The 72,089-nt window shown below is 38.2% G+C and overlaps 2 protein-coding genes across 2 annotated transcripts; both read right to left on the bottom strand.

The window, feature by feature from the left end:
• Window positions 1-43,563: 43,563 nt before the first annotated feature.
• On the bottom strand, window positions 43,564-52,482 carry LOC134673074 (uncharacterized). The gene is made up of 2 exons (XM_063531012.1): window positions 52,355-52,482; window positions 43,564-46,622 (listed from the first exon to the last, which is right to left on the bottom strand). The coding sequence occupies exons 1-2, from the start codon at window positions 52,480-52,482 to the stop codon at window positions 44,285-44,287; spliced, it is 2,466 nt and encodes an 821-aa protein (XP_063387082.1). The 3' UTR covers window positions 43,564-44,284.
• An 11,082-nt stretch (window positions 52,483-63,564) lies between these two features.
• Window positions 63,565-64,850, bottom strand: LOC134673566 (uncharacterized). The gene is made up of 2 exons (XM_063531564.1): window positions 64,519-64,850; window positions 63,565-64,081 (listed from the first exon to the last, which is right to left on the bottom strand). Exons 1-2 carry the CDS (start codon window positions 64,650-64,652, stop codon window positions 63,565-63,567), a joined length of 651 nt encoding a protein of 216 aa, XP_063387634.1. The 5' UTR covers window positions 64,653-64,850.
• Between the last annotated feature and the right edge of the window lie 7,239 nt (window positions 64,851-72,089).

Below are 72,089 nucleotides of genomic sequence, written 5' to 3'. Positions count from 1 at the left end.
CAGCGACATAGTTCAAGGATTGTGCCCGACTGGACAGGACAAGACCCAAGCGAAAGAGACCAGGACACAGCTGAGGCGGACCAGTATTCCAGCGACGAAGATTCTATAGGAGTTCTGTCGGACGATGCAAGTGATATGGAAGCATTGAAAAGCGACGTGATTGATGAGTACGCTATTGAGGCTGCAGAACAAGATGCATATGAGATGTTGTCAAACGATGACGTCCGATACGCAATGGAAGCGGCTGATCAGGATACAAGCCAGCTTTCGGACGACGATATCGGAGTGTTATCAAACGACGCACATGAAAAAGAAGGCCAGAACATTCACACTAGTGGAGCGGCGGACGAGGTGTTTTTAGATGACGACATCGATGTGTTGTCAGATAATGCCAATGAAGTTAAGCTATCAGCCTATTATGCTTCCCCTTTAATTCAATCTTCAGGCATCGAACCCCGCATACACCCTGCCTCATCAACCGAAACGGAAAACATTACTCTATCTAATAGAGTAAGGAATATAATCGCAATGCTCGATAGCGCCGAGGGGCTAAACTTGTTTTCACCCGAGGAGCGTGACCGATTCGCCAAGCGTCTAAAAGCCATTGAAGCTGACTTTGATTCCGACGACGGCGACGACCACCTCCTGCAACTGCAAGATGTCTTCGCAAGGATAATGGAGAGTCTGGCCCAGCTGCGTTACCGACACGAAATTGAAGAGGCTGTAAATCATGCGCTTGAAGATTTAAGGCCTAAATCAAACGAAGAAGTTGCGCGTGAAGTAAGCCACAAGAAAAATACGGGCGATTTGAGGCAACCTGTCACTGGCAAAGTGTCTGGAAATCTGACTGCAAAATATTCAGACATCCTAGTGGATAACTTCCCTAACTGCGGGAAACATCTCCTAGGTATCAAGGTGGAGCTTGGGCGATATGCGTCCTTCGCAGTCCTGGGTGACAAGCTCCAGTTCACTCCTCGTGATGGCCGGGAGTATAAAATCATCATCAGGTATTTGCAGCGGATCGAACGATCCGAGCCAGAGCTGAGGTACACTATGTGTCTCCACGAGGGTGTTCGAGAGAGTGAAAGTACGAACGAGGAATCAGACACGAGCGGGACATCAGACGGATGGGAGTTTGTCAACTTAGTCATGGAGTCGACAAATGTTACATACGATCAGAAAGGACCCAAGAGCCAATGACGGGGAAACAGATTTAAAACGTTTATTACGTGTGATCGGTGTGATATGTTGTAAATGCCCAAATAAATGTTATAAAACTCATATGCCTATTTAATAACGTACCTAATCTAGTGAAGAGCTCGTCATCACTTTATAGCTTTGTCTATATATATATTAGGAGCAGAATATTAACAGCAATGTGGTTATGTTAAAGTAATGGAGGGGAGAGTTATAACGTCACTAAGATTTATTTTATCTTTTGTCGGTTGGCTCGAAATGTAAGTAGTTCAGTGTAGTATTAAGGCGATAATAAAATTTACTCTTTTATAGGTATTGGAGGCTTGCTTAGCATTAGCATCATACAGCTTTGCATAAATCATCTTCAGACGTTCAGCGACAACTTTAGGCAGAGGTTGCGAGGAGTTCATTCATCGGGTCTCCAATAATATTGGCAATTTTTTCTTGCTTGTGAAACGCGTAAGTATTAGGTATATAGAACTCCTCATTTGGCGGTGGTTTCCAGCAGGGATGTTCTTTCCAACATTTCTCATTCAGTAAAACACGTGTACGAAGAACTTCAAGGTATATTATACCTATCGAAGGCTGTTTGGTACTAAAGGTTAGGTACTTAAATACATAATACAGTACGTAGCGGCCCCCTATTTTAAACACCTGTCGTTCAATTTAAATAATCACGATTATTTAGCAGTGGTGCTAGTGTGCACGTTGATGGGCTCTTAATTTCCTACCAACTGATAATCGGCCCTATTCGAACTTTATGTTACTTCAAATATCCTATATCCGTGGAATGTCCAATATGTCTCAAACAAAAACGTCACTTTTGACACTGACATATCTAATCCCATAGAATACCGCCTTCCGTGTCTAATCCATGTCGTATCTAGACGTAATATTTAATATTTGACGTATCTTAAAGTTCAAATCGGGCAGTATGTTACGAGAATTTATAAATAGTATTTCGATCCGCAATGTCGTAAATCCGTCGGCGTCTGTCGATATTATTAGAAGCGGGTTAAAATGATTACGTCATCAGCTGATGACGGAGATATTGTTTACATTTATTGCTTACGTCTGTAGATATGACGTGAATGGACAACATTTTATTACTATGACTTTTCAGAAGCATTGAAGCACCTAATATACCCTAGTAGCATTTTCGTTGGGGCCCACGGTGCCAACGGTAGGGAAAACGTTGGGATGAGGTTCGTTCCGTAGCCAACATTAATTTTGTATTGGCCCACCATCGCATTTACCAACATTCGCTGTGGCACAGATGCCCAACAATGGGCCTTTGTGTATTTTGGTACCGTTGGCTAAACAACGATAACATTCGTTGGCCCAATGGTGACGAATACCGCATTTACCAACATTGGCTGTGGCACGGATGCCCAACAATGGGCCTTTGTGTATTTTGGTAACGTTGGCTAATCAACGATATCATCCGATGGCCCAATGATGACAAATATCGCATTTACCAACATTGGCTGTGGCACTGATGCCCAACAATGGGCCTTTGTTTATTTTGGTAACGTTGGCTAATCAACGATATCATCCGATGGCCCAATGACGACAAATATCGCATTGACCAACAATGGCTGTAGCATTGATGCCCAACAACGGGCCTTTGTTTATTATGGTAACGTTGGCTAAACAACGATATCATCCGATGGCCCAATGACGACAAATATCGCATTTACCAACATTGGCTGTAGCATTGATGCCCAACAATGGGCCTTTGTGTATTTTGGTAACGTTGGCTAATCAACGATATCATCCGATGGCCCAATGATGAGAAATATCGCATTTACCAACATTGGCTGTAGCATTGATGCCCAACAACGGGCCTTTGTTTATTTTGGTAACGTTGGCTAATCAACGATATCATCCGATGGCCCAATGACGACAAATATCGCATTTACCAACATTGGCTGTAGCATTGATGCCCAACAATGGGCCTTTGTGTATTTTGCTACCGTTCGCTATATAACGATAACATTCGTTGGCCCAATGGTGACGAATACCGCATTTACCAACATTGGCTGTGGCATTGATGCCCAACAATGGGCCTTTGTGTATTTTGGTAACGTTGGCTAATCAACGATATCATCCGATGGCCCAATGGTGACGAATACCGCATTTACCAACATTGGCTGTGGCATTGATGCCCAACAATGGGCCTTTGTGTATTTTGCTACCGTTCGCTATACAACGATAACATTCGTTGGCCCAATGGTGACGAATACCGCATTTACCAACATTGGCTGTGGCATTGATGCCCAACAATGGGCCTTTGTGTATTTTGCTACCGTTCGCTAAACAACGATAACATTCGTTGGCCCAATGGTGACGAATACCGCATTTACCAACATTGCCTGTGGCACGGATGCCCAACAATGGGCCTTTGTGTATTTTGGTAACGTTGGCTAGTTAACGATATCATCCGATGGCCCAATGATGACAAATATCGCATTTACCAACATTGGCTGTGACACTGACGCCTAACAATGGGCCTTTGTGTATTTTGGTACCGGTGGCTAAACAACGATAACATTCGTTGGCCCAGTGAGCACAAATATCGCATTTACCAACATTGGCTGTGGTACTGATGCCCAACAATGGGCCTGTGTGTATTTTGGTACCGGTGGCTAAACAACGATAATATTCTTTGGCCCAATGATGACATATATCGCATTTACCAACATTGGCAGTGGCACTGAAGCCCAACAATGGGCCTTTGTGTATTTTAGTAACGTTGGCTAATCAACGATATCATTCGATGGCCCAGTGAGGACAAATGTCGCATTTATAACTATGGCCAGTCAAGCAAGTTTGTCACTAGAAAAGGTTGCGAAATTCAAATTTTCTATGGGACGATAACCCTTCACGCCTACATTTTTTAAATTTGTCTCTCTTTTCTAATGACAGAAATGGCTTGACAGAGTATAACACCGTAAACAAATAAATAAATATCACACGCGCATTTTAACAGAGGCCAGGGGCTGCGTGACGTCATCAAAATAGCTACCAGTTGAGTTTGCTTGTGGCGTCACTAGATGGCGTTACTGTCTCCAAACATCGAAGTTATAGTTATTTTCTCGATTATTCCGGATATAACCATAATATTTTTTTAAAGTAACTTATATATCTAATAGCTATAACTATACAATTTATACATACATTTAAAAAATTGTATTTTACCAACATTTTCTCAATTTAAATCTCAAAAAACATAAATCTCGCTTACGAAGTTTCAAAGTGCGGTTAGTATATATACAAATTAGAGTGTATAGTAAGTGTACTTGCTTCGGCAGTACATATACTAAAATTGGAACGATACAGAGAAGATTAACAACAACTGCTGCCTAGGGCCCTTCATGTGGATACAACCAATGCCTACCGTAGTGTAATTGTAATATTTATCAGCAAAGGCCCAACGTCGTATTACACAACCACTTACCTAACGTAGGGTAACTGTAGGACTCGTAAATAAAAGCCCATTACATAATTAGACTGAAGGCCCACTATAAATTACACAACTATTTACCTAGGTAGTATTGTAAGAATCCTACACAAGGCCCAACGTTAGAGTTACAATGTTGGCCCTTTGTGGGACAAGCTGTGTTGGGCCTTCAACCTGGTACACGACTACCTACCGACCTACCTGACTTGCCGTTGGGTAATTGTTGAATTTGGAAACAGAAGCACAACGAAAAAATTGCCCTTTTTTAATTTTTTGCAGTTGGCCCTACAGCAAGCCATACGGCCAAATATAACAATTAACCAACCATCAAACAAATGTGTATAGGCCCAACCAAAACCACCACCGTTGAATAATTGTATGATTTATTTAAATAGGCCCAACGAAAAAATTACTCTTATGGCCCTCTGTTGGGAATCTTCGGGAGGGCCTTTGTCGAGGGCCCTCCAGCAAATCGTACGGCCAAATATAACGGTTGCCCAACTAATACGTAAACAAAGGCCCAACAAAATCCCTACAAGAAAATGCTATTAGGGTAATACCTATATAGGTACATATTCTCCGCTCAGAGTACGATCAGACATACCTACCTAACAAAAAATACCAATAATCTTAATATGTAGGTACTGTCTCAAGTTTAAAATATGTAGACTTATTTATATTCAATGTTTCGTCAACATTCTGACAATAAATTATCAATTTTGTTCATTGTTCGAGAAAAACGATAGTGGACGATTCCGTCCACTATCGTTTTCCTCCTGGGCATTACGAATGTATCATCATACAAATAAATGCCCTTTCCAGGATTCGAACCCGGGACCATCGGCTTCATAGGCAGGGTCACTACCCACTAGGCCAGACCGGTCGTCACAAGTATTTTTAAAATCACCCCGCTTTTATTATGAATGCGTGAATTGATGAATTAAAACACAAAATCTCAGGTTTTATTATCTCATTTAGGAAGTCCATTGTAAAACTCTTTTACAGTCCACGTCCTTTGAACAGCCGACAGTCAACCTTTAGTCAAACCGGGCGAAGTAAAACACTTTGTAACGAAAGCCTTTAAGTTTTAATGGGCAGTCATCTCGGCCATAAACTAGGCAGTAATCACGGCTAAATATTCGCGGAACGTTTACAGACCATATTCATTACTTAACATCCTTAAACCTCTTAAAAGTCAGTGTCCGGTTGTATTTTTTTTTTTCGAATTTTATAGTTGCTCACGTAGTGAGAGTAGGTGTAATGTATTTAGCTTCAAAATCCCTGTTTTGTATTTTTACTGTACTTGCTTAACATTACCTAAACTAAAGTTCAGTAAAGTGTACATACAGATAATGAAGAGTTAATCTCGAAACGCGCTTAACCAATCCTTATTCAATTTTTTTTAATCAAGAAGAATACTATCTTTTGCTTTTACATTGATTGTCATTGTGACAAAGCTGTGACTTGTCACAAAGTGACCCAAAAATCAAATTCCTGTATATTTGTATACTGATGATGTATCGTATTTCGTATTGTATAATTAAAACTGCTTAAACTCAAAATAAATGTATTCAGACCACGTGCGAGTTTGACGTCAATCGAATATTTAAAAGTGGGTCAAAGCCGATTTGCAAAACTGAAGCCGGAAAGACGTGGGGACTATTTCCCGGACAAAGGACTATGATAATCAAACACAGCTATACCAAAAAAGGGTTTGTTGATTTCATTTATGGCAGAAAATATTTTTCGCCAAATGTTTTCGCTAAAGTTATGAGCCGCAGAGGCATTGGCCCCTCAGTGGGTCCTACATCTTTGGCATTAGTTACCATAGCGAGCGTGGGACGCTCAACTTAGATCGCTAAAATATAAACCTTCCCGTAGTAGTAACTAGTTGGAAATTTTATTTAGACCCTATTTAGGTACCTACCTACTTGTTATTGATGCAGGATAGGCGCGAAAATGCGTGACCTCCGACTAGGCATAGCATAGATATAAAGAATAAAGCGGACCCCGTCACAGTACGGGACAAACGCTAGGAGAAAGATGATGAGTTGTGAAGTATAAAGAGTATTTATTCTGGTTTTCGAAGCGATAACTTAAAACGGTAGTAATAACACAGAATACTGTAAGGTATTGTAACCTTTAAGATCGCCTTTACAATACTAAATCCAACTGAAAGGAAAAAGGTCGTATAATTATCCCATTGTAAGCTTCACAAGACGTTTTGGAAGTGAGTTGTGTACAAAGAGGAATCGATTGAATAGGAACCTACTTCATAACGTCGGCATTGTACGACACAATGCGAGTCGAAATGTTATTGTACTTGGATTCAATGAAAGTCGTTCGTAATTGTTAAGTTGTGACTTAAAATATCGATGTTGTTGAGACACGGAGAAAATGGGAGCAAAATATGAAAACACCTAAGTTACATTGTTCATATTCATACTACGTGACCAATTTTTCCCAATTTTTTACCGGATTATATTACGAGTATGTAGTTTCCGTTGTAAAAAGTCAGAATTAACTTAGCTTTTTTTTTTAGTCGTATGACTTAGCTTAGGCACTAGTCTTAACCAAAGAGACTGCCAAGTGACCTTCCAACCCAGAGGGGAAACTAGGCCTTGGGATTTGTCCGGTTGCCTCACGATGTTTTCCTTCACCGAAAAGCGATTTCTTTGGATGGAAAATAAGAAACTTACTAACCAGGTATGTGACCAATTACCATACTGTTAGCCACGCCACCAAGTTTGGAAAGACGGCCGACCGTACGTGGTTATTGCCATGTTAATAGATCTTCGTCGTACCTACTTGTTAAAATTGTTGTGAATTGCAATTTCTCTTAAACTAGAAGTTTACAATACTAAGTTGATTACTTAAATCAGGGCCAATGTGAAACCGTCTATAATTTGTGTAACATCTAGGTATACCTACTATGCTGGTCGCAATAAAGTATGATTATGATTAAATCATGGGACGAAGGGACGAAAGCAGGAGCTAATTATCCTGCTGGATGATTACCTCAGGACCTGCTCTGCACTGCACTGCTTTCCTTTCCACGATCTTCCGAATGCCGTCCATCCAACGAGCCAACAGCCAACGGACGCCAGGCACTCCTTTCGTGTGAAAGCGGCCTGTTGGCCCACCTGCCATCACTCTGCCTAGCAACAATGTCACTCCCAACCCAACTTCATTTTAGATTGGTAGGTCACGTCTTGTACCTTGATGGTGAGGGTTGTATTAAGTACCTACTTACATATCCGCTCGGATATGTTGCATTTTAACCTGTGGAGTTCAAAATAATTTGATGTAAATCGAGTTGTTTTTTTTACCACAGCTAACAACACATGTATACCGTAACATATATTTTATTATACTATCGCATAACAGCGTCCTGTAGTTTGCCGCAGCATAAAGGGTCGTCGGATGAAATTTATGGTGTTACCACATGATGTGCGGGGCTCTAAAAGCGTCGTAATTCTGCGGTCCGACGTCGCGTCGCGGTTTCATTGGACAGCTAGGCGCTTGGTCAAAAACAGACGGTAACAGGCTATTCTCATTTATGTTATTTATGTAAGTGTATGAGACTAAAAGGTCATATAAAGTTTAGCATCCGGCCTAGTTTTACCTACATATACTTGATAGAACGTAATAAGATGTACTGAAGCTAACATTAAGGTTCTGATATGATGAGAATGACTGATTTACGATATTGAATTGATTCTATTAATAACAAATTTTGACAATGAATTTTGTACAAGGATTCCTTTTAAACCTTTAAGAACCAAGAATAGTCCACCTATCTCAGTAAAGGCTCTGCAGTCGCACTGCGACTCGTACAGTCGCCATCAGATATATTATCGGAGCGGCCGAGGTGTTCACAATATCTGAACACGCACTCTAACACCTTGACAATAGAGGCGTGTTCAGATATATGTGAACACCTTGACCGCTCCGATATATCTGATGGCGACTGTACTAGTGTTTAAACATGGCGGAGTGTTTGTTATGTGTCGGCTAAGCATTCTAATAAGTCCACGCCATGTATTCTGCCTCTCATTCTCGGAGGTGAGGCGAACGCTTCTCTAGTAAATCATAGGGCCTACCGCGAAAATCGAAAAAGGAGATTTCGTTATTTGACTCTCTATCACTCTTGCATGTATTTGCTGTACATGTACATGTACATAAGTGTCAGCAATAATAATAATATATAATAATATTGCGTCTGACACACATGTATATTGTTGCCTATAGTTCGTTTTTTTTAACATTAGAAAGAACTTGCAAGAAGGTAAGCGAAGCGATCTTGACATGTCTTTTAATTCAAAAACGCTTTTTAAAAACCAAAAAACGATTACTTATGAAAGCAGAAGAATATAAATGATCGTATTAGATTCATAATTGTTACATATTTGCTGTAACTCATTTTTAAAATGTGTTTTTCAATTAAAAGACACATCAAGATTGTTTACCTTTTTTCTAATGCTAAAAAAACGAGGTATAGTACTTATAGACACCCATAGTACAATCTTTTTTTAGTTTGGGGTCAGGTCGATTTGTGTAAGATTGCCCCAAATACATACTATTTATATCTTGAGTAATCTTCGTCTATTGAGTGTTAGAATCGCCTCTCTCTATCTCTTGTGGTCAATCGGAATAGCGCCAGGCTCTCTCAGCTCAGAATAAGGTTACCGTATTATCATACATTAGAGTCCAAAAACCGATTCTTATTCTAAAAGCGTTGTGTTTTTTTAAACAACGTGCCGAGGCAGAATAAATATGCGCTCGGGTTTCAAGTGAAGTGTTATTTTACTTTTAGCATGTTTAGTTAGGATTTCTTCCGAATGGTTTTAAGTCATGAGATTCGTTTTGAACGTATGAACATTCAGAAATTTAATATATGTCCTGTCCTAGAGAACATTTTATGAGCGGTACTGGAGTATTATTATTAATCAATCAATTGTGAAATCGTATAGATTTTGATGACAAAACACTAAAAATATCAGTTTTATATTTTGAGAAACGGGTATAGGCAGTATCTTATTTATAAGTAGTTTGGTAAAGTATGATATAGTTTAGCTTACCTCATGAATTTAAGTTCAATAACTCTCTGTCTGTGAACTCTGTAAGGTAAATGTACTAGTGCTCGACATGCTAATGCCCAATAGATGACATCTTGCTGTCACCTCTATTGAGAATTACTTAAGTTTCAAGATGACATGTAGGTAATGGGACCGCGTCGAGCACCAGTACCACCACCTTAACCAGATAAGTACTAAAGTAACAGAATATTGGTCATTTTAGTATCAGGGATATGAAAACAGAACTCGGGAGCAGGGTTCGCACTTACCACAAAAAGCAAACTACCTCGAATCGTCTTCAACGACCGACAGAAATGTTCCACACACACTTACGTTTTTCTCTTAAACCATTTTAAACACAAATTAGGCATTTAACGTGTCTTCATTTTCAGAAGGAGGTATTTTAAGTTCCCGCGGTCCCTTTCAAAGACTTAAGTATTATATTCTTTGCTTAAGTAAGAGTCACACAAATAGCCGCCGCCCATACAATCGTGGGTACGCTCTCATTATAAAACGTCCTTCTGAAATAACATGAGAAACATCAACGTTCAAGTAATATACCTAATATATTTTACATTGCAACTCGTGTCGATATAAAACACTGCCTTCGGGCGTGTTTCAATTTATCGCCACTCGTTGCGAATTTCCTACTTTTCGCACTTGTATCGTAATGTCTGGTACTAATTTTTGTTGCTAGAAATTGTAATACAAAGAAATTGGAGCATATAGCAGTTTTACGTGCTTACAATACTTCTACTCGTTAAATTTTTTCTGTTTAAAATTTTAACCAAATGTAAATGTTCATGCCAAGTGCATGCTGCAAGAAAATAACCGATAAGTATTGCATGGGAGCGGCTTTTGGCAACGGGTTCGTGTAACTCTAAAACCATTTTAAACACAAATTAGAACATTTAACGAGTCTCAATTTTCAAAATGTACTTATTTCAAGTCTCCGCGGTCGCTTTCAAAGAGTTAAATTATTTTCTTCGAATCCCTCGCCCGGTCACGATGCTCTTATCAGTTCATTTTTTTGCTCCAGAGCTACAATGTTCTTTATTTGGTCCCCGACTGCATTCTCACACGACAGGCTTCCTTCCTTTTCTTTCACATTTGCTTTCCTTAAGTGCAAGTAGGACGGGATACAAATAAACTACAACGCGATGCACGTACCATCACGGTATTCAGAACTATTAGGCATGCTAGGCGCATCTTGTTTGAACCTTATTCTAAAAGCCGTAGAGTTCAAATTGACGGTATATTTAATGGAGATGACTTCCTTGGAGTCGTGCTGGAGGGAGATTTGCTCAATTTATAGGTTTAAGTATAACTAATAGCACAGTAATGCAGTTGAGAGAGAAATATACGTTTTGAAGTGAAAGCGGTTATTTTTAGCCGACTACGGCTAACTCAAAAGGAAGGTAAGTTTATGATTTTGAAAGGCGTTGATCGATTCTTATTTAAGTACGGCCCGAGAAATAGTCAACATTTTTAGCTGACTTAAAAAAAGGATTTAAGACGATGAATGAAAGAATTATTCTGTGAAGTTTTAAATGTTTTTTTTTAAGACTAAGGAACCCCATAAATAAATGCTGCTTCTTATTACAATAATATACCTGACAAAATATTTAATACAGCTCATATCTACAACGGATACCTACACTTTATAGGCATATAAAGAAAGACAAATAGGTATGTAGATGGTAAATATATACAATGCACCTATTAAGTACATCATACATTCATAATTACATACATACTTAAATACTTAAATAGATACGAATACACTCGGGAACATGTGTGATAATATTGTATCAATCTTATTTATTATGTATTAATTGCCTTTATTGGATAACCTTTAAATATTTCTACTTGACCGCACAATTTTAACATATTATCTCGCACGCAACTTTTTACTACATTCAAATATCAATTTAAACTAAATGTCGGCATGTAACCTCTCAATACCTCATTTATATTATTATTATTTTATGTAATTTCGTTTCTCAGAAGCTGTAACGATTTCGATGAAATCTTAGGTCTTTTTTTATGGCTCCCAGTCGCTGGAAAGGTATTTTGTGCGTGTCAAATAGGGGTATAATGGTAAACGATTTCTAATGTTTTTAGTCGGTAACATGACTCGCATGTTTCACGTCACGACTACTAAACATATAGTCGTAGGTTGGGTACGTGCACGATATTTGAATGAGATTGCGATCTGACAGTTACATACATAATACATTGGTTTGAAAATGTTCTCGGTGTACTCGTACCAGCGAGCCAGCAGAGCTTAAAGGTAGGTACCGTTCCGATTCAGACTACATCAGCATTACTGCAACAGTATTGCAGCGCAAAATGACTGCTGACTACATTGCGGATTCGACCCTCTCAGCAAATATCTACCCTATTAAGTAGGTACCTTTTCTTAATACCAAAATCGCATAATCTGACGAATAGATTTACCCAAGTTTGAAGTTAAATGACTCATTCATAGGTACCTCTATTTAGGTACCTATGAATACCTACTTGTATTTTGTACTTTCAAATTCCCACCGACTGATAGGTTACCATTAGATTTTTGCCGCACCCCATAATAAGAAGTATAGTTCTAAGTACTTTTGAGTTAAGTATATATTACCTTTGAATAGATCTGTAGATTGTAGATTGCATCAATTGTGGTTGCAATTTTTTATGGTCTGCACTGCACCGCTGCAGTTTGTCATTTGTGCGTTAGGGTTGCCAACAGTGTTATTGAACAGCTCAACTGACACTGTAGGTATGGTATAATGTGGGTGAAGTGTTTAGTTTAGATTAAGAGCCGCCATACACGGACTGCTCGAGCAGTCACCCAGTGATATACATATACACGGACTGCTTTTGCAGCTTGACCGCATGATGAAATTTCACCGCGCAGCCAACCGCCCGAAGCAGTTGCAACTGCTTGAGCGATTCGTGTATTGCGAATGACGATTTTGTATTGAAACTCCAGATCACCCAACGGCGACCGCTTGAAGCTGTTGGCATTGACTGCTCAAAGCAGTCCGTGTATGGCGGCCCTAACAATCACGTTTAATAAGTACGATCCCCTGCGTAATACCCACGCCATTTACAACTTATTTTTCATACATTTTTTTGGCCTCCTCACAACCTATTCTGTGATACGGCATTACTCAGTTAAAGTTGAACCGTTGAAGCTTCCATTGCGAGTTGAGTTCTGTTCTTAGGGCTGCGTTTACGTAGTCATTTGCTCACAGACTGTTGTGCCGCCCCGTAGGGCTGCCAACTTTATCTAGACACGCGGCAGCGTGTCAAGCCAAGTTCAAGCAAAGGAACTGGCTAGCCAGCGCCGAGTGTAATATTACAGGAACCACTTGGTGCCACTTTTGACCCTTCTATAACTCAAAACATCTTTGACGTAAACACATAAAACTACGTGTGTTTAATTATATCCATAAGGATATCTAGAAGCCCAAATTTCATGAAGCTAGCTCAAACGGTTATAAAGGTATGAAGGTCAAAAAGTCGTAAATTTTAAGACTGACTTATGACTTATAGTACCTAAACCTAACCTACTTCCAGGTGACCTAGAAGGATGAAATTTGGAATCCAGCTTGGTTATTGTGTGTAACCGTAGGAAAAAATCTAAAAATAAAATAAAGTTAAAAAATAGGGGGGGTCCCCATACAAAAAAAACACTTTTTATTGGTACTGACATATAAGTACCTAAACCTAACCTACTTCCAGATGACCTAGAAGGATGAAATTTGGAATCCAGCTCGGTTATTGTGTGTAACCGTAGGAAAAAATCTAAAAATAAAATAAAGTTTAAAAATAGGGGGGGTCCCCATACAAAAAAACAATTTTTTATTGGGACTGATATAAGTACCTAAACCTCACCTACTTCCAGATGACCTAGAAGGATGAAATTTGGAATCCAGCTCGGTTATTGTGTGTAAGCGTAGAAAAAAATCTAAAAATAAAAAAAAGGTAAAAAATAGGGGGGGTCCCCATACAAAAAAATATTTTTTTATTGTAGCGTTGGAACCGTTACAAGCAGATATTTGAAACTACCCCAATATATGTATTATTATATTTGCTTTATTAAAATAAAGTTTAGTCAAAAAATAAGTGGTGTCCCCATACAAAAACTTTTAATACGCTCTAAACAACCGGCCAACGGTGTGTCGTCGGCGGCGCGCGGTACCACATAATTATACAAAGAACAGAAGTAAAAACCATACAGCGTAAACACAAGAAAAAACATTAAATCTCAATACCTGCCTAGTTTTCTTTACAAAAAGTATTGATATCCCACCAAAAACATAAATGTAAAAAAGGAGAGCCAAGTTCAATACAAAAATTATGCCTGGCTGTGGGGCTCGCCGCAAAAAGAATGGAGATCTAAATGAGTGCCACTGCCAAGTTCTATGCAAAATCCAAATATGTATTTATAGGAACAAAATAACATTATAAACAAGTATTAAACTCTATTTCTTTGCTTTATTGGATACCTATAAGAATTGCTGTTATTTAAAAAAATGTGAGATCTTAAAGTAGGTTAGATTTGGCTTGGCCAGGTTTTATCAGAATTACAATATATATAAAATGATTGATATAATGAAAACTGGCCAAGTAAAATCTAACCTACTTTAAGATCTCACATTTTTTTAAATAACAGCAATTGTTATAGGTATCCAATAAAGCAAAGAAATAGAGTTTAATACTTGTTTATAGTGTTATTTTGTTCCTATAAATACATATTTGGATTTTGCATAGAACTTGGCAGTGGCACTCATTTAGATCTCCATTCTTTTTGCGGCGAGCCCCACAGCCAGGCATAATTTTTGTATTGAACTTGGCTCTCCTTTTTTACATTTATGTTTTTGGTGGTATACCCTACTAATAATATCATAAATTAGCTTCTGTACGCAACTTCGTCTGCGTGGAGATATGATTGATGATTAACAAAAGGTACCTTATGCTGAGTCTCAAACTATCTTCTTACCAAATATCATCCAAAATCGATCCAGCAATAAAAATAGAATCTCTTCTAGTGTGAGTGAACTATGTATAATGGGAATATATCTCTCAATCTTAATGTAATCTTACAAATTAACATAGGCAATCCACAGATTAAAAATAAAACGTAAAATTATTAACCAATCCAAATTTCCAAGCATAAGCTAACGAAATGAGGTTTGCTTTTAAATATGTACATATTTTTTAATTGGAATGTCAATAAGCGTAATACAGTCGTTTAATTTGCTTCGGTGATGGGTTCGTTAACTTCGTTAGTTAACAGCTTCAATAAATTCATTAATTTTGGAAAAGAAATCGGGCAAAATTTAATTTCTTATATTATCTTCGTCGTATTAGTTCGAATCTCTTTTCATTTTGATTTGTTTTTACCTGCCTAAAGGTCTTCTGAAAGAACCAGGTCGCTCTTAATGGCGACGAGAACTCTAATTGCTGCCCAACTAAGGTACTATTTACCTGTGTTGTGTATTGGTTTTTTTTATTAAGGTGTACAAATATAAAGTACTTGTATCAGCTCATTACGTTGCTATAGGCACAAGTAGGTCTCAAAGGATCTATACTATGACTAATCGTGTGATGCCTACCACTACACTACATAGGTTAATTCATAAAAACCGGGCAAGTGCGAGTCGGACTCGCGCACGAAGGGTTCCGTACCATAATGCAAAAAAAAAACAAAAAAAGCAAAAAGAAAACGGTCACCCATCCAAGTACTGACCCCTCCCGACGTTGCTTAACTTTGGTCAAAAATCACGTTTGTTGTATGGGAGCCCCATTTAAATCTTTATTTTATTCTGTTTTTAGTATTTGTTGTTATAGCGGCAACAGAAATACATCATCTGTGAAAATTTCAACTGTCTAGCTATCACGGTTCGTGAGATACAGCCTGGTGACAGACGGACGGACGGACGGACGGACGGACGGACGGACAGCGAAGTCTTAGTAATAGGGTCCCGTTTTACCCTTTGGGTACGGAACCCTAAAAATGTACGACGATTTTCTTTCGCCCTTTCCTAAAACCACCATTGTCAAACATGTTTTCAAAAGTCTGCAACCAATTAAAAATACATCAAACCGTGACAACCCTACGCAGATTACGCCTTTGTCGGCGTGCGTGCGTAATGAGCCCAAATGGAGCTTCGACAGAACCGACTGCAGCTGACGTGCGCGCGCGCACCTCACTCCATGACGACGTATCTCCACACCCTCACACGTAAAACTGAACCTTATATCGGAGGAGCAAGGTGCATAATCGTGTGCAACATTATACACCGACGGATCTAATACTCGCACGCCCAAATACACCTTATGTGTAAGGTGTAAGGTGCAAAATAGTAATCTTTAACATGTAAGTCCCGGTTTCATGTCTGGAGGATGTGACGTAACGTCGCGTCATTATAGTCATGCACCGCTGAGTTGATATAAAAGGTCGTATATCCATTCAGATCTCTGTAACTTATGACTTTTTTGCAGATAGGATGTCGGGGTTCATATTTTTGAACAATTTTGAGGTTAAAAAAAATGAATGTTGGCAATTTTGACGCGTTTTTGTTCAATTATTATGTGCCAGGGGGAAGAGCAAAAGTCCGACAAGCTCCAAAGTTCCTAAAAAAGCTCAGAAGATTAAAAAATAAAGAGTCGATTTGATAGGTTTATAACAAGCATATCTATAACTGTTTGTATTTTCCTCACTGCTTCAATTAGGTAGTTGAAAAGTATAACAAGTCTATAGCCCATTCTCGTAAACAACTTAAGAATGTATGACTTCAGTTTAAGTAAAAAACACATGAAAGTTTAATACGGTGTAATAGAAATTCAAGCAGGAATACATTGGGGCCGAGTGTTGACCCCTGACGCTACGTCTTACGTAGGCGAACAACGCGCGAACGCGGCGCGGCGCGGCGCGGCGAAATCAATCCTTTGATGCCCATAGAAGTGTCCTACGTAAGCGATATCGTTGCGAACGCGGTGCGGCGCGATTTGCACGCGAATGTCAGGCGGCGCGGCGCGGCGCGGCGCGGCGGCGGCCGCTTTCGCCGCGCCGCGTTCGCGCGTTGTTCGCCTACGTAAGACGTAGCGTGAGAGTCCGATAATGGGAGGAAGTTCTGTAGATAACAAGGGACCTTTTGAAATTGTATCGGAAATGTAGATAGGACAGGATAGTAAGTAAAGTATACAAAAAGAGATGAGAAATGAACTCAAATACGGAGGAGTTCACAATTTTCACAAACATCTTTACCACTTTTACAAGCTAACGTTCCAAAAATAAATATTGTGACCTTGTTGACTATAGTGTCTTAGAGGCGTGTAAATATATTTTTGGAACGTCAGCTTAGTAAAGATTTTGACCAAGCCTTACAATAAGCTCAAGAAGGCTTGTGTTGTGGTTCAGACAAAGTTATGTGTAGGTAGGTATATATATACAAATACCTTATGCAACTCTCTTCATATATGTATTTTTATTTCCTTGTCTCAGTTTAGGTAAATATAGGTATATATGTGCTCATCACACAAATGAATGCCAACTCAGCAGCCGAAGGCGACTTTATAGGCAGGCGGGTCACTAGGCCAGACCGACCGTCAAAGCCCGACGGCTATATATATAATAATACATACATAATTATGTATTCGTATGTCCTATAATGCTCCACGTTTCGAAATTATAATAAATTCTGTTATACGAAGTGGATTGAAAATATTTCTTAATAAACAACGAAAGTTAGGGTCAGCTCACAAAATACACAAATAATGTAACAAATTCTGTGAATCTACAGCGTAACATTATTATCTATCGCTGTAAAACTTTCTCATACCAATACCATTCAAGCTCTAATAAAATCAAAGTTATGTATGAATCTCCACAATCCTTGTTTACAACAACAGCACAACAATACACAAGTTTTGTTATTTCTACAACATTCGTTTTGTTTTCATCGCGTTTTCCGTTCGAGTGTTGTTTTATTGGTTCAAAACATAATAAGTTTTCATTGGATGTTATTGCTATAGTTTTCTTTTGTAAATAACACTGATATTTTTGTTCGCGGTAATTCCGCGTCATAAAATTCCTTTCGTCTGAATGTACAATAAAGGTATTTGTTATTTTATTATATATAAGACATATATTATACAAGCAAACGTTTCGGCGAAAAATAACATTTTACAGAGTTCAACGTATTGTATTCGACCTCTCCTCTAGGAGTATATACAGGGCGTCCCACGGCGATGCCACATGGAGGGAAAGTACCTTAAATATCATAGATAGCATATTTTGCTGAAAGAAGACTTCATTTTATTTTTAAAACTTAGTAAAGTTGCATTCATACTTTTTTAATTTTTTTTGAAAAAAAATGTATGGAAAAAAATTATCGCGTCATTGGAGGAAAAGTACCTTAATTATTGTAAATGAACATCTTACTGAAAGAAGACATTATTTCGATTTAAAAAAACAAGTTGAATTGCATTTTAAATAATTTCATGGTTAAACCGGGAATCGAACCCGCTACACGAGAAAAAAAAAATACCTTGTAGCTTTGTCATACCGATCGAAAGGCGAGAATTATTTTTTTTGGTACCAGGTATTTTTTTTCTCGTGTAGCGGGTTCGGTTCCCGGTTTAACATTGAAATTATTTAAAATGCAATTCAACTTGTTTTTTTAAATCGAAATAATGTCTTCTTTCAGTAAGATGTTCATTTACAATAATTAAGGTACTTTTCCTCCAATGACGCGATAATTCTTTTCCATAAATTTTTTTTCAAAAAAAATTAAAAAAGTATGAATGCAATTTAACTAAGTTTTAAAAATAAAATGAAGTCTTCTTTCAGCAAAATATGCTATCTATGATATTTAAGGTACTTTCCCTCCATGTGGCATCGCCGTGGGACGCCCTGTATGTATTAGAGAGGATTGAAATTCATAGCAGTGTCCTATTCTAATTCTTCCTATAATTGTGTAGTAGTAAGTAGGAGTCAGCGTCAATAGTAGTGGATGAAACAACGCACCAAAAGTATCTGCCACCCTGGAATACATTTCCAAATAGGTACATCATCATCATCATCAGGCTATATTAGTCCACTGCTGGACATATGTAGCCCTCCCCTAAAGAGCGCCAAAGCGCCCTGTCTTCAGCTTGCCGCATCCAGCATCTGCCTGCAGTCTTTCGCAGATCGTCATCCCACCTGGTCGGAGGACGTCCTACACTACGTTTGCCGAGTCGCGGTCTCCACTCATTTCAAGAACACGTTTACCCCAGCGGTTGTCGGTTCTTCGTGAGATATGGCCAATAAAGGTATTGGCCAATATAGGTATATATATCTACAGTTTGCGTTTCAAAAGTACTGATCTATGACAGTCTGATTGTTCTTCATATAGAAACATAGGTATGCCTTTTTTAAAGTTATTCTAGAGAATTATAGGTAGGGTAGATACTTATGACGCGTAGTCTGATCCGCGTTAACAGTTCTTTGATACAATTACAAATTATGTAGCTACTGTAAAATCTAGTTTAAGCAAAACCTTGTACTTATTTGTGTATCAAAATAACTAAAGTATAGTGTGCTCTCTTAATTGTTAATCTCATGTAAACCGTAATCTTGTAGACTTAACACTCAAGTTAGAGAACAGTGCAGAGTTTGGCCTAATATTCAACCAACGTGCCATATTGATAATAATTTCTTAGGTTTTTTGTTGGAAGTGGAAACTTCGTAGTTACCAATTAATAAATACTAAAAAGGTAACTACCTAATAGTACCTATGTACCTACGTGCACAAAAATAGCACTATGTAAATTGATAACGTGACAAAGTGCCACATACCTGAAATAACTAAAATGGGCATGCGCACCTTCAACAACCTTATCTTGGTCAATCTCCCCGTATTTTTCACCACTATTATCGGACCTTAAGCCTGCATTAGGACAGCGCCGAGCTCGATCCTCTTAGCGTCCAGAGGTAATCCCACAGCCATCAATACAGCCTCGCGTCGCCATCTTGTGGGCTTATAAGCTTAAGATTATATTTATGCAGTCGATGAGTTATTTTGTTTAGATGTTTTAGTTTCCTGTGCCTAATATGTACGAATAATAGAAAAGGTATGCAATACATGAACACAAGTCCAAGTATAGATAGGTATTCAATATGAATTTGCCAGATACTGCGATAAAAAATATAATACTTCTTTTTTCCTCTACTATACTTACACCATGCTATTACCTACAATCACATAGCATTTTGTAAGAGATTCCTCTCGAAAATCCCCAGTAATCCCATTACTCTTTGTTTACAAATGTTGTGCTACCTTGTTTTTGCCTAGACATAGATTTTATAGTCATGAGGTGAGTTTATCCTGTAAACATATAAATCGTAAATAAATTCAGCAAGCGGGCAAATCTCTACATTATTCATTACTTATAATAAATCGGCGGCGTCTCTGAGGCGAAGTCGGCTTCTAGTAACTATCTACAGAAGTACAGGATGTTCCGTAGCAGCTTTCGAATTCAAATAATTTCAGTACTATTTCGTAGGTAGGTAGGTGTCACAGTGACAATAACCCCTATAACTATTTATGAGGTCCCTAGCTACCAGTGGCGGAGCGTCCATAGAACTTGATTTCCATCGGCTTGTCTGATATTCAGGCTCCTGGGCCATTTTCTTTAAACTTATGAAGAAAAGGTAGGGCAACTAAGCTACGGCTTGCCTACGAACAATCTAGACGCGCCGCCACGGCAAGCTACTTTGAAACGGCGTATGAAACGGTACAGAAAGTTCTTTGACTGCACTTTGTCTATCTACTTGTTTTCTTGAGGCTTATACCTATTCACTCTAATAGTCTTGTCAGGATTTTTCAAGTTTCAAAGCTGCTCATTAATCTGTTATAGACAAACTTATAAACCTTTTTTTACCATGATGTAATAGTTGGTAAAACAGATGTATAAAATGCCTAGGTATGATTGAATAAATCAGTCTAAGATTACCAGTCAACGTAGTCTTTTACTCACTCTACCCAGTCCGTCTAAAGTTTCTAATGATATCCAAATATCGGTGATAAAGTCAAACGAATATTTATAAACTCTCACAACATATTTATATTCAGGTTTCGATATTTATTTGAAGTGATGTGTGTTGTATTTATTCCTAATCGGTATGGTATTATATTACCAGACATTCTATATTGGGAATCATTTGGATTGCAAATTTCCTTCACTAATATTAATAGTGTCTGTTGATCAGTCAATTCAACAAACAAGTTCTTCTTCTTTTCATGTCCATCGTGTAAAAAAGGCACAAACAATTTGTAGCTCTCGTCTAACTCGAAAATAAATTGCAGTTTATGCAAAGGTTAGAAACTCTCAGTGTGTAGGCATACTAGGTATGTCTAGAAGTTAACTTACGGTGTGGAGTAAGTTAGTTACCGTCGCCCACACTCTTAACTGTCCATCGGTGGAAAATCAAATCAACTGTCAATAATAGGTTAACCTCACCAACTAACCCTAATTTGGACCTCACTATTAACTAACCGTAAAGTTTCGTTTTTGCTGGTAGTAGCAGTATTTGCTGGTAGTAGCAGTATTTGCTGGTAGTAGCAGTTTATTTTGTATGTGTGCTGTAAACATTGCAACAACGCAATCACCAGTGGATACTGTCGCAACGATTCATTCAACTTCAAATAAAACATATATTCACGAGTTACACGACTGATAAGTTATAGCTTGGTATATTTTATTATTGGACAAGAACAATGTAACTGCGGTGTCGACTTGTCGAGTGGTTACGACGATTTTAAGTACACAAACGACTTAAATGCACAAAACAAGTACCGCACACTTAGAGTTAGACACAAGTAACAATATTTAGAAAGAAACTATAATTAATATAAATTAAAATAAAAAAGCCTTTTTTCTTGCAACCGTACATAATACATTTTTTACTGAAATACTAATTTTATATTAAGATTAACAATTTTAGTTTAATTTTTGTGCAGGTAGAGGGCCTCCTTCAAAGATGCCCAGTTTGTTCTATCGTAGGCTATTTGCATCCAGAAAGAAAGAAAGAAACTATACCTCTACATAAGGAAAACATAAGGAAAAAGAAGACATGCAGACAACGTTGCGCTGGCTTTCTGTGAGAAGCTAATACTATGAGTTAGTGGCGTATTTATATTTAGGTAAGGATTTGTGATTTTAAGAACTACCTATAGGACTCAGACTCAGACTTTTTTGATTGATATTTTTATAGGAACATGCACGATTCACGAAGTTCGGTGTGTAACGTCACCATTCTAATTTATTTGAGTTATATCTTTTGTTCAAGCTATGGTCGTTCCGAGCGTAGCTTCTATTGCTACATTTATCTGTCTGTCACAGTCTGAAACTCTCGAATGTGTTATATGGCTGCGATGTTATCTTTCACCATTCCCACTTCCCACCAGCCAAGCACTTCAAAGAAAACCAGTATAAGACGAACCCGATTTAAGGTCCTGTCCATGTCCATAATTATGGTAGCGTTGATGTGGAGTTTTAATAGGTGCCGTTCGGATTCAATAATTGCACCAGCGTTATTTAGGCAGTATTGGAACACGAACACGACATTACTGTCGCATATGTTTGAGATATGCGACAGTAATGTCGTCATATCTCAGACATGCGACAGCAATGCAGTGAACAGTAATTTTCGCTGCAATAGTGCATCATTAATACTAGTACAGGTAGTCTGAATCCAAATGGTACCTTAACTCTCAATGTCAGTACATAGTATAGAATAGATAGTGCAATAATCGGAGAGCGCCAAGCTGCAAACATTCGTGTGCTCAACTACAATAACTTTACATAGATGCACCGAACGTCCGCAAACAATCAAATCTACACTCTAACTACTTATATTAAGGTTCCATTTCATTCGCAGCCATTCCATGAATCCATCATTCGGCCAATAGAAACTACACTTTAAACCATTGTGACAAGGTTGAAGCTTGCTTGGTGGTAATTGTTTAGTACCACCAGCAATACTCTGACCAATGATGAACCCTACGGTCTTTGAAACAAGGTTGACGAATTGTCAGTTAACATGATATGGTATATCAGTTAGCTGTTATCGCAGGGAGAGCCATCTCGGCAGATACGGTATCAGTGACAGTTTTAGGGTTTCGGCGGATGTAGAATGGTTTACAGTGGGACCTGGATGGCTTAGGCTTGGGATAGTTTATCTAAGCCTACGAGTTTCGTCAAGCAAATAGTGACTTGCCTTTTCGTAGCACCATCCCGATACATTTATTTCTTTTCGTTTGGCGTTTGTCGATGTAAGATTGTCATCTTAGCTAGGCCGTGTCTGACCTTCCAAAATCAAATGTATAAAGTCTAAAATGCTCCACCCTTGACCCGATGGAACCAGACCAATAATAGGTTGCAAGTACACGCAGTTCTCTGGTTTCGCTGTTCTAATAGAGGATTCAATCGGTTTATAACACTAAGGCTTCGTGTCTTGTAAAACTTTAATAATTGATAATCAACCTTATTTTAAAGCCATTAAGGTCTATCGATGGTCAGAGTGTTGCTGTTTGAGCTGTTAGTATGTAAGTAGGTACAGTGGTCGTCAAAGATATCATTACATTTTTTCACCTTAGCAAAGGAGTAGGTAAGGTGTAAAAGTGTAAAAATAAGTTTGGCGTCGACTGTACAAACCTTTGCTAACAATTCTTAGCTACGATCGGTTGAAGCCCTTATTATAAAAGACATGTAAGATTTTACGATGGTTAGTCAAGAGTGCTGCTTTTTAACCGACTTCCAAATCCCAAAGGAGGAGGTTATCAATTCGGTTGTATGTTTTTTTTTTTTTTTTATTTTTTTTTTTTTTTATGTTTGTTACTCCATATCTCCGTCATTACTGGACCGATTTTGAAAATTATTTTTATTGATTGTATGTATATGCATACAGATTGGTCCCGTTTTTGTCAAAATCCAGTTCTGATGATGGGATCCATGAGGAATCGACGGAACTCCTCAAATCTTAAAGGCATACATATGGTGATTTTTGTGTTTTTATCAACAAATCAAGCATATACATTCAAAAACGTCATTTGATGAAGTGGAACTGCTGATGATGATCAGAACGGAACTCTTCAACGACGCATAGTTCACCTTTGGCGATTTGTCCTCTTCGTTAAGTTTGTTAAGCAAGTTAAGTTTTTAAGCCACAATTTTATCAAGCTTGAGTTCTGATGATGGGATCTATGAGAAAACGAGGGAACTCCTCAAATTTTAAAGGCATGCGTATAGAGATTTTTGTATTTTCATCAGAAAATCAAGCATTTTCATTAAAAACTGTCGCATTTGATGAAGTGGAACTGCTGATGATGATCAGAACGGAACTCTTCAACGACGCTTAGTTCACGTTTGGCGATTTGTCCTCTTCGTTATGTTTGTTAAGCAAGTTTAGTTTTTAAGCCACATTTCTGTCAAGCTCGAGTTCTGATGATGGGATCCATAAGGAATCGAGGGAACTCCTCAAATCTTAAAGGCATACGTATAGAATTTTTTGTATTTTCATCATAAAATCAAGCATTTACATTAAGAACTGTCGCATTTGATGAAGTGGAACTGCTGATGATGATCAGAACAGAACTCTTCAACGACGCATAATAGTACATGTTTGGTGATTTCGAATATCGATTTTGACTTGGACTGGGACCCGGACTCATACCCGGATCCGGTTCGGACCCGGACTCGGACTCGGACTCGGACCCGGACTCGGACCCGGACTCGGACTCGGACTCGGACCCGGACTCGGACCCGGACCCGGACTTGGACCGGGACTCGGACCCGGACTCAGAGACCCGGACCTTGACCCGGAAAACCCCTATGATACCTAAACTAAATAAACCGCTATGATTACCTACCATAAAATGTAGGTATAAAGTATGATGATGCCAAACCCCTCCCTCTCAAACCCCCGTACACCGCACCGCATGCGCCGTTAAGTGGGTTAGGTTAGGTTTGAACTGCGATCCTCACAGAACCGAACAAAAGTGGGTTAGGTTTGGTTAGAACTGCGAGCCTTACAGAAACGAAATGCTACTAGAAAAATGGGTTTGATTAGGCTCGAACTGCGATCCTCACAGAACCGAACTGCTATCAGAGAAGTGGGTTAGGTTAGGCTAGAACTACGACCCTTACGGACACGAAATGCTACTAGAAAGTACTGTTTTTACCTCCTTTTCTACATAGTGCACCATCTACCATAATCTTTCACCGGGCCCCATAGAAGTCGGTTTTTTTTTCTTAAAAATTATTATGAAGCATTTTAAACCTTATTTCAAGGAGTTACGGCTCACTGATGACCAGGCGTGTATCTGTATAAGTTGAGTATGGAAACATGGCTGCCTCTACTCGCAGTGCATTTGTTATTGTAACCATCATGGAAGCCATTTTTAAAACTTTAAGTTCCAATAGTTACATTAGTTACTAACACGCGCCTCACTATTGGTGAAGCGCGTGTCAAATGTCGTTTGCATTATAAAATAGGGTTCTTTTAAAACAATGAGAAATACATTAACAAGCATTTCAGCATCATTTATAATGTAAATATTTAACAGCGATTGTGACATTACATACATAAGTACCTATTTATATCAATTTCAGAAATGGTTTTAAATTAATCTTCAAATGTCGAGGTCTCTGATACAGTATTTGCATCACAAAGTATAAATAAACGTTCCACGTTTAATACTCCCTTGCTTAACATTTAAATATACCCCGTGTAGGTGATCTCAAACTCTTTCCACGTACCCCGCCGCCCACCCCGCCTAAAAACTTCAGTCAAACCCCTAACAAGCCCTCGAAGCCCCTTAAATTTTTATGACACAAACGATGACTGATGGTTGCAACTATCGATTCTACCCCCCCTCCCTCCCAACCCCCTTGTTTTTGAAGGCCTGTCGGATGCTGCTTTCATTATGAAACTCCACTATTACCGATCAAGTTTAAATGTTTCACATCCATTGCGGCGTTATTTCACCCGTATAAACTGTATTCAACATAGCCTCATATGTAGTTAGCAATGGATGTCGAATAAGACTTTCGCTCACTGATTTGTACTTGGAATATCTCGTGGATAGGTCAGTAACCTTTCTGTATAGGCTACCGTTCTAAATCAAAAGGACGTAAGCGCGTTTGAATTTCGTATAGAGATACGACTTTTTGGTTGGTTGAATAAAGTTGGACACTTTCCAAGGCTCGCTTTGTTCGAAACGCGATAGTCGAGTGCTTGCAAAAGGCCTTCTATAGAGAAGTCGCATGCATGTTGGGATTGTTAGGTCTTTATCTACATCAAATGGTTTCTACTTAGGTACATTGTTGCAAAGAAATTCAATACTAACTCGAGTAGTAAAGGACGTGTAAAATATAAAACTAACCTTAAGGCCTGGCAAATAAAGTTGAAATTAGATCAACACGAAACATTGGCTATACGCTTTGATGGTCCATATAAAAGTATACGGGTGACTTTGATACAATCCGCAGTATAAAATAACAGATTTAGAAACTCGATGGAATTGGCATCAGATATAATGTGCTCTATATTGTAGAGATCGAAATCATTAAGATACAAAGTAAGGAAATATATTTCCTTACTGCACAGTGCAGAACTATTATATAATCTGTGACAGTGCAGTTTATTGATCCTATTCATGCCAAAGTACTTAATAAGGCGCTTTTTGAGCCGTTTATACGATTGGGATAAAGAGATATAAAAATAAGGTTTATGATCAGTCGGGTTTATGCTCGGGCATTAAGCACTAGGCAAGCAGCCCAACCAGAGGACGTGGGATTAAATCTCGGTTGCTATCTACATACTAATGAGTCTCGGGACTTGTGTACGCAAAACTTGTGTGTTGTGTATAGCATTTCATATTTTTCAAGTTGTTTTCTGGTGAAGCAAAACATCGCTAGGAAACCTGCATAGGTACAGTCAAAGACTTTAATTTCCGACCCATTTCGTACCTTGTCACAGTGGCAGTCATGGACGGCATATGAAAGTCGCTACCCCATTCTTTTGTCACTGTGCCAAGGTACCTACAAGGTACGAAATTGGTCGAAAATTAAAGTCTTTGACTTGCGAAAACCACCTGTGTCTGGGCTATAACCGCGAAAATCGAAGTTCGCAAATGCGGGCATTTTTCTCTGTCACTCTAATTACGCCTTCATCGGAGTGAAGGAGAAAGATCCCCGCAATTTGCGAATTTCGGTTTACGCGGTAGCCCCTCTGAGTCTTCAACCCGCATTTATTACATTTTTCTTATTAGGATAGAAAGAGCTCGAGATTCTGTGAAGAAATAACATTAAAATTCCCTAATCCGAAATAAGATTAAATAGCCCACTAATCCATAACTGGGACGGGACTATCACTATCAACCGAGTCTACTTCATGTCATTATCAAGTGAGCTACGGCCCGATTCGAACTTTAAGATACGTCAATTAATAGATCTAGAAACGATATGGATAAGATATGTCAGTGTCAATTGTGACGTTTATTCAAACAAAAATGTCACTTTTGATACTGACTGATCTAATCCATATCGTTTCTAGATCTATTAATTGACGTATCTTAAACTTCGAATCGGGCAATTACTCTACTTACCGTAATGTTTTGTAACGTCTATACCATCTGTTATCTTATTACCCAAGTCGAATGGTACTCACAACGCTTATTTAGCACATTTGCACATTTCATTGACTAGTATACGTTGATCTCTTATCACATACAATTGGTGGGGAGTCTAGGGTATGCCTAGGTAGGTACGCACTTACCATATTGGTGGTAGGAAATGGTTTGTGAATCGCGACGTTGCACTAGTGACCTCATTTGACATCGCTTACTTATAGAACACACTTGACACTATAATGTGATTAATTAAGGAGTTTTTGATAATTCAGTAACTTGTTCTGTAGCGTAGCACATTATACAAACAATATTCCTATTTGACATGTGCGAAAATACGGTGGATGGATGCAGATGCAACGAATAATATAGCCAGGTGGCTTGGGTTCGACGACGGTGCCGCCCTTCCACACATCGATTGAAACCACTTTTCTACCATACCCACATATGTATTACCTAACCCTTTGCCTATGTACTTATGATTGTTTTAATGTAATAAATTTTTGTTGGTAATAATATAGCTGTCCTATGGTGGACAAATCAATTTGTTATTTATTTATTCGTATGGCATTTACAGAGTCGCTAATTATCAATTACAATATTTACAATACGATATCTAAATTCTTCACCCATTGGGCAGCGTAATTTGTTACATTTTACATACAATTATATCCATAACCATTACATTAACCACATTATTAATACTTACAAATCTCGTATTTCTAGACGTTCCCACTGCTCGCCTCGGCCGTTAATATCACACTGGGCCTTATTTTCCGTAGTTGGATTAACCTGCAGAGGAGAACATCCGGACACGAAAGCATTTATGCCCAAGCTGAAACGGAGACCTTCACTAACACTAGGTCAAAAATCATTCTACACTGAGGCGGAAATAAAGTCACTTTATCTATATGAACATCATTACGCGCTTTTAATCCTCTTGAGTGTAAATGTACCTACTTGAAGTTGAAATTAAGAAAACGCAGTAAGTATCAATGTCGTTTTGCTAACACAGCTTGCTAGGTGGTAGGTGCAATTACTGTAGGTACAGTCAGTAGCAGAAGTTGCTGTCACAATGATCTTGACGCGACTTTATTGTTAAGAGTACACCTTTCGAACAACTATAGTTCGTTTTTTTAGCATTATAAAGAACTTGAAAGAAGGTAAGCGATCTTGACAAGTCTTTTAACTGAAAAACGCTTTTTAAAAATCAGTAACTATTACTTATGAAAGCAGAAGAATATAAATGATCGTATTAGATTCATACCTAATTGTTACATATTTGCCGTAACTTATTTTTAAAACGTGTTTTTCAATTAAAAGATACATCAAGATTGTTTACCTTATTTCTAATGCTAAAAAAACGAACTATAGCCCGCTTATCAACTTCTGTTGCTGACTATACCTACATATCATAAAACTTAACTATGTACTTTATACAAAAGTTCCATGGTCTTCTTAGTTTCATGTTTCATACTAAATATTAACGACCACGTCAAAATAATTTACTTTTAAGGCTTACGTATATGTTTGAAGCTAACTTTCTTTCTTATAATAAATAACTGAAACTCGAATTGGCCTAGAGTTTCAGTTATTCCATCTGTTTCCGATATGATACTGATTTGTCAGCCAAAAACGTCACTTTTGATAGACCAGATGATGACTGTCATCTGACCTGTCTCAGAAGCAGATCGAATTACTAAAACTCGAATTGGCCGGTGTGTGCCAATTGTCCGCACTTAAATATCTGATATTTCGTAAACCTTATTGCGAATACATAAGGTCCAAAATTGATCAGCACACACGTCAACAAAAGTTCATTATTTTAAGTACAATGATATTTGCATTTGAAATAATTAAAACTGGGATTGTTATTTATAATTATCTCTGTTTATTATTTCTGGTTATTGTGATGACAGCATTGTTTCGGTTTTATTTTAATTAGTATTTCCGTTTTCGAGTCATTTTATTCACGATTACTTTATTATGTACTTAGGTAAGGGTTCTGTACACGTTCTGTGGGTACCCGAAGGGTGACAATCGGAAATAGCGGAACCCTATTACCTACTTACTGTCATTTTGGAGAATCGGATTATTCATATCATTTCCTTGGCGATATTAATTTCTAAAAATTTTGAGCAAGCTGTAATAAAATATCAAATTCAATTTAATTATAAGGCCACAAATCAAATACTTATGCATCATTTTAGGTTCATTTATTACAAAATTACAGAATGAAACCACACATACAAAGCACGGAAATGAGCGGAGGGGAATCAAAAGCAATTAGGGATAGGAAGACCATTGCATGTAAAAGTTATGGAATATTTATTTGTTTATTTAAATGGCACAAAATACAACAATGTACTTACAAATGGCGGACTTAAGCCAAATGTCATTCTCTATCAGTCAACAATAAATACTTAACTATACTTAATTTCATGTCTATAGAAGATATTTATGGCTGAATGAGTAAGTCGAAAACGGAATGCCTTTTAATGCAGTAATGAAAGTGTTTATTTGAAACGTATAATCATTAGTTAGTTGTCCGGAATATACAATGGCCCATTGATCGGCTGCATTGTCTCGATAATCGCACATTGTCATCAACACTATACTGCAAAAAACTCAAATTTATTATGTACTAACCGATAAATATTGTCAATTTAATTTAAACCCTAACACAAGGTAACAAAGTCTGAATTGATATTGTGGTTAGCATCGCTTGGTTTTTGTTTTCAATGATATCACGAAATTGAATGAACAATAGGACCTTATTAAGACATGAATAGAATTCAAACTCCTTTGTTTTGGCGTATAATGCACATGTGGTGCGGTTTTTATTGTTATTTGATAGGAAAAAATGTATTACACTTGGCAATTTAATCACAACCCTACGACATCTAAAATAAAGTCCATATTTAAAAGATTTACATCTTCAATAGTTTTAAAAGCTTGTCTTCTATTTCAAGTGTTTTCGTTTTTTGGCGCATCCTTATCCTTCAACGGTTATAAGAGCGAGATAAGATATATCACTTATTTTCACACGTGAGTCACGTGACTGATGTTTTATGGTCCATTACAGTTTTTTTATTAAAGAGAGATAAAAAGTTGGGTATTCCGAATGAGTGACCGAGAGCGGGCGAGTCTTGTTCTCAGATTACCAGTATTCGATTGGCCTTAGATCCGTTACTGACACTTAACTGACCATTTGTAGGCTTTATTTCGTTGTAATAAGATTTACAAATAACCAGTTATCACACTTAATCACTATTAAAGTGACAGATTAGATGCCACGAATTATACGATAGGATACCGAGGATACGACGTTAGATACTCTAGTGCCCGGAATTACCCAACATCCGTGATTAACCTTCTCTCCCCTACATTTTTAGGTATTATCCACCATCACATACGTCCCGTTCATTGGTCCATTTATCGATAGTCTACTTAATTTTTGTACTAGAGTGCTTATGTGCGCTGTAGACCGCGAAAACCGATCTGTCATTTGAAATATTTCCAAAATATGTAATTAAATCGACAATAACTAAACTAACTCTGTTATCTGTTACATCTTCACGCTTAAACCGCTGGACTGATTTAGGTGAAATTTGGTATGCAGAGATTTCGAGGCCCGGGGAAGGACATACTTAGTGAAAGAAATCAATCATCATCATTCTTCTGGGTCTTCTGAGCCGTTGACTCGCTCGATTTCTGTGCGATCAGAATCAAACCGAAGTACAGTCACCTGCAATGACTGCAATAATATGTTACACAACGAAGGCTCCGAAAATATCTGACACGATCTTATTTGTGGAGCCATAAGAGCGTGTCACATATTTTTGCGACCTTCGAAGAGTAACATATTACTGCAGGTGCCTGTACAGCACGAAGCACTTATACTTAGAGACGAAGCTCCCACGGTACGGTCGGCAGTCTGCCTATATAGTGACCTAGATTAAGATTATTCAGCTAATTACTCTAATTATAATGATTCTGACTCCACTTAGCAATTGTGCGAAATGCTGCAGGTTGAATATTTATGTAATTAATAAGACTGTTACAGACAGACAAAAGACTATTGTATTTGTGTCTGTTTGTAATGTAATGTGCTTTGTTTCTTTGGACAGTCGCCATCAGATATATCGCAGCGGCCGAAGTGGTCAAAATTATCTGAACACGCATTCTAGCGCCTTGACAATAGAGGCGTGTTCAGATATTTGTGAGCACCTCGGCCGCACCGATATATCTGATGGCGACTGGAAATATCATGCGTTCACCTAGGCATTGCCTGGAGAATTAAAATATTTAAGTAGGTACGGATATTATTTATCCTTATTCGAGGTTCTCAAGCGCGCTGGAGCGACATAATCATAAATTGACATGTCGCGGAAAATCGCATTTTCCATAGGAAATATCCTTTAAAAATTGCGTAAATGACAATATCCTTAAGTCGACTAGGTATAATAAAGAACAACTCAATTACGCTTACGTCCTTCTAAATTTGAGGCGGTTATTGATTAAAGGTTGCAAGCTAAATTGAACTTTACACAGTTGTGTTATGATTGGTTAAAGATTGGAGTTAATCGTGATGTTTTTGTAATTGGTTTATGTGAAACTGAACTTAAGGCATATTAGGGTATAAGGTTGATTTCCCATTGGTGAGAGGTGATTAAAATATAATATGAATAATTAAATCGCTATCGGCGGTAAATATTTGATCGGACATCGGGTAATGAATGGGCAAATTCTAGGCTGTTAGCTTTAGCCAATGTTGGTTCAGATTAATAATATATGGTATTTAGTATACTTAGTGTATAGTGGACCTTGATCATTAGTGCTCTTTTTAACCGACTTCGAAAACAAGTTTAACAGGAGGTTCTCAATTAAGGATGACTCACGTTAGACCGGGCCGTGTCCGGGCCGGAGCTTCCGGAGCATCGTTTTCTATGGAAACCATCACGTGATTTCCTGTCATGTCATAGAAAAGTAAGATTTAGATTTATTTATTTCATAATATTAAATTACACTATAAATTATTTTACACTAATCTATACGAATTTATATTATGATCGTCAAGTAGGGAAATAACAATTGCTTATAACTATACAAATATTACAAATATCAAGCAATACACAATTTAAAAACCATTATTAGCAATCAATTAATTAACTAAATTATTAACAATGTCAAATAATAAGCTCCGGAAGCTCTGGCCCGGACACGGCCCGGTCTAACGTGAGTCATCCTTTAATCGGAATCCTTGTCTTTTATGTCCTGTCTTTGTAAAGACGAATTATTATTTGATATTAATTTACCAGTCTCTTTTCGGTGAAGCAAAACATTGTGAGGAAACCGATATTATTCCTATAAGGCCTAGTTTTCCGTCTGGATCTATGTCAGATGGCAGTCGTTTTCATAAAAAACTAGTGCCTATGCAAATTCTTGGGATTAGTTGCAAAGCGGGCTTAAGTACCTAAAAGTCTTGCACGTAACGGTGCGCGCTCCTTACTCTGTTATGGCTCTTAAGGAGGACAATAGTAATTATTTAGTTAAACTTTTCCACCTATGCCGCGGAACGTCGTGATTATACTGATTATAGTAATCACTGTAATTAGTACATTCACTGAGCTCCGGTCTTGTTAGCTTGCTTAAGATCAGTGCGTTTAATTAAGTATCTTTCTAATCATTTTAACTGTTTTATATCATATAATTATCGTGTGGGTCAATAATATTCGGAAAAAGCCGGTGTCTTTTCTGTAGACATTCGAAACGTTTACGATTTATTCATGTTTATAGCACAATAAAATTATGTACCTACAAATGGCGGACTTAATGCCTTAAGGCATCTTCTACCAGTCAACCATAGGGTAAAACATGCAGAAATTCACGAATGTGGAACGATTTGCCTAGATTTTTCTAATTGGTATTACCTATACATATATGTATGTACCGACGTACTAAAGCTTGCCCGATAAGAGGTCATCCATTAATTACGTCACACCAATTTCTAGGTTTTTTGACCCCTCCCCCCCTTGTCACACTTGGTCACATTTAGCAAACCCCTCCCCCCTAGTGTGACGTCACATTTTTTCTACGAAATCGCCAAATCGAATTAAGTAAGTACCTAATAAGTATTATTAATATTTTATCAAAATATTTTTGACGATATAAATATTAGTAATTTGATAACCCAAAACTCTTTAGGAAAGAAAATGAAACGATTAAAAACTATTTTCGTTTTAAAAACTTGTTATTTAAATGTACAGCGAACTAAATAATTTAAATAAATTTTCGGTTACTGATGAAGTTAAAGTGACGTCACAAAGTTTGTGTCTCCCCCCTCCACCATGTCACAATATGTCACATTTTCTTGACCCCCTCCCACCCCCTCCAACTAACATTAGGCGCTAAATTTAAGGGTTAGAAGAGATTTATACAAGCGCCTTTTTACTCTTTAGGTGTAGTTAGTGCTCTAAAAATAGGAGTTATAGCCGGCTATAACCCCGTTTTAACCCCGGATTGGGCACAAATTTTATCACCATAAGATTTATAACAGTGCTACAGTAGGGTTAGCGGATAAAAAAAGAGACATAAGAGCGGTATAGTGGAGCTACAATAGTGTTAATTAATTCTTTAGGAGCTATATGGGTTGCATATAGGTGACTACAAACTGTTGTAGTAGAAGAGCGCTAAAGTAGTGCTGTAATAGCGTTGATTAACAACTTAGGATTTAAAAGGGTGCCAAATAAGCGACTACTAACTGTTTGAGTAGTAGTGTAGAGCTATATAGATGATACTTTCAGCTTTAGATGGTATATTAGCATTTAAAGTCAATATTTTGTTACACTCAAGAAGGTAATTGCACATTTTTTTCCTTAGCCCTGCCTGCTTTGGTTGCAGATGTTTCCATTTTGTATTATTATTTGTAAGCTTGCACTGTGACAGCTTGAAGTGAAATGTAATGGCGGATAAATAAAAGCAAATAATTATTTTAGTTCACTGATGCCGGTGTTATCTGCGGATTTATGATGGCGAAATTAATTACACTGTCAATAACTATATGTATTACTAACAAAATTTTAAAGGGCCTCTGATCCTTTGCATATTTATCTGAATATAATATTTTTTAAATTGTGATCCACCGTATTTAATTTTCGCAAAATTACACAATATACGTGAAAACCGGTTTTAAATACAACAATACTAACATTATGTCTATATTGAGTAAAAGTATCGATTTTTATTAAGTATTTACGTTCTAATTAACAGTTTTTGTTTTGCTTATTAATTCATCGGTCATATTAACATGGCGCTATAGGCTTAGGTTGTAAGTAAGACTCTAATAACACTATAAGATGTACTAAGGTATTGAATAACGCCCGTCTGCGACTACATGATCTATAAAAGTGACTCATAACTTCTCTTTTCGACTGTAAGTGAGACAAGAGAGTTAAGAAGCGATTGCGAGTAACGGAGCTATAAAAGAGTTTTTATCGCCTGTTTAGAACCTTAAGTGAAAATTGCAGCAGCTTATTACTCATATAGATGTTAAGGTGGTAGAATTCACTTTGAGCTATAACACTAGCTGCTTAAGATCCATTATAGCGGCCAAAACGGCTACTGTGGATCTTAAAGCTATACATGGACCTCTTAAAGACCTTGATGTCACCAGAGCCTGTAAGCTTAGAGTATATAGCTATTCTACAGCCGTTATATGTCTTTAGGTGATAAAATAAGTGCTAAGTGTCGCCTAATTGTTTGTTGGGCCTAAACGTGTGACGTAATTAATGGATGACCCCTAATAATTTAACTATAGGTAAAAGTTTTCATCGTTTTGGCTTACTAAATATTACTACACTGTATGAAAAGACAAAACTATTACATCTTGGAAACTTCAAATACAACCGTCATAACCGTCAGAATGTCACGTGCCCACAGTAACGGTCCTCCCCGCTCCCCCCGGGATTAGGGGAGACCGGGGGCCAACGTCCGGCCTGAGACGATTGGATTGAGATGACTTGTGATATTGGATAGGTTTATTTCGTTTGCAATTTGTTGTCATAGCCTCCAGGGTAGAGGTACTTACATGGGCTTACTTAGATACACGAACTAGCACATTTTTATAAATACCTACGTTATAATATCCTACACGTGGTTAATGTAGTTCCTGTAATTGTAATGTATATGACAACAGCCACTTACTAGTACCACTTGTAGGAGTTAGCGGAACACATAATGACACTTGAGTTATGTTACAACAGTCATGTGTGATATCAGTTCCCACAAACAACCTTCAAACTACATATTCAAGTCCGTATATAAGTACATCGTACATCTGATCTAGAATGACGCTTCCGTTTGAAGATAATAGAAGTGTGTAATGGCTGGTCCATTTTCTATGGGAGGGTAAATTGTTTTTTACGCGATTTCGGGGTTGGTCCCATAGTAAAAGTTGCTCAGTATAATCCCAAAACCTCGCTGGCAACGGGAATGCAGTTATTTTTTAGCCACCGTGTATAAAGTGGGTATGCACATTTGCAGCTGTGTATAAGAACCTACATTGTACGTCTGTGGTTCCCACAGACAAGCTTCTAACTATAAAATGTAGTAACTAACCATACAGATCATAAATAATTACATTAATTACTAAATTCCCATACAACTACCACAACTATAAAAGAGTATAACATACCATTACAACTCATGTAGATATCCTACGTTCTTTATGAGAATTAATCATCTATCTCTCTTTTTCCTGGCCTTTAGAAAAGGAGCGAACATGACATAATATGTGACACCGGAAATATGGCTGCGAATTGTACCAGATGTCAGACGACGCAGTTAACTAACCATTTTGAATCGTATTGCAAAGAGATAAGGCGTGTCATTAGTCAGTAGTATGGGATAACTGTGGAACAGACGGGTGTGTTAGTTATCTTTTTAATTGCCTATTAAGAGGCCAAAATCGCACTGGCGTTTTGTGCCATTGTGACTTGTGACTCATGACTAAGTGTGGCAGTGTCAGCATAACGTCAAATTTCTATGAAATTATGGTTATTATGGCATTTTCACACAATTCCTACCTAACCTAAGCATACCTACTTATATAAACATACTAAAACCACTAGTCGAGGTTCCTAAAAGTCAAAATCAAATTATTCCCAATAACTATAATTATAATAACTAAAGTAGGTAAGTACTTAAGTAGTTATAAATTATAAATTGCCTAACCTATTTATTATTTTATATACCAACTAGGGCAAGGGTTCTGAATTGTATAATCTTATGTGAATATGTATTGTATGGGATACTTTTAGTTTTAGCAGATTTGCTTTAGCGAAAAGACTCAAGTTTTTGAAACGTGTTTATTTTAATTTGGAATAGGTGTCCAAAAAATGCACAGAACATATGTATGAGTATGTTATTGCAAACGTGCTTCACGGATTTTTGCAATAATCCGCGTAGCAAAAGCGCGTAAGTCGCAAATCGAATAAAGTGCAGCTGCAGTGCATGTGCAACGCGTGCAGCGCGCTAATTGAAAACTGCAGCCATTGTAACGAGCTCGATAAAACATTTCTATGATTGTTCGACGGGAAATGAAAGCATAATAGTTTTCAGAAAAACCGGAGCAAGTGAGATTATAGATTACTAGCTTTTGGTCGCGTCTTCGTCTGTGTTGGGATGATGATGATGATAAAAACTATCTTATGTCCTTCCTCGGGCCTCAATCTATCTCCATACTCAATCAGTTCAGGGTTTAAGCGTGAAGAGGTAATAACAGACAGACAGAGTGACTTTCACATTTACTCGTATCGTACAATATTGGTAAGGATAGAGAGGGTTCTAAAGCTAATATTAACTAAACTTCTATAATTAATAACAAAGTTGATTAGATTTTCTTTAGTAATTAACACTTCAATCGCTTAGAATTTTTAACGAAACGAAGACCGTTTATTTACTAACGGATAGGCAGATGGACGTACATGAAAAAAAATTCGGTGCGCATCGAAAATCTAAATCTCGTTTGTCTGCCTCTCTATTCTTTTATATTCGAGCGACAGAGGGAAATAGATGAACGAACGAAATAAACGGTTCGCGGTACACCCTCCGAGTTAGGTCAGACAGACCCCTAGCGGACATAAGGCACTTGTCCCACCAAGAGCGAGTAAGCGATTAACTATCGGCGATTTTCTCGCCCCAGAAACCAATCGCAAGCGAGACCAATCAGTCTGCGTGTTCGGCTACGCTGCACAGCCCGAGCGAGTGACGCGAGTAATAGCCCGTCGCACTCGAACACTCGCCTATAGCCGAGCGACAAAACTATTGGAGCTAGGTAACACTCGCTTCTCGCCGCTCGCCCACTTGTCTAGTTTATCGTTCTACTCGCTTATCGCTCATCGTCGGCGGTGGGACAAGCCTAAGCCGGTCACGTACCGCGGTCACAAACGCAATCTCAACTGCGGTTGCGAACATTTCGCGTAATTCGCGTCCTGCGATGTTTTACGATGAAAGTCAGATGTGGAACGAAGGATGGCTTTATTCAACCGTTGGTTACTGGAAGAGATCCCTCAAAGTGATAAATTCGCCTTTGTACTAAGCTTTTCCTAATTGTATAATATAAGTACTTTTGATATATGTTTTTGCACAATGAAGAGTTTACTATAACTAGGTACTAATGTTCAGGCGTTTTGAAAATAAATTGCAGGATATGAAAACTTCATGTGCAATAAGGAGCTTTCCATCAGAAATAGTATAAGGACCCTTCTGTGATAGAAAGCCACAAATAGGGCCATATAAAAGCCACCGGGGCAGGGTGGGTGACGCGCTCAACAGTGAACACATTGCGCGCTCACTCTTATCGATACGCAGTTGAGTGACGATACTGAGTTACGGCAATAACAATACCTATTCAATAAACAGACTCGAGATAGGTAGGTACTGACAATAATGCTTTCGATATGGAGCCTATACAGTTTAATTTTTTGCTCATATTACAGGCCACACCCGGTATTAGTAGAATAGACGGACGTGAAATTTACGTGGTAAGTTGGTAACCCAAACTCAAAAACTCAGTTCAGAAATCGGTTTATTATAATTTAATGGCAACACTCGAACTCGGTGCACAGTTAGCTTGGTCCAGCTGTAGTTGTTGCTATGTGTAGTGTGTGCTCTGCACGCATTGAATGTAAGTGTAGGTATACATACGTTACGGTGGACGGATTAGACATCCGTGGGGGGCTGCCCAGGAAGCACAGCTGACTCACTCAATTACAGTCAAATGATTTAATTGCAGTACCATTTCGTACCTTTTCACAGTGCCAGTCAATATAAGAGTCGCTAGGGACCTCATACTATTCTACTTGTGACAAGGTACGAAATGGTACTGAAATTAAATTCCGGTAGGTACTCTAGGTAACACTGCAGTGTCTGCAGTTTTACAATAAGGAAACACAAAGCCCGTGCCAAGGTCCGTACCTACTCGTACTTTTTTATTTTGTATTGTATTGCCATGGCTTAAGACTTAGCCTATAATTGGGTTAATTAGTACTAGTAATAGGTACCCTAATTATTTATTGTTTAGATTTTACAGTACATACAACAACGCATTTGCGTGAAAATATGTAATCTCAAAATATGCACGTTAAATAAATTCATGTTTTAGGAATGATTTTCCGATTGAATAGGCTGCCCTCTCTACACGTCTTCTATTCCACTAGTAATTCATGTTTTCTCAACGCGCACAACATCTGTACAACATCCGTTCCCATCTCCATTCAAAACTCAACCCAATCCCCTTGTCCCAACTCTCAAAATGTCTTGACATCAAGCTGAAAAGTACTTGTATTACATTTCCTTCCCAAGCTGTAATCTTGAATAGATATGTCATTTGAATTACAACCGTATTACGAATGTGTAGGGTTTCTTCTGGGGTAACGAAAGAGAAAAAGATAGGAGTTTGCGAAGATTATAGAAACAGTTCGCACTGGCATCTGATACTGTAATACGATGACGTCAGTTGCACAACTTATGTCCACCCCCGCCCCCGGCCAACTGGTTCTGTATAGTGAAGGGTGTAGACGTACAGAATTTATATATTTCCCTATCTAACCACAGAAAGGAATATCATTTTATCACTCCTATCCTATATCCTCTTTGATTGTTTTGCCTCTTTTTCCATTTAGGGTTTTAGCTAAATTGGACATTCCATAGCGTAGGTAAGTATTGAACAACCAATTAACTTGAGGACGCTAAATGGCTCAACAATCGCGGTGCCTGTTAATACATAGATTCCTACGACTACATTTCAGAACACCGATGTAACTTATTAAGTAAATAACAACAGGAAAATAGTACCTGTCCAAAGTTCAGGAAGATCGGTTCGGGGACGAATCACGCTGTCCCTTTCTAATGTGCCCATGGCACTATCTCTTTCGGCTAATTAAGATTTTCAAAATTCAAGTAATTATCTTATCTGCGGTTGTGCACGCAAAGGGACGTCAAGTTGTGCCAACCCCAATAATCGAAGCAACGCTGAGCCCAACGGAGCCGAGAATGCCGGAACGCTCTAGTTTCTTACCCCGGACATAATTTCATAATTATTGTGTGGAACACGGTGTTGTCGTCGGTGTAGATTTGTCGAACCTCGCATATCCCACGCTCCGCTCGCTGGGTGGCGGCCGCTGGGATGGAAACAGCAGCGGTCCGATTACTTACTATACTAAGATTACTAAGTAAGTTACACTTGAATTACCTCATCTATATAAACGACTTGCTTTCAATCATAGAGAAATATAAGTAAAGAAAGAGTGCTAACTCCATACATCAGGTTTCTAAGAAAAGTTTTCGGAGGGTGTCGGGAAAACATGATGGCGGGATGGTATCGTGTGATTTGCCATCTTGGTCGCACTTATGACTGTGTGTGTCTACAGGTCCACTGAGCGAAATGAACGAAATGAGTAATATATATCACCGCGAAGGAAAGATATGAATCAATATTTTCAACTCAATGAACGTTTTTGCATATCTTGTGACATTTGGTGTCAAGTAGCGGTTTGTACTGATAGTTTCCTAGGTTTCCTTACGTGACCACTCTTTCTTTACTTACCTCTGTACTCTCAATCTACTAGTATAGGTAGCCATCGGTCACAGACTCAGAATAATAAAAATACGCTACGTTCTACATCGCGCCAAATGGAATTACAAAAGTTCTGCGCTGTTCTGCGCACATAGAAATTAAAATGGTTTCCGTACTATCTCGTGGCCGCTCTGCGCTATAGTACGCTACGGACGCTACGGTTATATATAATTTCTGACCAAGGCCTAAAAAGACATGCACCATAACGCCAAAGACCTCGCTTACTCATTTAAAATCTGAATTAATTTTCCACATTATACATTGTTTACCTCGAGTCGAGCTGCCATCTTACTTTCAAATGGAAGGGAAAATGGTCTCATGACAGAAACATGCCATTTTAAATTAAATGAATACATTTGGAACGGGGTCGTGCGTAATATGACTGCTTGAGGCTAAAGAGCGTATCTGTAGCTAAGATAAAAACATAAATGTAAAAAAGGAGAGCCAAGTTCAATACAAAAATTATGCTTGGCTGTGGGGCTCGCCGCAAAAAGAATGGAGATCTAAATGAGTGCCAAGTTCTATGCAAAATCCAAATATGTATTTATAGGAACAAAATAACATTATAAACAAGTATTAAACTCTATTTCTTTGCTTTATTGGATACCTATAACAATTGCTGTTATTTAAAAAAAATGTGAGATCTTAAAGCAGGTTAGATTTGACTTGGCCAGTTTTCATTACATCAGTCATTTTATAAAGTTATTCAACATATATATTTTGTAATTCTGATAAAAACTGGCCAAGCCAAATCTAACCTACTTTAAGATCTTACTTTTTTTTTAAATAACAGCAATTGTTATAGGTATCCAATAAAGCAAAGAAATAGAGTTTAATACTTGTTTATAATGTTATTTTGTTCCTATAAATACATATTTGGATTTTGCATAGAACTTGGCACTCATTTAGATCTCCATTCTTTTTGCTGGTAAAGCAGCCCAAAACAAAAGCTACCTATATTTTTTTGCGCTTTTCTGTAAGTATTTTGAGACGATTTTGCCGGACAATTACTGTAGGTACAGTGAGCTGCAAAAGTGCATATCCATTCATAAAGAGTCTATGCATTTTTGCAGCTGTGTATAGGTACCTACTTAGGAATCTTGCGATTTGATATTGACTAAACTGGGCCGGGGCTAGACTGGATAAGTCGATAGGTTCTGTGGTCGACAATTCGAAAACCCAACTCAAGACATACTCGTACTTACTCGTAGACTTAAGATATGCATACACGTATGGGTACGTACCTATCAGTGGCGGCGCGTCAATCATATCCATGGGCAAGCCGGGGCTAATTTGGCTTACATATTTCCTTTACAACTCTGCTCAAACGTCCAAAACCAGGCAAGCCGGTGGGAATCGGCTTTTATGGACGCGCCGCCACTGGGATGTATATATACACCACGCATTGCATTATGGAAGCAGTAGGTAGGTAGTAATCGAATTACGGGCTGTTTGCTTAGCTGCGGACTGATTGTCGATTGTTTTCGTAATCGCCTTCCACCCACCGCTCACACCCAAAACGTCCTAATTCAATAGTATTTGTATCGCAGTTAGTACCTTTTGGACCGACGGGTCGTGAAAGCACGCTTACTTCAAAAAGGTTCTAAGTTTAATAGTAAGTGTATTGAAGTTAGGTTGTTTGGAACGGCAGAGAGTTAGGCTTTGGTTATGGACTGTAATCCTAGATGTTTACTTGGACGGAATGGGACGAAACAATGGGAGTGTTTAATTTACGTTTACTTAGGGTTGCCAGTTGGGGAAACTGGAGAAAGACAAAATTAAATATTGATACGTTCTACCTAGGTACTTATTTGAATACTCCATTCCGTAGGTTACCTACATTACAGGTACAGTCACCACACGGGAATGTTATGCCCTTTAGGGGCTTTAGCTAAATTGGACAATACGATTACACAAAGGTACGAGTAGGTAGGTACATAAACGTACTGGTCGACGCTCGACGCGGTCCCAGTACATGTCATCGTGAAACTTAAGTCATTATCAATAGAGGTGACAGCAAGGTGTTGATAAAGCATTTGCGCGGTGATTTTCTAGTGGAAGGGAAAGTAGCTTAGTTTTGGGACTAAAAGTACAGTATAGGTACCTACTTAGATTGAACGGTACGCTCAAATTTAATAGTTTGTCTAAGGTGTTAGTAGAATACATAACTCTATTTATCCACCAAGTTTTAACGAAAGCTGACGAAAAAAAAATCGACCACAATAAACAATCGGCTCCGGTAAGGTAGGTATGAAGGTGGGATTCCACCAGAGTGCAGCACAAGTATATTCAGTACCTAATTGCTTGAGCCGCTAAGGACTGTAACATTCAAGTTGCAATCAAAACCCTACGATTGGTTTAAATTATTTCTTTCCACCACCAACGCTAGCTGTCACATCAGTTAATGAGATTTTTTGTTCCGAAGTTTTGGTAGACAGCTTTTAATTAAATCTTCAATTTATAATGGTTTTAGGTGTTTTAATCGAAAAGACAATGTTAGGCGTCGTAGCAAAAAGTTAATCTTGTTAAGTAAGAGTTGGACTCGCGAAATGTTTTCAATTTCGAGCATTTGCTTGCATTTTTTGATACGTTGGTACTGTTGGTAGTACCTAAGATACCTACTACAAAATCTTGTCTGGTCTACACACATTTTATACTTTTTCAAATTAGGTTAGAATTCATGGCATCTAAGTGTCAATGATTAGGGCAAATGCCCCGGTTTTGGCTACCTTAGCATCTTTTTGGCCAGTTAAAATGTTAATAAATACTTAAATAGAAATCTATAATAGTTAAATCATCTTTTTTTAGTTGGTAAGAAAATGAGTTTGTAATGATATATAAACGTCGTATAACGAGTAAATTTGTTTTACATTATAGTTTTAATACAATAAATAGCCAAAGCCGGGCCAGTGGCCACAACCGGGGCAAATCTAGTCAAAATTACAATTTTAACAAATAATCATAGTGAGTAGAATTTTATTTGGACCTAAATAAAACACATCAACATCATTTTCAAGTCTTTAATGGCTTCTTAGTTTCTTAGCAGCAGCAAGTATAAAAAATACAAATCACATGAAAGCAATCATCACAAGAATAGCGACGAGTTATACTCGTTCCTTTAACCAATGGCACATAAAACTGCCTACCTACCTATTCTCAGTTTGCATTTTTGACAAGCTCTTATTATAGTTACTATCTAGTATATAACTATCGGCTACGTATACGCGTGACTATAGTGCGCGGCTGGCGACGATGGCCTACATTGGCCACTTTATTATTTAATTCGACAGATGTTACAAACTATCGAAATTCGACTCACGAATTACAAAAGATAAAAATTAGGAACTAAATAAGCACAATACAACAAATTCGATCACAGATTTTCTCTGATAAGTCATTACAGAGAGGAAAAAATGCCATTTTTAAAAGCGAACATAATAGGAACCAAAAAAATCACTGAAATATAAATTTAATTAACATCACTTTTAGATAATGTACCTACCTACTTTTTCTCCTCAGTACTACGTAGCTAATCTCGCTGTGCGTTTTATAACGTTTAATAAGATCGAATCAATAGAACATTTTACAGATAACAGTTCAAGATACTCAACACCCATGTAGATGTAATTAATCACAAACTTCTCATTCTAATCTGTTACGTCTCTTAAAATTAATGTTTACCAAAATCAGTCTTAACTAAGCTAACAATAAGTTACAATGAAGTGGTTCAATAAGCATTGATTTTAACATTCATCGTAAAGTCACGGCTGATACCGCGTCTGAACTTTGTATTGTTGTACTCAACCAGATTAGCGATCCTGAACCGCAAGTACAAGGTGATAACGAGCAGAACCGGGAAGCAGCGGCACGGCGCTGGGAACTGGAACTCATCTAGTGAAGCCAGTATAGTGGCTATCACGCCCTCGGCCAGCGTTTCTGGTGCGAAATACTGTTTGAAGCAACGCTCCATGTCACTCACATATTCGATGAATACAGCGGGAGGGTTCTTGCAGAACTGTTGACCTAGCTCACAGCAAGGTTTCAGCCGGAGGCACTGAGCTAGCAGGATATCAGGACTCATCTTCACACGCGTCAATAAAGCAACGTGGGAAGGCTTTACTAATCCTTTGAACATCTTTGGCGCTTCCGGTTCCATTGCAACATTTTTAATCCCTCTTGCAGTCTGCAGAAAGTCATCAAGTTTACCCATTTTACAGAAAGACTTCATGATGTTGAAGACGAAGTTTCTTCTAAAGCCGTCGACTACCTGCCGGCCGGTCGGATCTTTTTTGTTGACTCCTTTTAATCGGTCGAAGAACTGATGAAGCGGGTCGTTGTTGAAAGCGCGCAGTGGCAGAGATTTATACCCGGCCCGCCGCATGCGCTCCTGCAGCGCCATGATAGAACGCACGTCTTTACTAAATGCGCCGATCACCCCCGGATCCTGTACGCTCCTCATCTCACGCTTGTCCTTGAATGAAAGCTTCTCAAGATGCATCAGCATGTCGTGCAAGAACTTCATATCCGAATGAATCACCTTATCCAGTGCGGGTAGTTCTTTATTGTGTAGGATGTCGTAAAAAGTGCTGAAGGTCTCGACGAATTTAACAGTGCCGTGGGCCGAGTCATCAAGGACCCGTATATCAACGGCTGCGGCTAAAGCTGAGGCAACTTTCGGAGACAGCGTTTCTATTGCTAGCTTTGTTTTACGAGCCGCGCTCCCGCTTGGTTTAACGTGCTCGGCTGTCAACCCTGCACCCAGCTTATATCTCCTCGAGCTGTCAAACTCAAACAGTTCTTCAATCACGTCCCACTCCGCCACCATGCCTTTGAAGTTTACATTATACATCTTAAAACAGTCACGTAGCTTCACCATTAGCTGCGTGCAATCATAGAAGCAGTAGATCTGCTTGTCATTCAATTGGAAGTAGGTTTTAAGAGAGCTTAATGGTCTTATTGACGTGTTGTAGTCGTCGTCGAAATCGGTGATGACTGCGCGGACATTGAGCCCGATATCGAAGAGATTGGTAAGGAGGTTTTCGTACCAGCACCAGACGTCTTCCTGGCGAAAGCCGGAGGGGAGGAGAGCGTAGGAAAGAGGCTGACGCCAGCGGGAGATGATTCCTCTCGCATAAACGACAGTAGCGTAGCGTGCGGTACGAGGGCGCTGCGAACCGTTCATCTCATACAGGCCGGCTATGCGATCGCGCACTGGATCGTATGATAAACCGAGCGACAGCCTGACCTTCGCTACACACACTACGCACTCCCGCTCCTCTGTCGACGCATACTGAAATCTCGCTCGGAGAACCGTCATCCAGCTCTCATTCATCTCCCAATTCAAATTCCGACACAACTGTTTAATCTTCAGTAATGGAGGCAGATAGAATGACTCCTGCATTAATTCATAAGTTTGCGGGTATTTATGGTATAGCTTTAGCGCGAAAAACAGCACGTCTTTATTGTATCGCTTGCGCTTAAATGCTGCTTTTAATTCGCTTTTCAATATCGCCTGAACTTCTACAAACTTAGCGAGTTCCGGGTTTAAGTAAGCTTTACTTAACCTGATGAGCAAATCTAGCTCGGTTGCATTTGAATTTGATTCAATCTTTTCATCTAAAATCGCTGATTGATCCTGAATTTGTATTGGTCTTGGAAAGATTTCATCATATCTGTACGAAGGCTGTATTATGCTAGCCTCTCCATCTTCGTATGAATCCTCTTTTTCCCGTTTCACAGGTATTTCACTCAAGTCATCCGATTCTAAAGTACGTTTCTGTATTTTCTGCACAACCGTTTCCTCTTCTGTGAACAAATCAACTACGGCACCATCATCTGGTTCAGACTTTACTTCTTCAAGGATGTCTTCTTCGATAGCTTGGTGTACTGGTGGTTCTGGGCCTTCACCAGACTCTGGGAGATTGCGGGTAGGCATAGCGCCGTAGATAATTCGTTTTCTCTTCTTGTTTAAGACGATGTCGTCATCAGCGAAGTGTAGTTTGCAGACCATCAGGTGAGGGTATTTGGGGTCTTCTGGTTTTATTGCTTTTATCCAGTCATTGCGTCTGAAAGAATACGTATTTTTAGCTTTAAGAAAGACGTACAGAGAATTGATCTTTTTTGTTAATGTAGGTACTTATATGATTTTGTGAAATTTAATTTATATAAATGTTGAGCTGTTCTAGTTATATTTATTTATTTAAACTTTATTGCACAAAATACAAATAAAATGTACAAATGGCGGACTTAATGCCTAAAGGCATTCTCTACCAGTCAACCATGGGGCTAAACAGATGAGATGAGATTAGATTTTATATTCCTACTTATTATGTTTTTTTATTCCTTCTTGCAAAAACCTAGCCTTTTTACAATTTTATTGTCGTTTATTTTTAGTGTTCCGTACTCAAAGGGTAAAAACGGGACCCTATTACTAAGACTCCGTTGCACAGTGTTCCGTCTAGAACAAGCTAGGTGGACAAAATTCATTATCAAATTTCCACTAATGGGTAATTAGATTAGATAAATAACATTCTTAAACCCCCAAACCCATGAATAGATCATGCCTAACTTTCTAATTTTATGAGTTATAGGGCGCCGAAGTCAGCTAACGAGGAAAGTGCAATCGCACAATTAAATCAGTTGCAATTCTGTGATGCGTTCAACAACATATCTTTCAAGTAAAACATTATATTGTGGAAAGTTGTAGTAATAGATCTTATAGCTGAAGGTAAGCACTTTATATTTTTCATTTAAACATATTCATATCTCTCGTAATAGTGCAATATATGTAGCATTAAAAATGTACTTTAAAAATGTTGAATTAGTTCTTAGTTTTCGAACTTTGATAGACTGGCAAACACTTGACAACACTTGACAACAGTCTAGATTTTACATATAATGTACTACCATTATCCTTCTTTATGATGGTGTATATTTCATTTTTCACAAATTTTTACAACATTTTTTTTTCTTTTTTTTGCAGAACACGTTTTCTCTATTTCAAGGAAGGTGTTTTTGAAGAATGGACAAATAACGGGAAAAAAGACGGAAATTCCCACCTTTATCAGTTTATATTGGTAAAATATGAGTTACGAGATTTCGCGAAAGAGTCTGAGAGACGGTTGAAAAATATTTAAACCAGTTATTCATCAAAACTGAATACCAAGTGGAATAGTGCGTTAAGATTAAAGAAGCAATTTGTGGAAAAGTTTAAAAGGGGTCTGGATGGCCAAAATATAGAATTACGAGTGTGCATAACTAGATCAAGTACATCAACGTCGTCTGAAAATGTTAATCCTGCAGGAAGACCCAAATTAAACTTCAAAACTTCCTCTTTCAAAACGAAAAAACGCTGAATTAAAGATCTGGTACAATTACGTAGTGTTTTAACTGCTGCTTAATATTAAATCCCGATTGATTCGACATCGGCAGGAAATAGAACACGGCAAAAATGTTAAAAAAATTAAAAAATATTAGAGAAAATCCACATAAGCCAACGTAGTCTTGTTCTTACGACAACAGTAGGAACTTCAATGAATTCTAGGCAGCTAAGTGTTAATGAGGCATTAGCATATTATATTGAGGCATTAGCATAGAAATATACAAACTTACAAGCAGACTAAAAAGTGGTCAATGAATGCTGATCATCATAAATATCCATCATATCATTATTTGCCCAATGCAATAGGTACATGCGTGTTATATCCCTCAGAAGAACTTCAAAAAACTTACGCAAAACAAGGAAAACAATTATTATTCTGATATAATACATGAGTTAGAACAGATTATTAGGTTATTAATCATTAACAGATTTAAAATAATTTATTATTAATAATAAGTTAAGTTTTAATTATTTTTTTATATATTTTTGTATTTTTTTGTATATTTTTAAAGAAATAATTCAAAAAAAAATGTATCTAATGATCTGTAAAATTTTGTTTATTATTGGGTTAATCAATTATTTGTAAAAAATATATAATTAATTTAAATATATATTTTATTTTAATTTTTTTACTTTTTTTCATGGTATTTTAGAAAATTTAATAAATTATATTTAATTGAATAATATTAACCATAATACTACCCAAAAACATAAAAAATAATTTTGTCCACCTAGCTTGTTCTAGACGAAACACTGTGCGTTGTCCGTCTGTCTATCTGGCTGTCTGTCATCACCCTGTATGAACCATGATAGCTTGGCAGAAAATTTCATAGATGATGCATTTCTGATGCCGCTATAATAACAAATATTAAAAACAGAATATAATAAATATTTAAGTGGGGCACCCATACAACTAACGAAATTTTTCAAGTCGTTATTTGCGTAATGGTACGGAACCCTTCGTGCGCGAGTCCGACTCGCACTTGGTTGGTTTTTTTAAAGTTATAAGTTGATAACCCGCTTCCAGTAGGTACGGGCGGCCTACTAGTTTTATGAGCATGGCTTTGTTTTGTATTTTAAGGCTGGCGTCCACTAGACTCGCCGAGGCGAATCGAATCGAATCGCAATAATTCGCCTCCTATATTTTCTATGCAACTGCGTCCATTGACGAATAGCCGCGGCGCCGGCGCGCCGATTCGACTCTCCGCGCGTTTTGCTCGTCAGGCGAATTTCTGCGGCTACGCGTTTCGACTCGACTTGGCGAGTCTAGTAGACGCCAGCCTTTACATTTTCATGAATATTGATTACTGGTTATCAGTTATCATGTTATACTTAGTATGTATGTATGTATGTATGTATGTATGTATTTACTTTATTGTACATAGAAATATAAACACGAGAAACACAGTACTGTACAAACAGTAGTACAGTAGAAACTTAGTACTGTCATAATTAGAAGATGATGGTGACCAGTTCGAAAGAAACTTATGTGTTTTGTCCTTATCGATAAACTACCTCCCCTCTCCCTCCCCCACACTACGAGTACACTAGAATAGAAGAATAGAATAGAATAGGTTTTTATTCGTAAACACACAGACAACAGACATACATAAGAAAAAACAGTGTAAAATAAAGTGTCACGAAATGGTACCATCTCAGCATGTTGCTGGCGACTTCCAGCGCTGATCTTCCGATGAGACCATCAAGTGAGAAATATTCACGGAAGGTAACAGACAAAAACTAAAATAAAGAAACATAAAGGAAAGAAACATAAAATAAACCAGAAAATAGATTACAAACATTTTACACAGCTAATACAAAAATGAGATACAACATGACGACATAAGTGAATACATGACAATGAGAACTGATCGAACTTGTACCATCCGGTCGGGTAATATCGTGGCGCGGCATTAAGCGCGCATAACTAGCGCCAGCGGTAGCTACATGAAATTAAATTCGATGACAGATTTGACAAACAATAAAGTGAGTTAACCTAATATAAAATTTCAATCAGTTTTTACTTCTTACAAGTTACAAAGTTGGCTAAAATACATAAACAAAAACAACACGAAAGAAACAAATATAAACATTATAATGAAATGACACAGATAATAAGGATGGCGTGTCGGGAATGGTGTAGTCTCCTATGCGGAAGGAACAAAAACATTGTGGTAAGTAACAAAAATACAATACAATACAGTACAACAATAGCAAGAGTTTTGACTACAGGCAACTGGTTTACAGTTACTGGCTACATGTTCCATTCAAAATAACTGATTTGCAAGACCGAATAAGTGAGCCCATAATAAGTATAAGTGTTCCGTGAACAATGTTTTGTACGGAACACTAAAAACAATATAGCAGATCCGATCTTAATTTAATGATTATTTTTGTCGTTACTGAATAGCTGTTGCACCTACCTAAAAAGAAAAATAACACAATACACATAACCAAAAACTAGGTATAGGGCAATTGCGTCAGTTTACCGTCCAGTGTCAGTTTTCGTCCACTTGACCACAGTATAATAAAGAGCTTGACGGATTAACAAATAATACATTAATTTGCTACTCGCGAAATATTTTTTTTATGAAGATACTTAAATTGTTAACATATTAAGGATTGCAATAAGTCCAAATGTGTGCAGCAATAAAGGTTTATATTCAAACTTCGTCAAGTAGACGAAAACTAGAGCCGGACGAAAACTAGCGCAATGACCATATTTAATATTTAAAATGTATTCTTCGAAAGTTGTCAAATACAAAGACCCTTTTTTGAGCATTTGTTGATTACAAAATATTTAATCATGATAAAATGACCAGACTCACGGGTCTGATTTGATTTATTCTAAAGAACTACTCGTACATGTATGTAGATTGTAGTTACATTAATTAATTCTGTAATAAAAAATATATATTATCTTAGCAAAAGTTGGGTTTTGTTGGCGAACAGTTTTCATAATAATTGTGACTAAAAATGTTCGCATGTCATGCCGAATTTTCTAGAGGGGCCGAATATCCGGTATTCGGCCAAACCACTATTCGGAGCATCTCAGCTAATTACTTATCAATTTTTTTGTAGCAAAACTAGCGACGTTTACCTTAAGTACTAATGTAAATTATTATACTGATAACCCGATAACATGAGCGTTTTTGATAGCGACACAAATTTTCATTTAATTAAATACTTGGAGTTTATTTAAGTCGAATTTTGTATATAAGGTGTATTCGGGTAATTTCGTATGTCGGATAATTCCGAAGATCAGATGAAAATTACCCATAATCCCATCATAATAAGAGTCCGTTTTCGGAATTTTCCAATGGTTTTTGACATTCGTAATTACCCGAATATACCTTATTCATGGAAAACAACCCAATGTTTAAAAAAAAAACGTAAGGTGTACAATCGCCTGCGCTCGCGGTGTAGTGTTTAAGTTAAGAAAAAATTTAACCGATTTGCAAGACCGAAGTGAACCCACATATTAAGTGTACCCATATTAAGTTTTGTGCGGTACCTACACTAATAATTGCCTTAATCCTTAAGGCTGATTTAGACGGTGCGAACTCGCATGCGATTTTAGTTACATTGCGGACTGATGGTTACGTTTACGTCCAATTCAACCGTCCATTCAAAACCCGCAATGTAATGAAACTCGCATGCGAGTTCTCGCGTCGTCGTCGTAAATGAGCACTACTACCTGCAAGGTGCTCAAACGACGGAATGAGTATCGCCCTAAGGGTGAAACACCGCGAGCGCAGGCGATTTTACCTATTCGGGTAATTCCGACTAGGTACACTTCTAAACGTCAGCTACTTAATTCCAAAATTCACCCATTATTCTATCTTACCTACTATTAGAGTTTATTTTTGGAATCACCCACATTTTGAACTTATCGGAATCACCCGACCTCACTTATGTTACAAAATTATTCGTTTCTGCTTTTGACAAACGTCTATAGTTCGTTTTTTTAGCATTAGAAAGAACTCCACAGAAGCAAGCGTGCAGTTTTTATCAGGCTCTTTAATTGTTAATAATTATTGAATTATCTAATGTAGCATGGTCAATACATATAATTGGGGCATTATCTATGAAAAGGGACCTTATTGTCGATGGCGCATACGCCGCACAGCGTCGCGCGGCGTTGTATTTATATCTGACCATCGTTAATAATGACGTAAGCGCCATCGACAATAAGGTCCCTTTTCATAGATAACGTCACAATTTACTTCAAATTATTACCGCTAAAAGTGCCGGATTTGGAACCACAAGCTTACTTCTGCGAAGTTCTTTCTAATGCTAAAAAAAACGAACTATAGCATGTGTTTGTAAATGTAACCACCTCAAACAGTGGTTCAGTATTAATAAAAGTAAAGACCTCCTTAACAACAAGTAAAAAATAAACAAAATTATAGGTACCTCTCATCCTTAGGAATGCAAAACAACGTAGTATTTTTCAACACTTTGCCTTTCCCCCTATTATAACGGCAGCCGGGTACGGCGCAGCGCAGGCGTACGTTCGAGCGTCGTTGGCTCGGGCGAGGCATGGCCGATGGCGGGACTCACACGCACACGTCTGCTCGCGACCGAGGCGTGCCTCCGACTGACCTGACGTTGTCGCTTATTCTTGGCGTATGCGTGTACACGCACACATGGATAGATAGCGGAGCGATGGCCGCTCGGTAAGCTAGAGCGAAACCGCATCAGAGCGGGATGGACGACACGCGGGCGCACGTTGTTGTTTTGATGCACACATTCATAGCGCCAAACAATGGCCACCGTCAAGGTTACTCAGGTAGATAGTGAAAGAATTCAAAGAATGCTCAAAAATAGTTCGCTACAGACTTGTCTCAGATGTATCAAATATCTAAATTCGAGTATATACCTACGTACGACATTAATAATTATGTCGTGGTGTTTGGGTGCATGTTCAGATATTTGTGAGTTTTGTGGCGTACTTACGTTTGTGGTAAGTTTCCATGTTGTTGGTACTTGCTACATATACAGGGTAACCTAAGCAAACGGAGCTAAATATTAACCTCTGTATATTTTAATTATTTGTATGTAATATGTATTCCGTTCTTCAAAGTGTCAATTAATCATACATTGCGTATATATTAATGTACTTATACTAAAAGTGTCTAAGTACTAAGACGATTGGATTACGATGATAATTAACCGTGTCAAATTGACCTTATTGACAAACGGCCAGCAAGGTCTAAACTCGAGGACAGACTGTTCTTAAGTCCTTTTATTTTATACAGGAGGGATTTCTTAATGAGTCAGTTTCATACTAATTACGGAAAGCATTTTCTATAATTTTAGCTTAGATTGTTTTCAAAGAGGCCTTTGAGCTTTATTAAGAGAAATTAGATCGTGGTATAAAGAACGTTGTGAAAAGTGGCGATTTTATTGCAATTATAAGGACGAAGAAGAAGAATAACATTCTTCAAGATAATTTTCGCGTAGCAACGCGCATATAACATCCCTGGAGATGCAGACGTCCATAGGATACCTACTTGACCGTCAGGTGGGTCATATCCTTTTATGCCACAGACGTGGTATAAAATTAAGCTACAAGATCTGTGACGCCCGACTGAAAAACTTACAAAAATAATCAAAATTGTTAAAAACGCAATGGGCTGCTTGCTTAGACCAGTTTGCTAGACTTTTTCTGTGTACTTACCTATGTATTGCTTTTCTCACCACGATCGCGAAACTCCGCCGGACTGTATTTATACCTCTTATCTATAGTTAGACATCTTTTTATTCATCATTCATCAAGCGCCTTTGAGTGCGCCCGGCATGCGCCCAGCGGCAGCGGACGTGGACACTTGAATACAAAACGTCGTAAGCACCAGCGTTCACACTCTTAACTAAATTACAACCTTATTCCAAAGACATATGGACCACCATTGGTTATTATAAGGGATTAAGCGGCTAGCTTTAATTATTTTGCCATTTGGTATAGTATATATGTCTGCCATCTCTTTCTGGTTTTCTGGCGATTGCTAAAAGGTTATTTGGTAAAGCACTTTAAAATCCGTAAGTACGCGTTTATATGTATGACTTATAATACATATTATTTTTAACCCTAGAAGAACTGACAGTTAAAATAACTATGCTTACCTAGACTTTAGACTGCGAAACGTGCCTGTTTTAAATATGTATAAACTGACGAAACGTAGTTTAAAATTATCGTAAATAAAATAAAATAACCTGTTCCTTAACAGCTTAGATTTTTTCATTTACGCAATAAAACGAGTTCCTGTATTTTAAAAGATTTGGCCAGGTTCGATCTCGGGCTGAATGTAAAGGGTTCTTTTTAATCTTTGTAGCTGTAGTGTTTCTTATCTTCAAAACAAAAAGAACTTGAATAAATTTTGATTTTTTTCTCAGTATATTGAGTTTGTATTTAACATCCTGTAGGTATACTTATATAAAATGTATAAGCGAATGTTTTTTCTAGTCATTGCGAAGCTTAAGTATCCCGTATATTTTACTGTACGGTTACCATCAGTTTGTCACTGACATAAACGCCGTCGAGAACGTAATTTACTTTCTATACATCTCGCTCGCACTCGCATATTAGTGCAAACGGGATGTATAGAAAGTAAATTACGTTCTCGACGGCGTTTATGTTAGTGACAAACTGATGGTAACCGTACTGGTGATATAATTACTAACGTCTCATGGAAAACAGATTAAGGATTATGAAAGATTACCACGCCTCCACCAAAAGCCACAATCATTAAACATACAGGATAATTATTATACCTAACTCGCGTCGAATATATGTTGGTCTTCATATATGACAGCTCATTTTTATATGGCAGTCACGTTAAGTGTTTGTACTTAGTTATTTTTTGGCAGTTTGACACATAAATTCATTACGAAATGTAACATTTACCGTCTAATACATAGTAATAAGACGTACAAAGCGCTGCAAAGGTGCTCCCTTATCTTATGATACTTACTAATAATAAGTTGTTGGTTTATTTTGACAGAATGGTAACTACGAAACCCTACACTGAGCATCGCCCGACATGCTCTTAGCCGATTATTTCGCATTCGCTTGCCCGATAATTTGAACAATAAATATGAACATCGGACAACTATACAAAAAATTTCTGTGCCTTCCTTATCGTCTATCATATCACAACACAAATTACACCCTGTATTGCGAACATTTCGAACACTAACGACTCTGTCACTGTTACATGTCATCTCAGCATTAAGCGATGGGATTACATTCTACCAGCCTTACCTACCAAATACTACCTTACCTCTTCAACTTAAGGTATTTATTACAACAACAAGCGTACATAGGCTAGAAATGATAGCTCACGCCGGATTAAAGCCACAAAATGAAACCTTAGTGGCAAAATTATAAGGTGCACTTTACATTGGTAAGATATAAGGCGTACAAAGGACCAGCTTGAGTTGTCAGGTAGATTAATTTTCAGGATGTGCCTCGTCTTTTTTCTAGACACTTGAGGATATAAGCTTGTCAATTCTGCGCGTATATCAATAAGGATTTGATGGCGTCTTGGTAACTATGTTTTTTGTGAGTACCTATTGAGAATTAAATTGCAAAAAAATAAACAGGCGAATGTGACACGCGATTATGCACTATAGGTATAGCGATATCCGCATCCAATGTAAAAACCGTTTTACCAAGTCATTTTGAGTTGAGAACAATAAAGATAGGTACATACGCGAAATCAACATAAAAACATATCTAAGTAAATAAATATGGGGAACCACTTAATACAGCACTTCTTAGTAATACAATCATTTAAATCTTTATAGTTTAAGTATTATCCTTTAACAATACCTAGGTATATTACATTGGCACTTTCTAAGGGCCCTTACGCACTTGCGGCTGGCCGCTTAGGCGGTTCGATTGAGCGGCCAGCCGCCTGACGCGGTTGATTTAGCGGCTGGCCGCCATGGCGGCCAGCCGCTATGAAACCGCGATGCAACCGCGTTAAGCGGCTGGACCGCTCGACGTCTTTGGTCCATTAATAAAATGGACACTGTTGAGGTAGCTTGTGTTATATATTTGTACTACCTAAAACAACAAACGAAAAATAAAAAAAAGATACTGGATTCATCCTTTACTAGAAACACGCAACGAATTTGGCCAGTTCGCAAGCTGTTTTCAAGAATTTAAGAAGCACGAAGATAAATTTTTCCGCTATGTTAGAATGAGTGTCTCGTCGTTTGAAGAATTACTCAGTTTTATATGACACCGTCAAACGACAAGATATTAAATTTCGTTATTGTATCCAACCCGAACTCTTATTTTCTTGCTTTACTATAAAAAATAATCTACGTATTTTATTTTAATGACTAATAAATTATTATATATACTTGGTCAAGCAGATCTTGTCAGTAGAAAAAGGCGGCAAATTTGAAAAATGTAGGCGCGAAGGGATATCGCCTCATAGAAAATTTGAATTTCGCGCCTTTTTCTACTGACAAGATTTGCTTGACCATCTATATCTACATGCTAAATAATATTGTGGTGGACGGATACGTCGGCTACAAACTCATCGGCGGCTCGCCGCACCCTGAACCGCCAGTGCGTATAGACAAGTTGGCGGCCAGCCGCGAAGCGGGCCGCAGCTCTTCATTCAACCGCCGCGGTTGAAATTTTGTGGCGGTTAAGTGCGTACGATCACAAGCGGTTACATATTAAATTGCAAAAGCGGCTGGCCGCGCGGCCAGCCGCCCCCGCGGTTAACCGCAAGTGCGTAAGGGCCCTAAGAATTTGGGTTAAGTATCCTTGAAAGACGAATGTTCTTTAAGAATGCGACACGCGGACACGCCTACAACCAGCCCGTCTAATGTTCCCCGACACTTTTATTTTCTTCTAAAAATGACAGACGAAACTCTCAAAAGAACCAACCGGTTCCGATAAACACACTATTTAAATAATTATCTCATTATACTTGTAAAACGATCGTAAAGGACCTATTATGCAAAACATTGTAAAAGTAAGACGGATTATTTAAAATTATGCAAAACTTGCTTTATAATTTATGTGAAACTAAATTAGGACAACGGAATTGCGTGAGAGTTAAAGAAAACCGGCTAAGGGCACGGAGCTAAAGAAAGTGGATTTGGGGTCCATTTAAAATGAAGATAAAATGATTTTTATCCCCTGTACCGATGCACTTGTAAGACGGCGCACCATTACACCTTCCCTCCCCTTGCATCTGCATCTTGGAAGAGTTTCTTAAACATTGCGAATACCTACTTGGCAAAAACCCACATTCTGAGCCGTTCCATAATTACGTTTTTAGGGTTCCGTACCCAAAGGGTAAAACGGGACCCTATTACTAAGACTTCGCTGTCCGTCCGTCCGTCCGTCCGTCTGTCACCAGGCTGTATCTCACGAACCGTGATAGCTAGACAGTTGAAATTTTCACAGATGATGTATTTCTGTTGCCGCTATAACAACAAATACTAAAAACAAAATAAAATAAAGATTTAAATGGGGCTCCCATACAACAAACGTGATTTTTGACCAAAGTTAAGCAACGTCGGGAGTAGTCAGTACTTGGATGGGTGACCGTTTTTTTTTCTTTCTTTTTTTTTTTGCATTGTGGTACGGAACCCTTTGTGCGCGAGTCCGACTCGCACTTGCCCGGTTTTTTTTTTAATAGTAGAGGAAGTGTGTTAGTGTACTCCACCCAAGCGGGTACAGCAACAAAGCTACATTGATCGGGGCATGAACGCCGGACGTCCGGAGATAACACTCAGTACAGTAGGTACAACAACCGGCGCTTTGTCACGTCACCATGCCGCGCCGCTATTCGATACGTTTTATTTTAGTACCTACCCGCTTGTGACATCGCCTTGAAGGACTTCAAAGTCTTCAAATAATAATAAAAAAAAACATATTTTCAGGCAACAGAAAACAACAGCGGCTCTTTGAGTGGTGGATTCAAGAAGCACTTATGAATATATAGTCGTAAAGTATCATACTAAACAAACATATATTATTATGCATATATTCTGTCATTAATAGCTACCTACCACGCTCATGATTTGTGCGACTATCCTGTTTCCAATCCATTTAAACTACTTAACTCGTAATGACATTCCAGCTGCAGCCACACCAAAACCGACCTTATCACTAAGGCAGTAAGTAGGTGAATGTAGCCAGTGCCCTAGTATGCGACACCATTTGGCAGTCGCTCATTATGTCGTGCATTCGTTACACATCATCGAGGCAAGTGTTCAGAAAGGTTGAGGAACGGCGGACCGGATAATGACGACTGTTTCTCAAATATGTTAAAATACATATTTATTAAAACTTACGTGTGACCATCACACCACAAGACATTGTCTTACCAAGATTGCAAACTTATTTGCTGTGAAGCCAAGGATCGATTAATCGAAATGCATTAAACTACGAGTAGAAACCTCTATGGTAGAATCAAACTAGAAATGCAAACAGTTTTCGTACCTGCAGGTCGTTGTTGAATAGCCACACAGCGGTATCTAGCTCCGTTGCTGGCATATCCCATCTTCCAAGTGTAGTGTTAGAGAACTCTTCCAAGGAATGCCACTTGCAAGTTGCAAAAGAGACCGTAGGGAGAGTAATAATAGGGTTATATATTATGCGTGTGTGCACATATATACCTAGTCATAATATACACGTTGTCCGTAGTTACAAAGCTAAGGGTCGATTCTAACTAGAAATGCAAGCAGTCCCGTACAGATTGTTGTTGAATAGCCACACAACGTTAGCTCCATTGCTGACATATCCATCTTCAAAGTTGCGCGTTAGGGAACTCTTCCAAGGAATGCTCGCAACAGAGACATGCGTAGTGCGTACTAGTAGAGTGATGTTTGTTTGCGGGGGGCACATTCAATGTACTGGCCAAGTGCGAGTCACAATTACAATGGAGGGTACAAATCCGTACGATACAAATTAAACGAACCATAAAAACATCTTTAGCGTGCAGTTGTGTGTTTCCAGCAATCATATTCCAAATAAATTTGATAACATAAAAGAAGTTAAAAGCGGCGGAGCTTTTTTTGTGGAACAAAGGCCACATTTTTTAATTTCAAAAATGTATATTATTTGGAAGGAAAAAACTAAAACTACATCTGAAAATTCTGAATCAATTTCAGATCCGCAATGGAAAAACTGCAGAACCTAAGCAAGAAACAGCTACGTAAGTACGTAGTCATTGACCAAAGAGCCTGAAGAAAAGATAATTTTTATTCTTATATGTGGTTAATGCACGGAATTCAACGCTTATTTTTATTTGTTCATTTAACATAACTAAACACAATAATGTAAACACAAAAACGGGTGTCCAAATGTAATGCAATATAAACACATCATGATCGAAGAAAATGACAAAAAACTGTCCAAATGGAACATAAATTATTAAAACTGCTCTCACGGCGTGTCCTAAATAAATAATCATAAAAAGTGACGCCCTAGCCGGGGCCTGAGATTGAAGAGCTCGCTCTCCACAATGCCATTCATTGCATCGAGAGACCAGTCTTACTCAGCCCCTTCGAATATACAAGTCACTGTTACATACATACGGGAGTCAACTTGTTTTCGTTGTTTTGTTCCCAAAATGTAAGCAGTGTTGCCAACTTGACATAAATGATGCCAGATCTGGCATATTTTCACTCGCTTTGGCATCAATATTTTCCATTTAGCATCTGGCATATTTTTTAGCATAATTTAGTCTAAGCCAAGTTTGCACCAACTTGGCACTTGGCAGCAACAATATGCGCCATAGCTTTATGTGGTTCATATTTTCATATGAATTTTGACTTTTGTGGACGGATGGACGTCCACGGACTATATTGGTCAAGCAGATCCTTGTCAGTAGAAGGTGGCAAAATACACAGGAATTTTGAATTTTGTTCAGACTATAAATTGTATAGTTGCCAATTGTACTGAGATTCTGTCAATCTGAAGTCAATCTGCCGATATGTAGATTTACAGCGAAAAATCATACGATAACACCGTAGGTATCTACTTTTTTATGGCAGAAGTCACATTAGCAGGTATCATAACTCATCAAAATCATAAACAAGATAGGAAATGAATTAATTTTGACCCAGAGCTCAAATTAGGCTGGTAACCAGTTCAAAGCCGCCGCTAGCTTTACAAACAGGGTAAATGTATCGAAGAGGGAGCGAATGACGGATGGGCCGGCAATTGGACGATTACGGGACGTCGGTGCGCGCTTTTATTTGCTCCTACTGGCGCCCGGGACCGAATTAACGTATGTTGCTTTGGAAATTGTATGGAGAAGAGACGTTTTGGACTTGGCTTATCGCGTTAGTGTTTGATTTTAGATGAATCAAATTAACGCATGGTTCTATTGTAAAACGATGTAGACTCCGCATTTAATGGCTCCTCTACACGATGGGCCAACGCCGGCCACTGCAAGGGACGCAGTTGTGGACGCAGCCATGCAGTAGAAGGAGATAGCAATATCACTTGCTCTCTCTAACGCATAAATGCGTCCATTGAAGTGGCCAGCGTTGGCCTATCGTGTAGAGGAGCCATAACATCGTTCGAGGGACCGCGGCGTACTGCCAACCCAACTGCATTGCTGCCGCAAATGTCGAAATCCATTTCGAAGGCGGAATTTTTAATAATGCAGCATTTAAAAACCGGACTAGTGCGAGTCGGACTCGCCCACCGAGGGTTCCGTACTTTTTATTATTTGTTATTATAGCGGCAACAGAAATACATCATCTGTGAAAATTTCAACTGTCTAGCTATCACGGTTCGTGAGATACAGCTTGGTGACAGACGGACGGACGGACGGACGGACAGCGAAGTCTTAGTAATAGGGTCCCGTTTTACCCTTTGGGTACGGAACCCTAAAAATGCAGTACCGATATGGTTTCCGGACGCGCCAACAGTCAGAGTGATAACTGCGATACTACGAACCCTGCATGGGTTCTCATCTTGTTTACATTTTAGTTCCAGTTATGTTAACCACACGCACACGTGTATAAATACAAACACATGTGTTTAATCGTGCGTTTAGCACTCCTCCAGATAGCTTTATATTCATAGGAAATGTTCCCAGCGTTACTGTATGTGTATGGACGCCAGCTGCGAATCCACTCTTGCGTTGCGTACTTAAATTTTTCGACGAGATTTTTAACCCATACTTGCTACTATTAAAACAGATAAATACTTACTTGCCCGATAATTAAGGAATTTATATCATTGGAATACCTATTAGGATACCCTTTTCTTGTGATTAGGTAAATGGGATAGTCTGTATTTACAATAGTTTATATTATGTTTGTTGTTTAATTACACAAAAACTGCTGAACGAATTGGGATGAAATTTTGGTAGGTAATTGGTATTCTTGTATTTTGGCCCGACCCCAAATAAAGTTGGGATTAAGGGCAGGAAGAAGAAGAGGTATTCTGGTAATTTATATTATATGTTTAGGTACACTTTTGCACCTCATTCCTTTGGAATAAGGCGAAAAATGTAAACATATCTCTGGCGTCGTCGACTGTATTTTTTGTTTTTATACTATCACAGACTGACTATCATCTGACTGTAATACTAAGTCAGACTATCCTTAGTAAGGATACTCTGACTAAGTAATCTTTGTAAGGATTCCTCACAAAGATTCAAACGCATTTGTTGAGTTAAACTCCATATACTATTTTAAACGACACTTGACTCTAAACTATCATAAAATAACCTATAAAAAAAGAATTAACACCACGTGAAGAAGCCCAAACGCTAATTGTGCTTCAAAGCAAAACATTGCCAAGCGATTTTCAACCTTATCACAACCGTATAAAGTCGATTTTAAGAGGAAATGCGTTGTGCAAAAAAATGCTGAACAATTATCGACTTTATCGCAAAGGATTAAGGTCGGAATATTGAGATTGTGTGAATATTATCTCATTTGGCGCCAGTTACAATTGTATTAGTTAAGTGTGGGAGCAAAAACTGAAGAGCGCCGACTGACACACAATTAAATGTAAATTATAATTAAGTAGGTATGGATTACTTATTATTTTATTGTACTTAATTTTTTATTTTTGTCAGATTTTGATAGAATTTGGTGGATAGTTAACGCTTCCTATTCTGTGGTGCATATTAAACGCATTTTCACCATATATCCTATGTTCTGCTAAATCTTCCACTGAGTTACGAAAGCGTATCGAATTTTCGTAACTCGATGAAAATTTCCATACATGTTTTTGTCCAAATGTAATGTCCCGTAAACCCTCTTTATCTTATTTGTATAGGATGAGCTCTTCAAACCTGTTATCAACATCAGTCAAAAAAATAAAAAATGAGCCATATAAGTAATCCACATGCATATTAATGTACACAGGTTGGTGCGATAGGTATACGTGATCTTATTATTTATCCATTGTGGGACCGTATGAGTTTCTGACACATGTATTATGCCTACCTACGTAATTGTAATAATAATAATTTTAACTAAGTTTCTACTTAGGAACAAACTTAGGTGTTTGAATTAATCAACTTTACCCCACATTTGTGTGACAGCCGTTGTAGCTACTGTGCCAAATGACAACACCCGTCCCGCAAAAACGGGACATCTCCCTTACACACTTCTCGGACTTTAATTGTTGAGACATCTAGAGTTTACTTTTCATTGGACAATTCATACTGTTAGTATTGACAACCAAATTAGCTTGAACCTTAGATGGATCAATACTTAAAGTCTATGACGTGGTAAGCGTTAGAAGAACCAGAGTAGTAAACAATAAGACAGATACATTTGTTTTATACTATAATACTAGATCGAGCTCACATCTGGGGACACTACACATTAAAAAATTCATAACATAGGTATATCGTTGATATAAAAGACGTTTTTTAAATACCGGCAATATTTTGCGATATGAGAATATAGGTAAAGTCTTTACCCTACCACAGAAAACATCGACACCTGAATAATTTATAATTAGAATAAGAATACATCTGACCAGCCAAAATGTATGTAACAACCAATTTTTTTTCGTGATTTCAGGGTTGGTCCCATAATAGACGTTGCTTAGTGTGACCTAGATATGTTAATCCCGCAAAATATTGCCGGTTCTTAGTTTTACTAGCTTTACTAACCTAAAAGCCTGTAAAAGTAAACGAAATTATAAATCTGTTTTATTTAAAAAAACCGGGCAAGTGCGAGTCGGACTCGCGCACGGAGGGTTCCGTACCAAAAAGCAAAAAAAAAAACAAAAAAAAACGGTCACCCATCCAAGTACTGACCCCTCCCGACGTTGCTTAACTTTGGTCAAAAATCACGTTTGTTGTATGGGAGCCCCATTTAAATCTTTATTTTATTCTGTTTTTAGTATTTGTTGTTATAGCGGCAACAGAAATACATCATCTGTGAAAATTTCAACTGTCTAGCTATCACGGTTCGTGAGATACAGCCTGGTGACAGACGGACGGACGGACGGACGGACAGCGAAGTCTTAGTAATAGGGTCCCGTTTTACCCTTTGGGTACGGAACCCTAAAAACGTAAGACGTCTGCACTGGGCAGTATCGTATCAATCAATGTGGATGGAATATGTAAACACGGAAATAAAACAATTATCAAGTTATTAAATAAGTTTTATTTTTTGTTATCTCCTTTTCGGCTTTTGCATTTCTTCTTAGGGTCATCCGTACGCTTTCTTTTTTTTAAACCTTTTGGAGTCTGTGTCGACTTTTCCATTGCCTCTTCAGGTGATTCAAATTCACACTTTACAACTATTACATTTGGAACAGAACTTTCTGCGTTCAATCCTTCTTCTTCTTCAGCTGACAATACTTCTCGTGGTTCAGTCTTTATTAGTTCTATATTTAATTCGGCACATTCTGTTTTTACTGATATCATTTCTGCATCTTTGACCTCTGAACATATGGCTCGTGTTGAAGATGACCCCGCATTGACGTCTGTGGATGCTGTCGAACCTTCTTGTATATCATTAGGTAGTAGCAATGTCGGGATGGCGCCCCTTCTCAGAGTTTTGAGCATTTTTATTTGCGAGTCGTCGAAGTGTGCGCAGCAAACGCAGTAGGAACTTTTCTTCAAATTGTCTTTTTCTAACAGGTCCTCTCTGCCGAGTAGTGTCAACCATTTTTTGCACCTGTAACAAACAAGGGACACAAAAAATAAGATCATAAAATTAAATAACAAAATACTGTTTCGGATACCTACACCTGACTTGAAAAATATTGGATTTGTATAATGGGAAGTGGGTCTTATTTAGTTTGCAAGATTTGACCCGAAACAACATATTTTAAACAAATAAACATTCAAATTGTTACATTGCAAGTTACTTGCTTAATTAAATAAAAGCTTAATAAAAAAGCCAACATTGCTCTTACATTATGTTGCCAGCTCGAATGACCTTGAATGTCAGCGTCGGTCGCAGTGTACAAAATAATCTCCACAGTATTTTTTGTTGCTACGTTTTAGAGACCTATTCTAATAGTACTTACTTAATTTCTTGTTATCAACAATATGGGTTTCAATCAATATGTGTTTGCGAACGAGAAATGATCAGAATAATAATTTAAGTACCTCTCGACCTCTTCCTCGGACTGTCCCGTCGGTACCGCGAAGAACGTGCAATCTGAATTCTTATCGTTGTTGAAACACCCAACCGCGATGCAGTATTTACTCGCCTTTTTAACCCTCGTCTCCGACTTCCCCATTGTTTTTTGTATTCGGTACCAGATCCTGAAGCAATCGTTCGATTGACCAGAATTACTCAATCAATGTTCATATATCGGACAAATTGAAGCAATCACACGTTCTTCTTAGTATTTAAATATTAAAAGAGTAATAAAAACGTTTAATAATGAGTGACGCGAACGTTAACTAGCGAAGCACCGACTAAAAAACGTGCATCACGCGGCGGCGCGTGGCAACCACTGACGAGCACCAGACGCGGGGCCGCGGGGACGGGGCGACGCCGACGCGGCCAGATTACGAGAGTGACGCGTGGGGTATATTTATTATGTTGTAAGTATTAAACGCGAAGCTTGCGTCCAGAAGTCGACGCAGTGTGAGGTATTAACTTGGCAAGTGGCAACTAATGATGAGCACCGTACGCGGTGCCGTGGGGAAGACCTGGAAGACGTCAACGCGATGAGGATATAACAATAACAATTTTGCGTCGTGGCGTGCGGTCCGAGTTTGTGACAACCACTAACTGGCCCCGTGCGCGGGGTACCGGCAGTGTTGCCAACTCGGATTTTGAAAAAATGCTAGACTAATGTCTAGATTATGCCAAAGTTTTTTGAAATACTTATGCTAAAAAAATGGTAAAATGTCACTTGAAATTAGACACTTTAGACACCCATACATTTTTCAGATTTATCCGCCTTTTTCTACTGACGAGATCTGCTTGACCAACTATATATAGTCCGTCGACGTCCATCCGTCCACAAAAGTCAAAATTCATATGAAAATATGAACCACATAAGGCGATGGTGCATATTGTTGCTGCCAAGTTGGTGCAAACTTGGCTTAGACTAAATTATCCTAAAAAATATGCCAATTGCTAAATGGAAAATTTTGATGCCAAAGCGAGTGAAAATATGCCAGATCTGGCATCATTTATGCCAAGTTGGCAACACTGGGTACCGGGTAAGGGGCAGTGGACTCGGACTGGTAGGCACTCGTAGGTGTACCTATAGCGGCGCGTCGTTGACGTAATCACGAGAGTAGCGCGCGTATCATATTGTATTAAATTATTATCATTTTACAATTACCACGTCACGAGTGTTTGTGCTTGCGAAAACTTCAATAAAAGAAGAAAAGAACCAATAACACGCGTTTTTACGGGACAGGACAGGACTCACATAACACGGTGGTGGGTTATGGGATGGGTGTCGTGTAATCTACATATAAAAACTATCGTAACATTCGTGACATCATTCGTGACGACCGGTCTGGCCTAGTGAGTAGTGACCCTGCCTGCGAAGCCGATGGTCCTGGGTTCGAATCCCAGTAAGGGCATTTATTTGTGTGATGAACACTAATATTTGTTCCTGAGTCATGGGTGTTATCTATGTATGTATATAAGTATGTATATCGTCGCCTAGCACCCATAGTACAAGCTAAGTACTTCAATTAATGCCATACTTTTATAAAACTATTATAGGTAAGTACCTAAATAAAGCACGCATAGCAACACTACGATACACTAAGAAATGTTCCTCCATCGTGAGCCGGGACAACTCAACGTCCAGTTTACGGCATTGTGCTCCGAAAGGAGACGGAAACTTGCCAACACCCCGCCTTACATACCGTAACCAGTATTACAACTGCGTAGAAAATGATCATTAAATGAAATGAATTAAAGACCGTAATAGTTCCTACTAAATATACAATACTATCCGCAGTCGCACGTCTACGTGACCAAGATCATGTTACCGTCTCTTTCACTCCTACTACGACTATAAAGTTGTGAAGCGCCTACGAAGTGCACGTTTGTGTACGATAAAAGACTGGCTTCGTTACAATTTCTGCACGCACTTCTGTACGCCAGCACCAGGCGTGGCTCACTCCGCGATTTCGTCGCTTAGCTACAGGTAGCTAAAAATACATCCGTTCCACACCAATTTTGGTGACTAACCATAAGCCGCGCGTGGCGCTGTCGCCACCTAGCGGCCATATCTGTCCTGATCGTAATAGACGCGTTTTGTCAGAGAGTGAGTCTTCTGTACCTAGTACTATATTCTGTGGTAGCACTAAGAAAGTTATCCCACTACAATGTTGGCACAATGGGCGAGATAGTGGTACTGGTACGTAGGTCACCCTACGAACGAAGACATTGATCATTGTCATTCGCCTGCCCAGTGTTTGTCCTGTCAAGACCATACGTTTGTACTAAGTTAAAAGACTGGCTTAGTGACAAATTCTGTGGTAGCACTAAGAAACTTGTCCCACTACAATGTTGCCACAATGGGCGAGATAAATGATAATGTAGCTCACCCTTTACGAAGACATTCGCCTGCCAGTTGTTTGCCCTGTCAAGACCATCCAATTGTGAACTTTATTGCAAGGATATAAGGGTCTCCGATGGTCAGTGAAGTGTTAACTGTTAGTACTTTCACCCCGCCGTTGATGGGATTAAACTAAGTACCTACAACTTCAATAAATTGGCATTTAGTTGCGAGGGAGCGTAGCCGAGGTAAGTACCTAATGATAGTAATGATCATTAATCGTTAACGCTACTTAAAAAGTAAGTAAGTAAATAATGTATTGAAATGATCGTTTTGACCAACATTAAACAATAAAAGATAATTAGTCAATTCCTTGGAATCTTTAGGGCTCCACTACACGATGGGCCTACGCCGGCCACTACAAGGGACGCATTTATGCTTTAGAGGGAGAAAGTGATATTGCTATCTTATTCTACCGCATGGCTGTGTCCCTTGGAGTGGCCGGCGCTGGCCCATCGTGTAGAGGGGTCATTACTTATTTTTAGGGTTCCATACCTAAACGGTTAAAACGGGACCGTATTACTAAGACTACACTGTCCGTCTATCTGTCTGTCACCATGCAGACACCATGACGGCTAGATAGATGAAATTTTCACAGATGATAGATTTCTGTTGCCGCTATAACAACAAATACTAAAAACTGAATAAAATAAATATTTAAGTTGGGCTCCCATACCACAAACGTGATTTTTTGCGTTATGGTACGGAAGACGAGTAGATCGATTTAGAAAGTCCTTTTTATATTTGAAAGGGTGTGGAGGATAACTTCAGCTAGTCTATTGTCATCTAATCAGGATCTATAATGATATGAATGATGTATATTTATAGTAGGTAACTTGAGTATTTTCTTTTCGGTATATTAATGGTGTGGAACGGCTTATGACAATTCTGTGTGGCTACCACCAGTTTGGCACTACGTAAACGCTATCGAGAACGTAATTACTTTCTATGCATCTCGCTCTTATAGAAAGTAAATTACGTGGACGTTAGCGTATAGCTTTGTCAGTTTTGATTTTGACAGTGTCAGTGAGTCATGGTACGGGTACTGTTCTGTGAAGTCGGTCCTTTTTTTGTTAAAAGTTATTTAGTTTTCGATTGGTGTCAACTAGGGTCACCTTTGCTTCGCCCTCAGACGAATTAACGTACTGTTACTCGTACCTATCGATCCGTGAGTTCCGTGACGAATCAAACATTAATACTCAAGAGAACTGGCGCTGGCCTATCACGTGAACTACAACGGGTACAGTGAAGTGACTCATTTAAACCACTATCGTTAAATATTTTCTGAGTAAGGGTCATAATCATAAACATTTAACGACAGAGTTCAATCACATAAGTACATTTTCATTACTCACTACGAGTATACTCGTAACCATAACAGTTTCCAACATTTAATGCCCTCACGCGGACTTAAAGCCCATCATATAAAATGAAAACATTGAAGTGTCGGTAAGCTAAGTTTCGATCGAAAGTGTTTAATGTTTATTTAAGTTTTGTTAACTCAGAATTTAAGCACCAAAATGCCCAAATGTGCGTTAGTGTGTACATATATAGATACTTAGGGAGGGTTTTTGTGACTAACATTTGCCCATATTTGTGAGAGTGACGCGTTTAAATAGGTAGTGTTATTAGACTTATTAGTGTACACATTTTACAATACAATGTTGCACGTGAAAGAACGCAAAAATATGTGCTATATTATGTTATAAAGCCATAATAAGAAAGTGTCAATATTTCTGCGCTCTTCGGTTTTCAATATCCCTATTGCATCAGGTGTGCTGTAGGGCGATATAGGTACCTACACGTGTGTGTGAATACTTTCCAAGGTGTGTACTTACGTGTGTTGCCAGGCTGAGTAAGTAATAGGTAGCCGCATTGTTGAATTGCAGAGGCTTCCCTTTGTCCGTTTGTCTGTGGTTTCCAAGATTACACGCTGCCCTTAGGTATGCAGTATGCACATAATATGTACATACCTGTACATACCTAATGAACTTGACAGGCAACATTTGCCCAGTTGGGTAAGCCTTATCAATATGTTTCAAGCATAGGTACGGCTACCATCAATTTGACACTAACATAAACGCTATCGTTAACGTAATTTACTTTCTACGCATCTCGCTCGTACTAACTTATTAGTGCGAAAGAAATATATAGAAAGTAAATCACGTTCACGATAGCGTTTATGTCAATGCCTAACTGATGGTAGCCGTAAAGTAGGTAGGTAAATCAAATGTTAATATCCCAAGCACTTGCAGCTATACTTCTGAGTTTATTATTTTAACTCTAGGTACACAGTTTAGGCAGCATAACGATCATTAGTATTTCACTAGCATATATATGTCGCACTTGTCGCAGTCAATATACGTAGGTACATTGAAATCATTGTAGCCGTTTAAATCGAAAATAAGAATAACACCTAAGAACAGACCACCCGCGGCCCTTCACGTGTGAGGTTGTTATGGCGTCTGCAGGCGAAGTTTCTCACATACTGTTTAACGCATACCGTAAGAGCCATTAGTAAACTCATTCAATTGTGTACCGTATTATTGCGCGATAAGTTTCAAAATCAAATGGTTTTTCCGATGGTCGTTAGCGTGGTAGCGCTGGTAGCGCAGCGTATTTCTAAACTCGCAAGTAAGTGACGTCAATTATAAAGTTTCAAAGTCTTCTGGGACTAAAAACGACGACTTTTAATGACCTTTAGGCAAACTAGGTTGCACAATATTCAGTACACTCTAAAAAAAATTTGGTTGGCCCTATCAATATCTTGATGGCCGTAATCAAGCATCTTGATTCCATACGAGCCTAACAAGAACTTAAACACATCAAACAAGGTAATTCTGATTGCTATTACTATTGTTAGGTAACTGAACCAATTAAGATCTTGTTCAATATTTACACGAAAAATAATTATGCTAACTAATTGATCTTAGTAAGATCAATTAAGGGCTTGATAATGAAAACAAACAAGTTAGTTCAACTAAGATGTAAATCAATGTTAACATGAAGAATTACTGTATTAACTATTTGACCCAAATAAGTTCAACTAAGAACATGATTACACCGACTTATGGCGTATTAGCCTGAACTAAGATATTGGTCAATTTGAATCTTAATTGTTTAATCATTTCAACTATGAAGCTTGTTTAGTACAATACCATTCTTGTTCAATTGTACTATGACTTACTTTGTCGCATTTACTAAAACATTTCTTTCAGATCTCTAGTTTTTATACGCGCCGTGCTGAATAATGCTGGTGGTCCTCGTTATTATTCTCAAGGAATTAGTCTTAAATACTAAAATATACATTATTTAAGACTATATATTTACTTAGTATTTAAGACTAATGCCTTGAGTATAATGCGAGTACGAGGACCAGCAATTATTCAGCACAGCGCGTATAAAAACTAGCACAAAGGAAATTTATAAAATTTAAACGAATAAGTAGTGAATAAAATATAACAACAAAGAAAGGGATAAAACATAATTAAACTAAATCAAGCCCGTAGAGTTTTATAAAAAGGGGGTAAAAGAATAAAACAAAAAAATATTACAATAAGATGTTATTTATTCATTTAATCATTTTGAAAGTAAACGTTTTGCATTTAAATTCACACGCACGGATCCGTGTCTAAGCATACGAGGGGTTAACACTCGTTGGTCCAATCACGTTCACACTTGTTGGTCTATCCAAGCACACTACACTCACAGTGTCACTACGCGAGTTTGATTCGGATGTCACTGGTTGTTTTTTAGTCAAACAAATCACAAGATTCCACACATTTGACAGTTTAAAAACCCATCTTCACGATTAAAATTGTTATATTTGTGAATTAAGGCTTCTCTTACCAATCTTGGTATATAGTGGCGTGCTTTCGAAATGACCTTGGGACTATGCAGCTCGATCCAGTGACTTATACCCGACTCAAGGTGACACTGAGCAATAGCTGACTTGCGAGCGTCGTTGTTCTTGACCGCAGCGATGTGGTCTTTAATTCTGCAGGCAATAGTGCGTTTGGTATGCCCACTGTACGAACTACCACAACTGCAATCAACTTTGTACACACCAGGTTTTTCCAGAGGAATAAGTAATTGAATGAGCTTAACGCAACTGTGTGCTACAGAGACTGACTGCTCGGTCGCACGCGCCACGAGAGGGGCGCGGGCGGGGCGGAGAGCGGGTGTACAGGCGATCCCCCTACTTATCTCTTGATTGATCGGATTAACCGATTATTTAATTTAATTATTAAGAAAATCGATTTAACAAATATTTCTTCGTAGAATGGAATATTAGTTTCGTAATCAATACAATAACTTGATTATAATGGGATTGAGTGTTTTATCTTCGTTGTTCTAAATATTATATGTTTAGTTGATTCAACTACCAAATCTTATGTAAATCAACAAAGACAAAAAAATCAAATAAACTATTAAAATGTTCATAACTATTAACATATTTATCTGTTTTAATTAAATTGTTAAGGATTGAATTAACCTACGTTACATAATTATGCCAACAAGTTAATAGTAGATGCAAAGTATACAATTGTTAGGATTAATAACATACCTACTTTATTAGTTCAATCACAGATACACTTATTGTTTTAAGTAATCAGCTTTCTTTGATTTACATAAGATCGTTATTGTTGTAATTAACTTAACGCCAACTAAGAGAAAACTGCTCTTAGTTGGTCTTAATTTTTTAGAGTGTAACATTATGCTTCACATCAGTCAGCAGCAGGATTCACTAAACAGAAACACCGAACGTGGTCAATATGATTTGTATACGATTCGACACTCGTGAGCAGTTGCAGTCGTTGCAGAACAAACACTTTGGCAAGTTTTGACTTTACAGTTTTGTTTTTAAAATGCCTAAAAATATTCCAAAGTATGAAAATACATAAGTACTTGCTTTCCAAAAATCAATACCTGTATTACCAGGCGTGTCTCACTCCGCGATTTCGTCGCTTTGCTACAGGTAGCTAAAAGTGCATCCGTTCGGCCCCAATTTTGGGGTTTGCCATAAGCCGCGCGTGGCGCTGTCGCCACCTAGCGGCCATATCTGTGCTGATCGTAACAGACGCGTTTTGTTAGAGAGTGAGTCTTCTGTACTTAGTACTATTATTTATTCTGTGGTAT

This window comes from Cydia fagiglandana, chromosome 18, assembly GCF_963556715.1.
Source record: "Cydia fagiglandana chromosome 18, ilCydFagi1.1, whole genome shotgun sequence".
Lineage (NCBI taxonomy): Eukaryota > Metazoa > Arthropoda > Insecta > Lepidoptera > Tortricidae > Cydia > Cydia fagiglandana.
Note: the sequence above shows the minus strand (reverse complement) of the source record. Positions and strands in the feature narration are given on the sequence as shown.

What these genes read in the sequence shown, in the direction of transcription:
- LOC134673074 (XM_063531012.1), bottom strand. Translation starts at nt 52,482, where the DNA reads ATGCCTCGCCCGAGCCAACGACGCTCGAACGTACGCCTGCGCTGCGCC. An exon ending in TGCATTCCTAAGGATGAGAG is followed by an intron (nt 46,623 to 52,354) that starts GTACCTATAATT and finishes GTATTCTTTCAG; the next exon opens with ACGCAATGACTGGATAAAAG.
- LOC134673566 (XM_063531564.1), bottom strand. Translation starts at nt 64,652, where the DNA reads ATGGGGAAGTCGGAGACGAGGGTTAAAAAGGCGAGTAAATACTGCATC. An exon ending in TCCGAGGAAGAGGTCGAGAG is followed by an intron (nt 64,082 to 64,518) that starts GTACTTAAATTA and finishes TGTTTGTTACAG; the next exon opens with GTGCAAAAAATGGTTGACAC.